The sequence below is a fragment of the Hordeum vulgare genome, chromosome 7H (genome assembly GCF_904849725.1).
Source record: "Hordeum vulgare subsp. vulgare chromosome 7H, MorexV3_pseudomolecules_assembly, whole genome shotgun sequence".
Classification (NCBI taxonomy): Eukaryota; Viridiplantae; Streptophyta; class Magnoliopsida; order Poales; family Poaceae; genus Hordeum; species Hordeum vulgare.
The window spans coordinates 570,823,523-570,895,611 of NC_058524.1; the positions used below are offsets into that span (position 1 = coordinate 570,823,523).

The window sequence follows — 72,089 nt, forward strand, 5'->3', positions numbered from 1 at the left end:
TGGTTCTCGCATGCATATCTGTTTATCTGTCAAAGAGCCATATTACTTTGTCTTCCCCTTTGTGTTTGCTTGCAGATTCCAGCTTAGTCCAATGCACGAGCACTCTTATTATTGTTCACATCATTCGTTCGTGCAAGTGAAAGGCAATAATGACGATATATGATGAAGTGACTGAGCCTGGAAAAGCTGGTATGAACTCGATCTATTTTGTTTTTGTAAATATGACTAGCTCATCGTTCCTGATTCAGCTTTGTTGTGAGAGAAACATGTTTGCAATGACAACTTAGAGATCATAGTTTTTGATGCCATGCTTAATTAGCTAGGAGCTTACAATGGTTTGCCTTGGATGCCAACATGAATTTTGATATGACTATGATGTAGTATGATAGGATGGTATCCTCCTTTGAATGATTCAAGTGGCTTGACTTGGCGCATGTTCATGCATGTAGTTGAAACAAAATCAACATAGCCTCTATGATATTTATGTTTATGGTGATTTATGTCCTACTCATGCTTGCACTCAATGTTGGTTAATCTCAATGCATTTTGATGACTGTTGTTGCTCTCTAGTTGGTCGCTTCCCAGTCTTTTGCTAGCCTTCACTTGTACTAAGCGGGAATACTGCTTGTGCATCCACTTCCATAAACCCAAAGTTGTTCCATATGAGTCCACCATACCTACCTATATGCGGTATCTACCTGCCGTTCCAAGTAAAATTGCATGTGCCACTCTCTAAACCTTCAAGAAATAATCTGTTTTGCATGCACGAACCGCTCATGTGGTGACAGGGGGCTATCAGTATCTTCCATGCTAGGCGTGTTATCCTCGATATGTGTTTATTCACTATCATTCACGAGAAAGGGGCCAGTAATTGGAATGCCCAGTTACATGCTCAAATTGAAAAGATAATTGCAAACAAAACTCCCCCTGGATTGTTGTTGGTATGGACGGCACCCGAGTATTCGGCTAGTCGTGGAGTGTGATTGATCGGTGGTGGAGGAGTCAAAACTTTACTTTTCTGTTTGGGAACCGCCTATAGCATGTGTAGCGTGGAAGATGGCGAAAAAACTCTTGGTCATTGCGTTGACAATGAAAGCATGCCACCCAAAATTATTATCTCTGTCTTCAAAGCTTGAGCTCTGGCACCTGTGCAAATCAATTCTTCCCTCTGCGAAGGGCCTATCTATTTATGTTCCTCTTGAGTCATCCTCTTCTTATAAAAGCACCAATGAGATAGCACCTCTGTCATTTTTATGCTTTGCTTTTGACTGATATTGAGTATGACTGTGACTGGATCTTCTTTGCCATGAATTACAATGTTTAGTCGTCCCTTGGTCTTTGAAGGTGCTTTGCATTTATGTTTTGCGGTCTTAGAAAGAGCTAGCGAGATACCATCTGTTCGTACTGCTTCATGATTGTTTTGATTGAAGTGTTGACGTTTGAAACTTATTATTATTTGCTCGCTAGTTGATTATGCTATTGATATGAGTTTACCGTGAGACCTAGATGTCATTTGCTTATGTGGTTAGATTGTGATCTTGCTGAAATTCTGGATATGAGTTAGACATAGTTGCAACAACAAGATCAAACAGAGTTCGTAAAAGTTTTTCTTTTGCCTCTTTCAGTTTATCAACTGAATTTCTTGAGGACAAGCAAGGTTTTAAGCTTGGGGGAGTTGATATGTCTCCATCGTATCTACTTTTCCAAACTCTTTTGCCCTTGTTTTGGACTCTAATTTGCATGATTTGAATGGAACTAACCCGGACTAACGATGTTTTCAGCAGAATTGCCATGGTGTTGTTTTTGCACAGAAATAAAAGTTCTCGGAATGACTTGGAAATCTACGGCGATTTTTTGTGGAATATATAAAAAATACTGGCACAAGAATCAACCGGAGGGGTAGGGCTGAGAGCCCACAAGCCCACCAGGCGCCCCCCTGGCCGCGCCTGGCAGGCTTGTGGGGCCCACGAAGCTCCAGCGCCTCCAATCTCAGCTCTATTTAGTCCCTTTCGTCCGGAAAAAAATCAAGGAGAAGAGTTCATCGCGTTTTACGATATGGAGGCGCCGCCACATCCTGTTCTTCCTCTGGAAGGCAGATCTGGAGTACGTTCTGGGCTCCGGAGAGGGGAGATCGTCGCCATCGTCATCACCAACCTTCCTTCATCGCCAATTCCATGATGCTCTTCACCGTTCGTGAGTAATCTCATCGTAGGATTTTTGGACGGTGATGGGTTGGATGAGATCTATCATGTAATCGAGTTAGTTTTGACGGGGATTGATCCCTAGTATCCACTATGTTCTGAGATTGATGTTGCTATTACTTTGCCATGCTTAATGCTTGTCACTAGGGCCCGAGTGCCATGATTTTACATCTGAACCTATTATGTCGTCGCCAATATGTGTGTGTTCTTGATCCTATCTTGCAAGTTGCAGTCACCTACTATGTGTTATGGCCCGGCAACCCCGGAGTGAGAATAGCCGGAACCACTCCCGCAGATGACCATAGTATGAGGAGTTCATGTATTCACCAAGTGTTAATGCGTTGGTCCGGTTCTTTATTAAAAGGAGAACCTTAATATACCGTTGTTTTCATTCGGACCCCGATGCCACGGGAGGGATGGACAATAGATGTCTTGCAAGTTCTTTTCCCTAAGCACGCATGACTACATACGGAATACATGCCTACGTTACATTGACGAACTAGAGTTAGTTACATATCTCTCTGTGTTAAAGTTGTTGCATGATGAATACCATCCAGCATAATCATCCATCACCCATCCAATGCCTACGAGTTTTTCCTACTGGTCCTTGCTATGTTACTTTGCCGCTACTGTTGTCTGTGCTGCTACTGTTACTCTGTTGCTACTAGTGTTACTTTGCTGCTACTGCTGTCACTTTGCTGCTACCGGTTACTGTTGCTACTGCTGCTATCATACTACCTTGCTACTGATACTTTGCTGCAGATACTAAATCTTTCATGTGTGGTTGAATTGACAACTCAACTGCTAATACTTGAGAATATTCTTTGGCTTCCCATTGTGTCGAATCAATAAATTTGGGTTGAATACTCTACCCTCGAAAACTGTTGCGATCCCCTATACTTGTGGGTTATCGGCGCTCTAGGCGGGCCTTCGTGTTTGGCTGAGCTTGACGCCCTCACGTTAATTACATGTTGCACCAACATATATCTAGAAAATTCCATTTTCGTTGCCTTTCGGATGTTTTGCGCCGCAGACATATGTTTGCAGGCCGACGAAACCCCGTGCACCGTACTCTACTTGAGCAAAGGCCAGAAGGTGGACGTGGAAAAGGTGGTAATAACGAAGCCCGTGGAACTCACGTTACACGGCCAGCCGATGCCCGGTGGGCACTTCAGGGTTACCTTGTCGAGTGTGAAATCGGGGCAAGAGGATTCCCCCCCTCCAGTACGGCTAAGGGGAGAGGACGACGAGACCCCACCGCGGCTTGGAAACTACAAGGGTTGGGTCCTACTATGGCCAAAGAATCTTCTTCGTCTGGAGCCGGCCGAGAGCACACCAATAACCATACATCAACAAGCAGGTATGAACACCATCACCCCGCCTACACAATTACCAGCGCGTGTAGTGCCGGGTGAGAGCGGCGAACGACATGATGAAGGGGCGCCAATAGTGGCTGATGAAATCGCCGCCGTAGAACAAAGAATGGATGATGAGATGGACGAGGACCCTCTTCACTTCCTCAATAAAGGCGCCTATGATGGTGACTTAGATATGATGAGTCACCCATATGATGACTCGGGCTATCAGCATGCTGATGAGGATATGGATGATCTGTCCGGGCAGGAACGTCCTAGCAGGGTGTGACATCCTCAGCTTTTGCTACAGTAATGCATGTAATTAAGCGATAGTGATCCCGCGCTAATGATTCCACATCACCGTTAATTATATCAATGATCTCGTGTTAGTTGAAACCGAATCGAATTTCGAAACTTAAAGATAAAGTCGAACGAGAAAAGATTTTGGTTGTTAAAATAAAAATGTGAGGGGAGTTATAAAAATTACCTAACGAATTATAAATGTGAATCGGGCACTTTTGAAATTATTGGTAATCCATATATATTTAAAAGAGAAGCTACAAAGCAAAAAAATAAATGAATAAATAAAAGAAAGTAATTAAAAATAATAATAAAAGAATATAAGAAAAAAAAACAGAACCCCCCCCGGCCCAACTGGCCAAAATTGGCCGAGCCGGCCACCCCTATTCGACCCACCCACCAAGGGTATATAACCCCACAGGGCAGGCAAACCATAAGCCGCTCATCCCACTCTCCCTGTCCGCCGCCACCCATCCTCACGTCGGCCCCGCACCCTCACCTCTCCCGCTCGCCAACCACCCCAGCGCACCCCACGCCCCACCTACCATGCTAAAACCCTCCCCCCCCCCCCCCCCGCTCGCAGCTCCCTCCCCACCGAGGCCCCCTTCCCCTCGATCCCTCCTTGCCTCGCCAGATCCACCACCCCTCCTGTCGCTAGGGCTTCCCCCATGATGCCCCTGGATCCCGTCGCCCACCTCGCACCTCCAGCCCATACCGACCTCCCTCCCATCAACCCGTCGGCGACCTCCCATCCCCGCCAGCGCCCAGATCTCCCCCGTCGCCCGCACTCCAGCGGCTCCCTCCTCCCTCCACGCGTCGGACCCTCCCTCCAGCTCGAGCAGGGAGGTCTCCCTCTCCCCCGTTGGCCGACGCCATGCGCCAACCGGCCGGCCCCGACCCCTCCGGTCACGTCGGCCCCTCCAGCGACGTCCACCGGCCGGCCCTCCTCATCACCAACGTCACCGGAACTACACCACTGCCACCACCTCGTCCTCCTCCACGTCGTCTCCTCCGCCCCTCCCGAGAACTCCGGCTACACCGGGCCCTCTCGTCAACGCAGGTGAGCCCCGGGCCCCGGCCATTCTCTCCTCCTTCCTCTCCCGGTTCCATTCCGGCAATCGGCGCTCCGTTCCGGCGTCGTTAGGATCGTGTAGGTGTAGATGGAGATGTCCCTCTCTCTCTCTGTTGAGATGTCTCTATTGAGACACAGAGGTTGGAGATGAGATGTGAGAAAAAGAAAAATAGAATGATGTATAGATGTATGTATGTATGTATGTATTAGATGCACGTATGTATGTATGTATGAGATGCACGTATGTATTTTGTATGTATAATATGTATGTATGTAATATCATGTATGTATAGAGAGGAATACATTATGTTTAATATATGTAGGTAAATATGTGTATGTGGCTACTGCCACTTAGCGGTGGGGCCAGCCCACCCCGCTGTCTATGACAAGGAGGCCCCACAGCCTCTTTAAAAAATGATTTTTTATTAAATAAAAATTAGATATATTATTTAATTAGTTAGTTAATTAATTAAATGGATAATTAAGTTATTAGGATAATTAGAGAATGACATGTGGGTCCCTCACTAAATTAATCTGATTAATTAATATTAAACCTAATTAAAAACTTGAGTCTATGACGCATGGGACCCACTGGTCAGTTGACCAGTCAACTGTTGATGTCAGCATGACATCATGCTGATGTCATAATTGCTTTTAATCAATTTAATTAAATCTGTTTTTAATTCCTAAATATTGAATAAAACTTTAAAAAATAATATTAATTAAACCGTAAGTCAAATCAAAATATTTTCAACATGAAAGTTGATCAACAGAACGAGAGAACCCGGATACACGGTCATTCGTCTCTCACGCGTCCCTAGCATAGCAAACATGGAACTTTTCCATCGTTTTCCATCTGACCGGTAGTAGCCCGAGACCCGGAAAATATCGTCAGATATTCTTCCGACCCGTCTATGACGGATGTTGTTGCGTTAGCTCATGTCTAGCCTGCATCTTGCCATGTCATGCATTGTGTTGCACCGTTTCTATTATTTATTGTTTCTCCCCCTCTTCTTACCGGAAGACCCCGAGACTGACGCTGCCACCGGGTACTTCTACGACCCAGCCGACCAGCCTTTTGCCGCAGAGCAACAAGGCAAGCAACCCCCCTTGATCATTCCTATATCGCCTAATTCTTTCTCCCTCATGCTTGCATTAGTATTTTGCTACTGTTGTAGATAGCTCCTATATCTGATGCATAGCCTATTTTTGATGAACTGCTACTTTAAGTATTGTACTTTAAATCTGCTTAGTATAGGTGGAGCAGTCATCCCTTCTGACCCCGTAGTCCAGTTGCCCCGCTTTGTTTTCAAATCTCTATCCCTGATCGACGAGCCACACCCGACACATCACATACACCCACCTTAGTTGTACGATACTACAGAGATACTATCGGGTACCGAGGGTGACACCTCGCTAAGTACACCTGATGATATCTCTGTAGTACAGCTAGTCGGTCGTGGTTATCGAGGGTGATTCCTCTTTCACCATTCCCGACGATGCCTCTGTCGTGCAACCCCTCAAGAGTGGGACCCCCGAGGGTGATTCCTCTAAGCCCACCTTGACGGATACAACGTTCGGAATCCAACGAGGGTGATACCTCGGGTTCCCCCCGATGTTACAACCACACAGTTACTCGACCATGTTACTAGGATCATTGGTGATTAGTTGTTAGACGGGTGGATTCCTGCGAGATTGTGTGGTTGGCCTAATTAAAATGATAATGGATTTGGGTATTTGATCTGGGTTGGTTGGAGACCTTTTCGCACTAACCAGCTATGCGGGAAGAATTATGGGTATTCGGTGTCGCGGTATCAGCCGAAGCTTTTCAGATGTCAGCAATGTAGCAGCGCGCGCCCGAGTGGTCCCGAGATGCATCGCGCTTGTGATTAAGGGATGCTAGGACTGACGTGGGCCGCCCACGCATCATGCAGGAGCGCGAAGGGGAAGTGGGCCCATGAACCCTTTGTGCTTAGGGGTTAGACCGGTGGGCTGGTCTCTCTGTTGAGTCTTAGGTGGGGCTGCGACGTGTCGATATTCCGAGGCCGGGCATGACCCAGAAAAGTGTGTCCGGCCAGAGTGTTATCGAGCGTGACAGCAAATGTGGTGCACCCCTGCAGGGATGAAAATTAACAATTCGAATAGCCGTGTCCACGGTTATAGGACGACTTGGAGTTGTGCCCTGATCTTATACAACTACAATTGTTACTTATTTGGAATTAGTTACCCCGGGATTGTTTCCTCGCAGGGAGTCGAGGGAGAATCTCTGGGCGTGACCTCGCTTTAATTTTGCTGCAACAATATGACTATTATTGTGTTACCTTGCTCTACTCTCGTCTATTGCTGCAAGATCCTGAAGATGCTAGTCTTCGATAGGACTAGGCCTTCTCTCTATTCTTGCATTGCTGCAGTCAATCCACATATAAACCCCTTCTTTGATACCGAGTACTTTGTATGAGTACTTGATGACCCACAAGTATAGGGGATCTATCGTAGTCCTTTCGATAAGTAAGAGTGTCGAACCCAACGAGGAGCAGAAGGATCTGACAAGTGGTTTTCAGCAAGGTAATATCTGCAAGCACTGAATTTATCGGTAACAAGTAGTGGTGTGGTGAGATGATTCGCAGCAAGTAGCACGTAACAAAAGTAACAACGGTGCAGCAAAGTGGCCCAATCCCTTTTGTAGCAAGGGACAAGCCTGGACAAATTCTTATAGGAGGTAAAACGCTCCCGAGGACACATGGGAATTTCTGTCAAGCTAGTGTTCATCATGTTCATATGATTCGCGTTCGTTACTTTGATAGTTTGATATGTGGGTGGACCGGCGCTTGGGTACTGCCCTTACTTGGACAAGCATCCCACTTATGATTAACCCCTCTCGCAAGCATCCGCAACTATGAAAGAAGAATTAAGACAAAGTCTAACCATAGCATTAAACTAGTGGATCCAAATCAGCCCCTTACGAAGCAACGCATAAACTAGGGTTTAAGCTGCTGTCACTCTAGCAACCCATCATCTACTTACTACTTCCCAATGCCTTCCTCTAGGCCCAAATTATGGTGAAGTGTTATGTAGTCGACGTTCACATAACACCACTAGAGGAAAAACAACATACAACACATCAAATTATCGAACGAATACCAAATTCACATGACTACTTATAGCATGACTTATCCCATGTCCTCAGGAACAAAAGTAACTACTCACAGAGCATAATCATATTCATGACCAGAGAGGTAATGAGTAGCATCAAATATCTGAACATAAAATCTTCCACGAAGTAATCCAACTAGCATCAACTACAAAGAGTAATTAACACTACTAGCAACCTTACAAGTACCAATCGGAGTCGCGAGACGAAGATTGGTTACAAGAGATGAACTAGGGTTTGGAGATGAGATGGTGCTGATGAAGATGTTGATGGTGATGAGTCCCCTCCGATGAGAGGAGTGTTGGTGATGACGATGGCGACGATTTCCCCCTCCGGGAGGGAAGTTTCCCCGACAGGATCGTCCTGCCGGAGCTCTAGATTGATTCTGCTGAAATTCCGCCTCATGGCGGCGATGAATCCTCCGAAAAGCCTCCTCTTGATTTTTTCTGGAACGAAACCCTTCTTGTAGCAAAAGGGGGGAGCCAGAGGGCCAAGTGGGAGCCCACAAGCCCCCTAGGCGCGGTTAGGGGGGAGGCCGTGCCTAGCAGGCTTGTGGCCTCCTGCTGGCGCCCCTCTGGCACTTCTTCGGCCCAGTATTTTTTATAAATCCCAAAAGAAATCCACGTTGATTTTCACGACTTTTGGAGTTGCGCAGAATAGGTATCTCAAACTTGCTCCTTTTTCAGGCCAGAATTCCAGTTGCCGGCATTCTCCCTCTTCATGTAAACCTTGCAAAATAAGAGAGAAAAGGCATAAGTATTGTACCGTGAAGTATAATAACAGCCCAAAAAGCGATAAATATCAACATGAAAGCATGCTGCAAAATGGACGTATGAACTCCCCCAACCTTAGACCTCGCTTGTCCTCAAGCGAAAGCCAAGATCAATAAATATGCCCACATGTTTAGAGAGAGAGGTGTCGACAAAACAAGATACGAACATGCAGGCATCATGATCATGATCAGAACAGCAATACCATCATATAATCTCTCATGCTAAAGTGATAATTCCTCCACAAAGTAAAGTATGGATCAAGAGCCTTACCGAGAATTAACAACCGATAGCCTTTAGTCATTGAAGCAATTGCAATTTATCACAACATCGGAAAGAGTCAAATAAGAGCTTGTAAAGCAAATCCACATACTCAATCATATTTTCGTTCTCTACAATTGCTACAACTCACGTGGTACTCGTGAGATCAAAGTTTCAGCTGGACACAGAGAAAGATAGGGGCTTATAGTTTCGCCTCCCAACCATTTACCTCAAGGGTAATGTCAACAATAATAATTCATGAATGCTTACCTCCAAGTTGACATATGAATATAGATCTTTCCCTAGCATATGACGTTAGCCAAGACAAAGGAGAATAAGGAATTGGTGTAGATCACCATGACTCTTTCAAGGGCAAAAAGTATAGGTACAAGATAGGCCCTTCGCAGAGGGAAGCAGAGGTTGTCATGCGCTTTTGAGGTTTGGATGTGTGTCCTCTTAGTGTGGAGGAACGTCACTTTATATTGCCTCATGTGATAAAGAACTTTATTATGCAGTCCCTCGCTTTTTATGTCTTCCTCGTCACAGGTTCGTATAAAGCTTATTTTCCACACACTAATAGATCATACAAATTAGGGGAGCAATTTTTATTGCTTGCACCGATGACAACTTACTTGAGGGATCTTATTCAATCCATAGGTAGGTATGGTGGACTCTCATGGCAAAACTGGGTTGAAGGTTTATGGATGCACAAGTAGTATTTCTACTTGGTGCGGGAGTTTTGGCTAATATGAGGTGGAAGCAATCATCACATGCTAAGGGATCTCTAGTCATATACCATTGTTTGGAACCAAGCAAACACAATTCATTATGTTGTCTTCCTTGTCCAACATCTACTTCTAAGCATGTAATAGTGTAGTGAGTGTTCACAATCATAGATGGTGTCAAAGATGATATATTTATATGTGAACCTCTCCTTCTTTATCACTTCCTATTAATTGCAACAGTGACCAAGGTCTACGTTTGTCTACCCTCAACAAGTTTCAGTCATCATTCATTTATTATGTGAAGCCATCACTTCCCATAAGATCATTACATGATCTTTCATGTTTTTGTTATTTTCTCATTCTCTTGATCATGGCATGAGGCAAGGCCCTTAACTAAGACACTCTTTATTATATGGCTCACAAGCTCGAATACATCGGGGGTGACACAAAGCAAAACTCAAGCCTAAAACACTAAGACCTTTAATCTACTAGAGAAAGATAAAACCAAAAAGGAACAAACTAAAACAAAGGTAAAGGCAAAAGATGTGATGGTGATACGATACCGGGGCAACTCCCCCAAGCTTGGCACAAGCCAAGGGGATTGCCCATACCCATGCTTAGTTGTCTTCCTTTGGAGGTGATGGTGGTGGAGTTGTTTTGTCTTTCGATTCCAAGAGGGCCATCAATCTTTGATTTATACCTTCGAGATCTGTGATATGTTTCTCCAGCAAAACAACTTCACGAGTGAGATAAGTATTGCGAGCACGAGTTGTTTGACAAAACCTCAAGAGTTCAATCAAGGATGGAGACAGTAGGTGGAGGTAGGGTCGGAGGAAATTCACTTCTTCAACTTCTTCCTTGTTGAACACAGATTGTACTTCGTCCCACGCCTGATTCTTCTCCTTAGTTTTTCCCTTGGCTTCCGTGACTTCCACTCTTTTCAGATCAGCATCTACTTCTTCATAGACTTGAGGGAAATTGTTCTCCCTGACAGATTCCTAAGACAACATCCTTGCTCTAAATCTGCAGCAGAAAACAGGCTCGAAACAAAAACAGAGGAAATTCGCATGATACGAGGGTCAGGCCTTTCGGGAGAATATATAATGATTTTTTTCCAACCATAAGGAGTACTCCGCAAGAAAACGGAGTCCGGGAGGCACACGAGGTGGCCACAAGCCCCCCAGGCGCGTCCAGGGGGTGGCCCGCGCCTCTCAGGCTTGTCGCCTCCTCGTGCGCTTTCCGGACTACTTTAATTTTTTCTATTTTTTCAAAAATTCCAAAACGGAGAAAAATTCCTACTCGAAAAGTTTTGGAGTATGTTTACTTACCTAAACACATACCTCTTCGCTTTCGGAGTCTGAAACAGGCTGATAAATATCCCTTAGGTATTCCTCCGGAGTTATGTTATTGATAATATTGCTTTCAACATTTATGGGAGTACCTGAGATATAATGCTTGATTCTGTGCCCATTTACCACTCTCGGTCAATTACCTTTCGTGTTGTGGATCTTGATAGCACCGGAACGATATACTTCCTCAACAATATAGGGACCTTCCCATTTAGAGAGAAGCTTGCCTGCAAAAAATCTTAAACGAGAATTATATAGCAAGACATAATCACCTACATTGAACTCACGCTTTTGTATCCTTTTATCATGCCACCTCTTAACCTTTTCTTTGAACAACTTGGCATTCTCATATGCCTGAGTTCTCCATTCATCAAGTGAGCTAATATCAAATAACCTCTTCTCACCAGCAAGTTTGAAATCAAAGTTGAGCTCTTTGATTGCCCAATAAGCTTTATGCTCTAGCTCAAGAGGTAAATGACATGCTTTACCGTACACCATTTTGTACGGGGACATGCCCATGGGATTCTTATAGGCAGTTCTATAAGCCCAAAGTGCATCATCGAGCTTCTTAGACCAATTCTTTCTAGACCTGTTGACAGTCTTTTGCAGAATTAGTTTAATCTCTCTATTTCATAGCTCTACTTGACCACTGGACTAAGGGTGATAGGCGGAAGCAATTCTATGGTTGACATCGTACTTAGCAAGCGTTTTACGGAAAGCACCATGAATGAAATGTGAACCACCGTCAGTCATTAGATATCTAGGGACTCCAGATCTAGGGAAAATAACTTCTTTAAGCATCCTGATAGAGGTGTTGTGATCAGCACTACTAGTGGGGATAGCTTCTACCCACTTAGTGACGTAATCAACAGCAACTAGGATATGAGTATATCCGTTGGATTTTGGAAAAGGTCCCATATAATCAAAGCCCCAAACATCAAATGGTTCAATGACAAGTGAATAATTCATAGGCATTTCCTGACGTTTACCGATATTACCTATTCTTTGACATTCGTCACAAGACAAGACAAACTTATGGGCGTCCTTGAAGAGAGTGGGCCAATAGAAACCTGATTGCAATACCTTGTGTGCAATTCTATATCCCGCATGGTGTCCTCCGTAGGCCTCGGAGTGACACTTCTATAGGATATGTCCCTGTTCATGTTCAGGTACACAACGTCTAATAACACCATCTACTCCTTCCTTATAAAGGTGAGGATCATCCCAAAAGTAATGTCTCAAGTCAAAGAAGAATTTCTTCTTTTGCTCATATGTGAAACTAGGTGGTATATATTTGGCAACTATATAGTTTGCATAATCAGCATACCACGGTGTACTACGGGAAGCATTGATGACATTCAATTGCTCATCAGGAAAGCTATCATCAATAGGTTGTGATTCATCAAGAACATTCTCCAACCTAGACAAGTTATCTACTACTAGGTTATCAGCACCCTTCCTGTCAACAACATGCAAATCAAATTCTTGTAGCAAGAGAACCCATCTGATAAGTCTAGGTTTAGTGTCTTTCTTCTCCATTAGGTACTTAATAGCAGCATGACCAGTGTGAATAGTGACTTTGGAATCAACTATGTAAGATCTGAACTTTTCACATGCAAACACGACTGCTAAAAATTCCTTTTCCGTAGTAGCATAGTTTCTTTGGGCATTGTCTAGAGTTTTACTAGCATAGTGAATAACATTCAAATTCTTATCAACTCTTTGTCCTAGAACAGCATAATAACTAGCATCACACATGATTTCAAAAGGTAAGTTCCAATCAGGTCGTTGAACAATAGGCGCAGTTATCAAGGCATTCTTAAGTATTTCAAAGGCTTCCTCACAATCATCGTCAAAAACAAAAGGAATATCCTTTTGCAAGAGATTGGTAAGAGCCCTAGAAATCTTAGAGAAGTCTTTAATGAACCTTCTATAGAAACCAGCATGACCAAGGAAACTTCTTATACCTTTGATATTTGCGGGGCATGGCATTTTCTCGATTGCATCAACCTTAGCCTTATCGACTTCAATACCTCTTTCAGAAATTGTATGTACGAAGACGATGCCTTCATTAACCATAAAGTGGCACTTCTCCCAATTCAAGACAAGATTGGTATCTTTACATCTCTGCAAGACTCGATCAAGGTTGCTGAGGCAATCATCAAAAGAAGACCCGTAAACGGAGAAATCATCCATGAAAGCCTCAACAATCTTTTCACAAAAGTCAGAGAATATAGCCATCATACATCTTTGAAAGGTGGCAGGTGCATTACATAAGCCAAAAGGCATACGTTTGTAAGCAAAGGTACCGAAAGGGCAGTGAAAGTGGTTTTCTCCTGATCAGATTGTGCAACTGGTATCTGGGAGAAACCAGAATAACCGTCTAGAAAGCAGAAGTGTGTGTGTTTAGACAGTCTTTCTAGCATTTTGTCGATAAAAGGCAAAGGGTAATGATCTTTCCTAGTGGCTTTATTCAATTTCCTAAAATCGATCACCATCCTATAGCCAGTAATAATCCTTTGTGGGATCAATTCATCCTTATCATTAGGAACAACGGTAATACCTCCCTTCTTAGGGACGCAATGCACCGGACTCACCCAATCACTATGAGCAACAGGATAGATAATACCTGCTTCCAGGAGCTTTAGTATTTGTTTTCTTACTACCTCCTTCACCTTAGGATTTAATCTCCGTTGATGATCAGCAACTGGTTTGGAATCAGGATCGGTTTTAATCTTGTGCTGCCATAGAATGGGACTAATGCCCTTAAGATCATCAAGAGTATATCCAATAGCACCACGGTGCTTCCTCAGAGTTTTTAGTAACTTCTTTTCTTCATGATCTGAGAGGCTAGAACTAATAATAACAGGATATGTCTCTTTTTCATCAAGATAAGCATACTTAAGAGTATCGGGCAACTATTTAAGCTCGAACAGAGGATCACCCTTTGGTGGGGGTGGATCTCCAAGCAGTTCAACATGCAAGTTATTCTTAAGGATAGGATATTGTTCTAAGACAACTCTATCTGTCTCATCCCTTTCATCCATATGCATATCATTTTCATGCTCAAGCAAGTATTGCTCTACAGGATAAGTAGGAGGCACGGCAATAGAAGCTAGGGCAATAGTTTCATCCCTACTAGGCAACTCTTTTTGTGAGGTTGTCTACCAAACTTGGAGAAATTAAACTCGTGTGACACACCTTCAAAGCCAACAGTGACAGTTTGCTTCTCACAGTCAATATGAGCATTGCCAGTATTGAGAAAAGGTCTACCAAATATGATGGGACAAAAGCTATATTGTGTGGTAGCAAGAACGAGGAAATCAGCAGGATACTTCATTTTACCACACAAGACTTCAACATCCCTAACAATTCCCACAGGACAGATAGTATCTCTATTGGCAAGCTGAATAGTGACATCAATGGGTTCTATCTCGACAGGTGCAATCTCGTCTTTAATTTCATCATATAAGGATTGAGGTATTGCACTAACACTAGCACCCACGTCATATAAACCATGATAACAATGATCCCCAATCTTAACAGAAACAACAGGCGTGCCAACGCCTGTTCCAGGACGAGCGGGGGCGGCGTCGGTTGCAGGAAGAGGCATGTGACGGTTTGGGAAACAGTAGATTCCCTATTTACATTAGTGTAATTAATCTTAACACCCCCTAATGTACGCTTGACCATGTAGAGTCACTTCACAATTTTTCGGGTAGCGTTATCATCTTGATAGGATTCTCCTTCAAAATTTTCTTCATGAAAACTTGATGAAAACATGAAACATAAACTCACAAAGAGATAGTGCAATGTGATGTCGTTAAACAAGGATATCTCAGGAAGAGACTCCCCCAGATGCCTGCATGTCTCTAAGTCGTCTCATACCAATTCCATGGACATATTTCTGGAATGTTGAGTTTGGTAGAGACTTAGTAAATAAATCAGCAAAGTTGTCACATGATTTGAGTTGCAAGATGCTTATTTTCCCTCTTTTCTGAAGATTATGGGGAAAACTACTTAGGAGAAATATGCTTAGTGATATTACTCTTAATGTAACCTGTTTGTATCTCAGCAACACAAGCCTCATTATCCTCATAGATAATGGTAGGTGATTTTATTGAACCAATTCCACATGAATATTGTATGTAGTTTATCATTCTGCGAAGCCATACACATTCACATGATGCTTCAAATAACGAAATTATTTCAGAATGATTTGTGGATGTTGCCACCAGAGCCTGTTTTGAAGACTTCCATGATATAGCAGTACCACCATGCAGGAACACAAAACTGGTGTCTGGTCTGATATTATGGGGATCAGACAAATAACCAGCATATGCATATCCAATCATATCAGAGTCCCGATTTCTCTGGAATTGGAAAAATAGGCCAAGATCCTTTGTGCCTTGGAGATATCGAAAGATAGTCTTCACTCCAGACCAATGACGTTTGGTGGGAGTTGCGCTGTGTCTAGCAAGTAGATTCAATGCAATATCAGGTCTTGTGCAATTTGCAAGATACATAAGCGCTCCAATGGCACTTAGGTATGTAACTTTAGGTCCCAACACCTTTTCTCCATCATCCCTCGGTCTGAACGGATCTTTCTCTACGTCTAGAGATCGAACCACCATAGGAGTTTTAGATGGATAGGATTTTTCCATATTGAATTTCTCCAATATTTTCTGGATATATGCAGCTTGGTGTACCATGATTCCCGAGGGAGGTGCTCAAGTTGAATACCTAAGAAAATTTTGGTTTTACCCAAATCCTTCATCTCAAATTCCATCTTTAGGTGATTGTGTGCTTCATCAATGTCCGGTGTGCTGGCAATAATGTTGAGATCATCAACATACATAGAAATGATGCAAAGTCTTGTACAGGACTTCTTGACGAAGAAACATGGTCAATCGTCACTACTGGAGTAACCTTTCTGAAGAAGGAACTCACTTAGTCGGTTGTGTCACATCCGTCCCCACTGCCTTAAGCCATATAATGACTTTTTCAGCTTTACACAATACATGTTGCGTTTTGCACTGTTATTCGGGACAAAGATTCCGTCAGGAACCTTCATATATATGTCCAAATCTAGTGACCCGTAAAGATATGCGGTCACGACGCCCATCAACTACATGGATAGACGATTTTGCCCTCCATAGATATAAGATATCAGAAAGTGGTTCCACTCATTACCGGAGAATATCTTTCATTGAAATCAATGCCGGGTTTCTGCGTGAAACCTTGTGCTACGAGCCTTGCTTTATATCTCACCACCTCATTATTCTCATTCCGTTTCGAGAGAAAAACCCATTTGAATCCCACAGGGAAAACATTGGGAGGTGTAGGTATTGCTTCAGTGAATACCTTTCTTTTGTTAAGCGAGGCAATTTCTGCTTGGATTGCATCCTTCCATATAGGCCAGTCTGAGCGCCTTTGGTACTCAATGATAGACCTTGGATAATGATCGGTGAGAAGGGTATTTGCAATCTTTTCAGAAAAATATATGTCGACGATCGTAGTCTTACGGTCAAATGATTCTCCAGAATCAACATAGTTGATGGAAATTTCCTGCGCCCCTAGAGACTCTTCATGATTTCCCAATACGATTGAGTCTGGGTGTTTCGATGTTCTAGCCATTCTATGCACACTGGAGCTGGGTTGTGGAGGTTGCCCTTCCACTGGGTGTATACTACGTGTCCGGTGTTTGTCAACGTTGAGTTGATCTGCATTTACTGACTCCGAGGTTTTTCTCATCGATTTCCTTTCTTGCTTGATAGAACCTTGCTCCAAGTCAGATGTCGTACTACTCCCCCTGTTTTTAGGAACGGGGAGTTGAGTGGTTTTGATTGGTACCTCCACTCTTTTTGGCGTGTTTCTGGCCATATTTAAGGATTTTGTAACACCTTTCAGATGAGTAAATGAATCAGACATATTATTTGCAAGATGTTGCAAATTAATGATCTTCCGAACTTGAAGTTCGGTCTCATGGGTACGTGGATCACATGATGAAATGGCATGAGCATTCCAATCAAATTCTGGGCATTCTATCTAGTACTTGAAATCTCCCCCTAATGCCGGAAAATGTTCCTCATTGAATATAAAATCAGCGTGACGGGTTGTAAATAGTTCCCCGGTAAGGGGTTCCACGTACTTCATAATCGACGGTGATTTCTACCCACATAGATCCCCAACTTCTTGTGTGGGTCCATGGATGTCCGTTGTGGTGGTGAGATCGGGATGTATGCAGCACATCCGAACTTACGCGGATGGGAAATGCTAGGAGGATTTCCACGTACCAATTCCACAGGGGAAGAACTGGGAAATGACGTTTGCCTCAATTGTATCAAGTCGGCAACGTGTAAAACAGCGTGACCCCAACAAGAGGTTGGCAAGTTGCAATACGTCAACAAAGGTCTTGCAATGAGTTTAATCCTCTTAATCAATGCTTCAGCCAAACCATTTTGTGTATGGACATATGGAACCGAGTGTTGAACTTCAATCCCCAAAGCCATGCAATAATCATTGAAAGCACGTGAGGAGAATTCTGCAGCGTTGTCCATTCGAATTGACTTAATTCAACTTTCAGGATAATGGGCTTACAACACAATGGCTTGCCTCATTATCTTGGTAAATGCATGGTTCCGTGTGGATCGAAGACACACATGTGACCATCGTGTAGATGCATCAATTAGAACCATGAACTACCTGAAAGGTCCAGATAATGGCTAAACGGACCACAAATGTCTCCTTGAATACGTACAAGGAACTGAAGTGGTTCAGCTTGTATTTTGATATGCGAGGGCCTCAAAATTAGCTTTCTCGTGGCACAAGATGTGCACACAAAATGAGAAGATTGAGGATATTTTGACTCAAGAAAATTATGACCAATGGAATTTCTAGTAATTTCTCTCATCATCCCAATTTTGGGATGGCCTAGGCGATCATGCCAGGTTTGGAATGCATCAACATTCTCAAAAATTACTTTATATGCAACATGTTCCATGGGTTTAATGGACGTATAGTACAAACCAAGTGATAGAGAATGAATTTTATCATGTACCTTTTTTCCATATCTGTGATCTTTAGTAAAGAGTAGATACTCCTCTTTGTTGTCTTCATGGGTTTCAATATGAAAATCATTCTTACGGACATCTCGATAACTGATCAAGGTATGTGAGGAGTCGGGATACAATAAAGCATCCTCGATACTCACTTGTGTACCACTAGGGAGGGTGAATATGGCACGTCCAGTACCAACAATCATTGTATCGCGTCCAGCGATAGTGAGAATATCTCCATTCATCTTTTTTAGAGTTTGAAAATATTTCATCTCCCTCAGTATGGATTTTGTGGTATCACTGTCCACAAGGCATAATTACTCTTCCATCGAATTGTTCCCGTAAAAACTATATAAAACAAAAGAATTTTCAATAAGAAAACCTTCTCTTAATACATAGAATACAATCTTATTATATCAAATGTGTTGATACAATACAATATGATACAAAGACAACAACAAACTTACGTTCTTATTACAATCATCACAAATGGACATAATTAAGTAGATCACTAAGGAGATCAAGGGACTAGTCATGGCCTCCCATTCCCATTCAGGACGGTCCTCAACGAGATAAGGAATCATGGCATTGCTCGACCCAGGAGGAACTTCGTGCGAATCGCCAGCTCCATTTGTGCTATGCGAATGAAGGTTTAAGTTGGCTTCAAGCCTTTTCCCTTGAGGTGCTTTGCGTCCCTGAGATAGCTGGTACAGCATAACCATATGCTTGGGCATTGAGGACTTTTCAATAGAATGCATGTAGCATCCACACTTGTTGCAAAGCTTAGATTTATCAAACTTGGGCTTTGAAGTGCCTTTTCCCTTGCGTGAGTTTCTGAGTTCTCTGTTCCCATTGCGCTCTCTCTTGTGCTCAAAATTGGGTTGTTTACCTCAAAAGGTACCATTAAACTTTTGTCTATTCTCGACATTCAGATGAACTTTAGGTAAAGGTTGTGCCCCAACTGGGCGCTGAGAACCATTCTTAACGAGTAGCTCGTCATGCTTTTCAGCCTAAAGTAACATGTGAATAAGCTCGGAATAGATAGTGTAATTATGAGCACTATATTGCTGTTGGAGCATGGTAGACACATTTTTTTCTATCTTCTCCCCCTCAGTAGGTTCCTTCTCACAAAAGCGCAGGTTGGAACATATCTTATGAAAGCATGATTGCACTCACCAATGGACTTGAAGTCGTGAAGGCAGAGATGAGTCCAATCATGAAGTGCTTCTCAGAGGACTACTACCTTTTGTTGTTCATACCTTGTTTTGAGGGCCAAAAACAAAGTACTAGGAGATTCCTCCTGTAATACTCAGACTTGAGATCTGGATGAATATGGTACCTTAAGATGAATAAGGCAACATAATTTTTTTGTTCTGTCAGTGGCGTGTCTCTAGCCGGAAGAGGAGTCTCCGAGGGATGGATTGCACGTGCTATCCCACAGGATACAAGACTGATCTTGATGTCCATAGCCCATGTAGGATAATTGTGGCCATTGAGGGCAAGCTCCTCAATCTCTTTTGCAGTCATCTTTGCCTACATGGGAAACCATAGATAATTAATTTAGGGGCGGTAAATTAACCATCATGGTTGTGTAATAAGAATGCAAAAAAACTGATAGTCAAGTGAAAACTTGAAAAAATCTTAACCTCAATTGTGTGAACATAACACAATGAGGATCAATTAGATATTACAGTAATGGGCTACATTGACATTACCTTGTGTATGCTACAATTCAAATATAGAGTTAAAGGTAATCGCTTGTCGAGATTGACAAAACTAGACCTCAAACCAAATGAGTAGTAGATCCTAACTCATTACCTTGCGATTCGATAAAATAAGGGAGAAAATTTGCAAGTTTGACACTCGAGAGAAGCGGACCTCAATCGCAAAAACATGTTCCAGAGAATTTGATGTGGTTAACACATAGAACATGTCTTTCTTACTGATGAAATCTAATACTTTATTTATATTATCAAACCAGTGCATAATATAAACATACTAATAATTATACAAGTCCTAATCTAGAATAAATCTAGAGCTAGACTAAATGTAAATCATTAAACTAATTACTAAACAGAGTCTAATACTACACACGTACAATAATTAATACTACTATTTTTTAACAAAGGAGAAAAAACTTCTATCAAGTAGCCATTTGACCCACAACCAGGGGGTATAGCCATTCGGCCCACAACCACGGGGCAGCCTAAAGGCCAACCGGGCCTGAGCCTGAGCCACCATGAGCGAGGGGTCGGGAGCGTTGGGTCTCCCCCCTCGTATAATATGAGCAAAAATTGGGGCGAGCGGATAAGGCTACGCCTCCCTCCTCAATTCGATCCATAGCTCCACCACGCCACTCGATCTCCTGTACGGCGCGACCAACGGGAGTAGTGACCAGCTTCGCCTCCCCTCCCTACTCCGACGGTCACCGACGCACCATGGACAAAGCCTCCTCGTCCAAGGAAGAGGCGACAACACCGAGGCCAAGGCTCACCGAAGCCCACAAGCCAACGCGACGACCGGGACAACGGTCTATGGTAGCAACGGCCTGCTCAAAGTGGTGGCCAAAGCTCCTCTCAGCACGGCATCCAGATCCCACGATCGTTTCCATCTAGGGATGGCTCCCGCAGGGTATGGGTACGGGTGAAACCTCCCCATACCCTTAGACGTCCCACCTAAGCTTACCCATCAGCCTTACCCATACCCGTCAACGGATATAATTTTTTTCCATACCCATGACCCGACAGGGTAGACGGGTACCCGTGGGTAAAATTACCCATGTTTGCAAAGTATCAATTTGAAAAACATATAGTCATAAACAATCTCATATAATAAAGTTTACAAAAATAGATTATAACATCAACATATGCTTATAAACAATATCATATAGTCATAAACAACAACAAATAAGCATACACTTTTAGTTCATAAATTCTTGACATAATGTAGATTCTAGAGATAATTTTCACTTTACATAGCTTTTATATGGGTACATGGGCGTGTAGGTATGGGTTATATGATCCTATACCCGTACCCGCTCTACCCAATCGGTTTCAGATTTTTCTATTTATATATCCATGGATAAATTTTTATCCCATAGCCTTACCCTAATAGGGTTTTTACCCGCAGGGTACGTGGGTAACGGATACCCATTGCCATCCCTATTTCCACCTGCAACGGGGCGAGGCGTTTAGTGGACTCGACCCCGGCCCCGAAGCAGATGACGCCAAAGCACCGAGACAAAAGCGAGCACATCCTACACAATCACCTTTGTGCGCATCGACACAGGAATGTAGCCAGGAGGGCGATGACTCAGGCCGACATCCTCTACAACAAGCGTCGGCATGCACAGAGGCAACCATTTCGCCGGTGAAGGAGGAGGCAAAGGCAGGTCCAGTGCAGCATCCGCGAGGTCGGGCCGGCAAGCAGCCACGAATTAACAACACAAGGCAGACGGGAGCGCTTAGAGCATCTCTAGTAGAACCCTCAAACCCTTAAAACAAAAAACCAGTTTCAAGGGTTGAGAATTGCACATTTTTGACACTTTTAAGGGTTGAAAAATAGGGGCAAAGACTAGAACCCTCAAACCCAACCCTTATAACGGAATATTCTGTTATAAGGGTTGGGTTTGAGGGTTCTAGTCTTTGCCCCTACCCCAAACCTTAAAACTATCATTTGGCATTGTATAATTTTCACAAGACAAACATAATAAACCTTCAAACAAACACGGAAATAAAGATCATTGATGCATGGTGATGCATCCCTCACTTGGTCCATGGCCGCACTCCAACGAGCACAAGCGGGCTTCATCAAATCCCACCGGCCTTGAAGCAACCGGTAACTGCGAGAGAGGAACCCACAATTCTTCGGCTTGATCCTATAATAGTTGTCCTCGATCCTGTGCCAATACCTTTTATCGGTTTGATCGGTGCCGGTGGTTGCATCCATCCCCACAGATGCCCAAGCACGAACCAAGAGGATATCTTCCGCTTCGGTGTAGTTTGACAACAACGCGTGTGGGCAGGAAGCGGTGGTGAATGCCTCCTTCCCTATCTCGGCCACCTCCTCCTCATCATCCCCTACATCCTCATCATCTTCTCCAACCTCCTCACCAAAGGGTTCTAGAGGCGGAGCCCCGAGGTCCACCTTCGCGTCTTGAAGGAGGTCCATGAACAAGGTTGGGTTTGCCATTTCCTCGAACACCTCGTGCGCGGCAGGAGGAGGTTCGAAGACGGCGACGACCGAGGGCGCGGGCTTCTTCCGCGCCGTGACCTTCTTCCGCTTCGGGGATGCGCCGACGGCCTTCGAGGAAGCCCCTCACGGCCCACGCAAGGAGCCCTTCGGCCGGCTCTTCTTCGCGGGCTAGACGATGGCCGAGGCTGCCGCGGTGGCCGGGGCAGGGGCGGCAGCGGCCGGGGCGGAAGGAGGCGGTGTGAGGCCCGCCCGCCGCCGCTTGGCCCCGACGTGGGTCGCCGCCACCACGTCGACCATGGTGGCCGGGGCGGGGGCGGGGCTGAAGCGGCGGCGGCCTGGGCTAGGCCAGCGCGGAGGCGGCGGTAAGCCGGCGCGGAGGCAGCGGGCGGGGCCGGCGGCCAGGGGATCCATGGCGCGGCGGCTAGGACATGTAGTTTCCCTCCCGCGCTCGAGATGAAAAGGAGTGCGGGCCCAACCCTCACTTCTACAGGCTGCGAGGGCGTTTACAGGTTCGACCTCTAAAAGTTTTTACAGGTTTAAGGATTTTAGTCTACATCATTTTTTTAACGAAACTATAAAAAAACGGTTATTTTCTAGAATTTAAGGGTTCTACTAGAGATGCTCTTAGGCGGCGTCCTCCTTGGCACGCTGGCCACCATGGGCAGCGCCACGAGCGGCAGCGTCCAATGGCACCCCGGCCACCTGCAATAGTGTTCCAGCCACGTCCAGCAGCGCTCAGGCAAGGTGCTCCCGGCTGATGATGCGGAGCAAGAAGGAAGTGAGGCGACATCGCATCGACAGCAAGGTGCTCCATCCCTCCCTTTCCTTCTCTGTTCTCTCTTTTGCTGGCTGTCGGTTCTTCTCTGTTCTCTCTTCCCACTTTTGCTGGCTGTTCTACGAGCTGATAACGTTTTGACAAATGCGACGCTCTGAGAAGAGACGCCGGTTACAGGGGAGAGTCGTCGGTTGCGGGTAGAGCCGTCCGACGGTTTGGGAAACCATAGAATCCCTGATTACATTAGTGTAAATTAATCTTAACAGTAAGGGCCTGCAACATCTCTCTCAAGTGCAACGGCTTCGGGTCACCTAGAAGGTTTTGTGACCTCGCATCTTGTTTGTTTGTAGGTTCACAGGGCAGTGTTGTGTATGTCGACTTCAATCGTGTTGGACCAATGTCAATTATCGCTCCAGTTTGCCAATTTGTTGCACTTGCTTTCAGTGTTTTCGTGTCTGTTTGTAATATTCAAAATTCGCTTGTTTCTGTTTGGACCCCTCCACAATACTAATTCAGCAGAGAAAAACATCAGTAGATTGAAAACAGCATACAGTGGGAATGTTAGTGTTGCTCAGGTAACCGCTCAGGAGGAAAAAGTATTTCCCAGATTCATCAAGCAGGGGTCTGCTTTTAACACTGAAAGATCTCATCATGGCAACAAACATCCCATGGAAAGATTCACGATATCGGAAGAAGATTTGCAAACTCATTTTACAGGATATCCTCTGGGCCGAACTGCTTGAATTATTGAGCACCTAAAAAGAAACTGCAATCCATGTTTCAGTCTGGGTGATACAATATTCTTCATGTCTAATAAAATTGGGCGGATTATGCAGTTCTGCAAGACCAATGGTGCCATCTTCACTATTTTGCAATCAAAAGATCAAATATCTTGGACATATCCTAAGTGCCAAAGATCTGGATTACTTTTTTCACATGTCTTTGTCTGAAGAGAGCGTGAATTAGCATGACAGTAATAAGGATTCTATGGATGTTGGCATCAATCTTTTCCAAGCTGACGACAAGTTATGGTCTGCACTGTCAGCCAAAACATAAAGAGTTCTTCGGCCGGATCTATTTGTTCAACGCAATTCTAAATCCACAAAGAAAACAAGTCAATAGATATTCAATTAACACCAGCGAAACTGTATAAAAAATCTGCAGACGGGAGGACTCCGTGTTGCTCAGGTAACCGCTCAGGAGGAAATTATATTTCCCAGACTCATGAAGCAGGGATCTGCTTTCAACACTGAAAGATCTCATCACAGCAACAAACATCCACTCACCAACTGTCAGAGCACCATAAAAACATCAACAAAAGGAATCTGAAGGGCGTGATTGAATCGGCTCAGACTACTTTTAAGGTCTTCAAGGCGGGTGAAAACCCGCCGTTAAGACGAGCGAACCTTGTTTTTCCTCATCGCCGTTGATACCCGCGGATTAATAAAGCCCAGAGAAACGACAACACAGACAGCATAGAAATATACCGCAAAAAGGCTTAATAGATCCTTGAGATCTGTTTCGGCTCAGACTACTTTTAAAGGTCTTCAAGGCAGACCTAAGCCAGCCGTTAAGACGAGCGAACCTTGTTTTTCCTCACCGCCGTGGACAGATAAGTCCCCATTGTCAAGCCAATCAAATGAGCAAAAAATCCAAAACGAATGAAGAAAGCAGCAAACAATGGGAAGAACTGAGCAGGTGAACTGAATGAAAACTCAAGCAATCTCTAGCTTCAAACTCTATTGGATTGAATGATGTGCCAAGAAGATACACTGACGAGGGCGGCGAGCAGGCGGCGCGTTGGGTGATTGATGGATGGAGCCCTAGGAGATGACGAGCTACTTATAGGGTGACGGTGTCGTGAAAGCCCTCGGAGGTTGGAGTTATTTCCGTACATGCCATCGCATCACGGCCTATAAGTCAGCCCGTTACGGCCCGTGGGGTCGATTCCGGGCTGGCATAGCTAGCAACAGAAGGTCCATAAAGGCCCACGTAATGGTTTTCTAATTTCTAGGTAAAAGAAAAAAAGGAACCCGGCCGGATATGGTGATTTTGCTCCCGAGCTGATATGCTTCTTTATGAACAGTATAATTAAAAAGTATTTATAAGATTCAAACAATTCTGAAACTTTTTGTGGTAAGCTTTGATAAATGTTTTGTATGCTTGTAAAATTTCAGCTCGAAATAATATTTGTGGAAGCCGTGGCAAAAGAAACAAAATTGATGCTCCAAAAATGCTAGTTTTAAATACATTTTGAACTGTTGATTTTGTTATTTTTTGGGTGTGATTTTCACAAATATTATTTCATGCTGAATTTTGATAAGCATGCAAAGCATTTGTTAAAGTTTACCAAAAAAATATAAAACTTTTTATTTATTTTTTATTTTTTAGTTTTACTGTGTATGAGTGAGCATGTGAGCTCGGGAGTAGAATAAGACTTTTGAACCCGGCCGAACGCCAAGCCATTGATTTCTTCTCATCACACAGCCTCTCCACTAAATTCTGGAGGTTGACTAAAAAAATCTCAAGAGCAAACTTGGGCTATGCGATAATTTGATCGACAGACATTTAGTTTGCCCAACACAATTACACGAGTCGAGAGCGATCTATTTATTGCTAACTGAGGATAGGATCTTTGGATCAGCAATCTCGAGCGTGTTCAGCCTAATGAAGCACCTTAATTAGCACGGGCTTCCCAAATTGTGTGTGATCGCCACGTGAAAGAGCTCATTGATGTTATGATGTCATCGATTTCTCGCTTGTGTACTTTTACTTTACACGGAAATCCAATTTGGCTTGCGAGAGCATTTGCTCCTGGTCATAAAAAATATTTTTTTGAAAAGAAGACATACCTGACGTTGTTGTTCATCTCTGCATCGTCATTCGGTCATCATGCGAATGTTTTCGCAAATATAGTATGCGCATAAATTAATTTCATATATCTATCTCATGCATTTTGTGAGAACAAAACTCAATCTAATCAAGCATGATAATTATATAGAAACTATAATTAAATAGATGCGCGAACCTAGTTATTACTACTTAATTAACTACCTTGACCAGTTTCCAACACAGCTCTGGTTTTCATTCACCCTAAGCTCTTTGGTGAACCGTTTTCAAACCCTCTCCGGCAAAGAAAATGAATTAAGGAGTTATTAATTACTTGATAACAGGAAATGAACGAAAGAGACCAATATAGTGCGATAATGATTGGAATTACCTACGAAGCATTTTAACCACGCTCGCGTAATCTTTAGTTTTTTCATTTACTCACCCTAGGACTTCAACAATTTTAGCATCAACTCTAATGATTAGCAACATCTAGTGAACCCTAGGTATGTTTATATTATCACGCATGCATAACTCGTCAACTATACTTAACATCAAGTAAGCAAAATAGAATTTTTTTATAGTACAAGACAGTAACACTGAGTTGAAGTTGTAAATGTTGGAATTATGCCCTAGAGGCAATAATATATATAGTTATTATTATAATTCGTGTATCAAGTTAATCGTTTATTATCCATGCTATAATTGTATTGAATGAAGACTCATTTACATGTGTGGATACATAGACAAAACACCGTCCCTAGCAAGCCTCTAGTTGGCTAGCCAGTTGATCAAAGATAGTCAGTGTCTTCTGATTATGAACAAGGTGTTGTTGCTTGATAACTGGATCACGTCATTAGGAGAATCACGTGATGGACTAGACCCAAACTAATAGACGTAGCATGTTGATCGTGTCATTTTGTTGCTACTGTTTTCTGCGTGTCAAGTATTTATTCCTATGACCATGAGATCATATAACTCACTAACACCGGAGGAATGCTTTGTGTGTATCAAACGTTGCAACGTAACTGGGTGACTATAAAGATGCTCTACACGTATCTTCGAAGGTGTTAGTTGAGTTAGTATGGATCAAGACTGGGATTTGTCACTCCGTGTGAACGGAGAGGTATCTCGGGGCCCACTCGGTAATACAACATCACACACAAGCCTTGCAAGCAATGTAACTTAGTGTAAGTTGCGGGATCTTGTATTACGGAACAAGTAAAGAGACTTGCCGGTAAACGAGATTGAAATAGGTATACGGATACTGACGATCGAATCTCGGGCAAGTAACATACCGAAGGACAAAGGGAATGACATACGGGATTATATGAATCCTTGGCCCTGACGTTCAAACGATAAGATCTTCGTAGAATATGTAGGATCCAATATGGGCATCCAGGTACCGCTATTGGATATTGACCCAGGAGTCTCTCGGGTCATGTCTACATAGTTCTCGAACCCGCAGGGTCTGCACACTTAAGGTTCGACGTTGTTTTATGCGTATTTGAGTTATATGGTTGGTTACCGAATGTTGTTCGGAGTCCCGGATGAGATCACGGACATCACGAGGGTTTCCGGAATAGTCCGGAAACGAAGATTGATATATAGGATGACCTCATTTGATTACCGGAAGGTTTTCGGAGTTACCGGGAATGTACCGGGAATGACGAATGGGTTCCGGGAGTTCACCGGGGGGGGGCAACCCACCCCGGGGAAGCCCATAGGCCTTGAGGGTGGCACACCAGCCCTTAGTGGGCTGGTGGGACAGCCCAAAAGGGCTCTATGCGCCAAGAAGAAAAAATCAAGAGAAAAGAAAAAAAAGAGGAGGAGGTGGGAAGGAAGGGGGACTCCCTCCCACCAAACCAAGTCCAACTCGGTTTGGGGGGGATTCCTCCCCCCTTGGACTCGGCCGACCCCCTTGGGGCTCCTTGAGCCCCAAGGCAAGGTCCCCTCCCTCCCACCTATATATACGGAGGTTTTAGGGCTGATTTGAGATGATTTTCCCACGGTAGCCCGACCACATACCTCCACGTTTTTTCCTCTAGATCGCGTTTCTGCGGAGCTCGGGCGGAGCCCTGCTGAGACAAGGTCATCACCAACCTCCGGAGCGCCGTCACGCTGCCGGAGAACTCTTCTACCTCTTCGTCTCTCTTGCTGGATCCAGAAGGCCGAGATCATCGTCGAGCTGTACGTGTGCTGAACGCGGAGGTGCAGTCCGTTCGGTACTAGATCGTGGGACTGATCGCGGGATTGTTCGCGGGGCGGATCAAGGGACGTGAGGACGTTCCACTACATCAACCGCGTTCACTAACGCTTCTGCTGTACGATCTACAAGGGTACGTAGATCACTCATCCCCTCTCGTAGATGGACATCACCATGATAGGTCTTCGTGCGCGTAGGAAAATTTTTGTTTCCCATGCGACGTTCCCCAACAGTGGCATCATGAGCTAGGTTCATGCGTAGATGTCTTCTCGAGTAGATCACAAAAGTTTTTGTGGGCGGTGATGTGCGTTTTGCTGCCCTCCTTAGTCTTTTCTTGATTCCGCGGTATTGTTGGATTGAAGCGGCTTGGACCGACATTACTCGTACGTTTACGAGAGACTGGTTTCATCGTTACGAGTAACTCCGTTGCTCAAAGATGACTGGCAAGTGTCGGTTTCTTCAACTTTAGTTGAATCGGATTTGACCGAGGAGTTCCTTGGATGAGGTTAAATAGCAACTCATATATCTCCGTTGTGGTGTTTGCGTAAGTAAGATGCGATCCTACTAGATACCCATGGTCACCACGTAAAACATGCAACAACAAAATTAGAGGACGTCTAACTTGTTTTTGCAGGGTATGCTTGTGATGTGATATGGCCAATGATGTGATGTGATATATTGGATGTATGAGATGATCATGTTGTAATAGAAATATCGACTTGCACGTCGATGGTACGGCAACCAGCAGGAGCCATAGGGTTGTCTTTATACTAACGTGTGTGCTTGCAGATGCGTTTACTATTTTGCTAGGATGTAGCTTTAGTAGTAATAGCATGAGTAGCACGACAACCCCGATGGCAACACGTTGATGGAGATCATGGTGTGGCGCCGATGACAAGAAGATCGTGCCGGTGCTTTGGTGATGGAGATCAAGAAGCACGTGATGATGGCCATATCATGTCACTTATGAATTGCATGTGATGTTAATCCTTTTATGCACCTTGTTTTGCTTAGAACGACGGTAGCATTATGAGGTGATCTCTCACTAAAATTTCAAGACGAAATTGTGTTCTCCCCGAGTGTGCACCGTTGCTACAGTTCGTCGTTTCGAGACACCACGTGATGATCGGGTGTGATAGACTCAACGTTCACATACAACGGGTGCAAAACAGTTGCACACGCGGAACACTCGGGTTAAGCTTGACGAGCCTAGCATGTGCAGACATGGCCTCGGAACACATGAGACCGAAAGTTCATGAATCATATAGATGATATGATTAGCATAGGGATGCTTACCACTGAAACTATACTCAACTCACGTGATGATCGGACTTGAGCTAGTGTAAGTGGATCATGAACCACTCAAATGACTAGAGAGATGTACTTTTTGAGTGGGAGTTTAGCGAATAATTTGATTAAGTTAAACTCTAATTATCTTGAACATAGTCTAAGTCCACTTTGAATATATTTGTGTTGTAGATCATGGCTCACGCGACAGTCATCTTGAATTTTAATACGTTCCTAGAGAAAGCTAAGTTGAAAGATGATGGAAGCAACTTTGTAGACTGGGCTCGTAATCTTAAGCTAATCTTACAAGCTGGGAAGAAGGATTATGTCCTTAATGCTGCATTAGGAGATGAACCACCCGCTACGGCTGATCAGGATGTTAAGAACGCTTGGTTAGCACGTAAGGAGGGCTACTCAATAGTTCAATGTGCAGTCTTGTATGGCTTAGAACCGGGACTTCAACGTCACTTTGAGCGTCATGGAGCATTTGAGATGTTCCAGGAGTTGGAGTTTATCTTTCAGAAGAACGCCCGGATCGAGAGGTATGAGACCTCCGATAAATTCTATGCCTGCAAGATGGAGGAAAACTCATCTGTCAGTGAACATGTGCTCAAAATGTCTGGGTACTTAAACCGTCTAGCTGAGCTGGGGATTGAACTCCCGCAAGAAGCTATCACTGACAGAATCCTTCAATGACTGCCGCCAAGCTATAAAGGCTTTGTGTTGAACTACAACATGCAAGGGATGAACAAGTCTCCCGGCGAGTTGTTTGCGATGCTGAAAGTCGCAGAGTCTGAACTCCGTAAAGAGCATCAAGTGTTGATGGTGAATAAGACCACTAGTTTCAAGAGAAACGGCAAAGGCAAGAAGGGAAATTCGAAGAAGAGCGGCAAGCCTGTTGCCAATCCAACGAAAAAACCCAAAGCTGGACCTAAGCTGGAAACGGAGTGTTACTATTGCAAGGGTATGGGTCACTGGAAGCGCAATTGCCCCAAGTATCTGGCAGATAAGAAGGCGGGCAAAGAAAAGTCAGGTATATTTGATATACATGTTATTTATGTGTACTTAACCGGCTCTCATAGTAGTGCCTGGGTATTCGATACCGGTTCTGTTGCTCATATTTGCAACTCGAAACAGGAACTGCGGAATAGGCGAAGGCTGGCGAAAGATGAAGTGACGATGCGCGTAGGAAATGGTTCCAAGGTTGATGCAATCGCCGTCGACACAGTGTCACTTCAGTTACCGTCAGGATTAGTGATGAACTTAAATCATTGTTATTTAGTGCCTGCGTTGAGCATGAACATTATATCTGGATCTTGTTTATTGCGAGACGGTTACTCTTTTAAGTCAGAGAATAATGGTTGTTCTATTTCTATGAGTAACATCTTTTATGGTCATGCACCGAATGTGAGAGGATTGTTCATATTGAATCTTGATAATGATACGCATATACATAACATTGAGACCAAAAGAGTTAGAGTTAACAATGATAGCGCCATATTTTTGTGGCACTGCCGCTTAGGTCATATTGGTGTAAAGCGCATGAAGAAACTCCATGCTGATGGACTTTTGGAGTCATTTGACTTTGATTCACTTGACACGTGCGAACCATGCCTCATGGGCAAGATGACTAAGACTCTGTTCTCAGGAACAATGGAGCGTGCAAGTGACTTGTTGGAAATCATACATACCGATGTGTGTGGTCCGATGAGCGTGGAGGCACGCGGCGGATATCGTTATTTTCTCACCTTCACTAACGATTTAAGTAGATATGGTTATGTCTACTTGATGAAGCACAAGTCTGAAATATTTGAAAAGTTCAAGCAATTTCAGAGTGAAGTGGAAAATCATCGTAACAAGAAGATCAAGTTCCTACGGTCTGATCGTGGGGGTGAATATCTGAGTTTCGAGTTTGGTGCTCACTTAAGACAATGTGGAATTGTTTCACAGTTAACACCGCCTGGAATTATGCCCTAGAGGCAATAATAAATATAGTTATTATTATAATTCCTGTATCAAGTTAATCGTTTATTATCCATGCTATAATTGTATTGAATGAAGACTCATTTACATGTGTGGATACATAGACAAAACACCGTCCCTAGCAAGCCTCTAGTTGGCTAGCCAGTTGATCAAAGATAGTCCGTGTCTTCTGATTATGAACAAGGTGTTGTTGCTTGATAACTGGATCACGTCATTAGGAGAATCACGTGATGGACTAGACCCAAACTAATAGATGTAGCATGTTGATCGTGTCATTTTGTTGCTACTGTTTTCTGCGTGTCAAGTATTTATTCCTATGACCATGAGATCATATAACTCACTAACACCGGAGGAATGCTTTGTGTGTATCAAACGTCGCAACGTAACTGGGTGACTATAAAGATGCTCTACAGGTATCTCCGAAGGTGTTAGTTGAGTTAGTATGGATCAAGACTGGGATTTGTCACTCCGTGTGAACGGAGAGGTATCTCGGGGCCCACTCGGTAATACAACATCACACACAAGCCTTGCAAGCAATGTAACTTAGTGTAAGTTGCGGGATCTTGTATTACGGAACGAGTAAAGAGACTTGCCGGTAAACGAGATTGAAATAGGTATACGGATACTGACGATCGAATCTCGGGCAAGTAACATACCGAAGGACAAAGGGAATGACATACGGGATTATATGAATCCTTGGCACTGAGGTTCAAACGATAAGATCTTCGTAGAATATGTAGGATCCAATATGGGCATCCAGGTCCCGCTATTGGATATTGACCGAGGAGTCTCTCGGGTCATGTCTACATAGTTTTCGAACCCGCAGGGTCTGCACACTTAAGGTTCGACGTTGTTTTATGCGTATTTGAGTTATATGGTTGGTTACCGAATGTTGTTCGGAGTCCCGGATGAGATCACGGATGTCACGAGGGTTTCCGGAATAGTCCGGAAACGAAGATTGATATATAGGATGACCTCATTTGATTACCGGAAGGTTTTCGGAGTTACCGGGAATGACGAATGGGTTGCCGGAGTTCACCGGGGGGGGGGGGGCAACCCACCCCGGGGAAGCCCATAGGCCTTGAGCGTGGCACACCAGCCCTTAGTGGGCTGGTGGGACAGCCCAAAAGGGCTCTATGCGCCAAGAAGAAAAAATCAAGAGAAAAGAAAAAAAGAAGAGGAGGAGGTGGGAAGGAAGGGGGACTCCCTCCCACCAAACCAAGTCCAACTCGGTTTGGGGGGGGGAGTCCTCCCCCCTTGGACTCGGCCGACGAGCCCCAAGGCAAGGTCCCCTCCCTCCCACCTATATATACGGAGGTTTTAGGGCTGATTTGAGACGATTTTCCCATGGCAGCCCGACCACATACCTCCACGGTTTTTCCTCTAGATCGCGTTTCTGCAGAGCTCGGGCGGAGCCCTGCTGAGACAAGGTCATCACCAACCTCCGGAGCGCCGTCACGCTGCCGGAGAACTCTTCTACCTCTCCGTCTCTCTTGCTGGATCAAGAAGGCCGAGATCATCGTCGAGCTGTACGTGTGCTGAACGCGGAGGTGCTGTCCGTTCGGTACTAGATCGTGGGACTGATCGCGGGATTGTTCGCGGGGCGGATCGAGGGACGTGAGGACGTTCCACTACATCAACCGCGTTCACTAACGCTTCTGTTGTACGATCTACAAGGGTACGTAGATCACTCGTCCCCTCTCGTAGATGGACATCACCATGATAGGTCTTCGTGCGCGTAGGAATTTTTTTTCATGAAGGACTGGAGCAAGCATCTCGAAGCTGGAATATATGCTTTGATGAGGTGATCAAAGATTTTGTTTTTTATACAAAGTTTATGAGAAACTTGTATTTCCAAAGAAGTGAGTGGGAGCATTATAGAATTTCTGATGAGTTGATCGAAAATGATGTACAATTTCTGGAAAGCATATAGGGTTGTTTGAAAAGTGTTTTTCAAAGGAAGACCTGGATTGAGCTACGTGAACATTGAGCATCAAGATCTATAAAGATAGATCAAAACGCTTGATAGTACTTTCAATGAATACATACGGTGACAAGATTTTAAAGGAGTTCAAAATAGATCGGCAAAGAAAGAGTTCTTGGTTGCGTTATAAGGTGTGAATACTGAGTAAGACTCAAAACCTAACCACGGCAGAAGAGAGAGAAAGGACGAAGGTCGCCCCCTATGTATTAGCCGTAGGCTCTATACTATGATATACTCTGTACCGCACCTGAAGTGTGCCTTGCTAGTCAGCCAAGGGGTACAAGAGTGATCCAGGAATGGATCACTAGACAGCGGTCAAAGTTATCCTTAGTAACTAGTTGACTAAGGAATTTGTCTCGATTATGGAGGTGGTAAAAAGAGTTCATCATAAAGAATTACGATGATGCAAGATTTGTCACTAATCCGGATGACTCTAAGTAGTAAAGCAGATTCGTATAGTGGAGCAGTCATTTGGAATGGTTCCAAATGGCGCGTGGTAATAGCATCTATAGGATGACATAGAGATTTGTAAAGCACACACGGATCTGCAAGGTTCAGACCCGTTGACTAAACACCTCTCTCACAAGCTAGATATGATCAAACCCCATGGGTGTTAGATTCATTACAATCACATAGTGATGTGAACTACATTATTGACTCTAGTGGAAGTGGGAGACCGTTGGAAATATGCCCTAGAGGCAATAATAAAATGGTTATTATTATATTTCCTTGTTCATGATAATTGTCTAGTGTTCATGCTATAATTGTATTAACCGGAAACCGTAATACATGTGTGAATACATAGACCACAACATGTCCCTAGTGAGCCTCTAGTTGGCTAGCTCGTTGATAAATAGATGGTCATGGTTTCCTGACCATGGACACTGGATGTCGTTGATAACGGGATCACATCATTAGGAGAATGATGTGATGGATAAGACCCAATCCTAAGCATAGCACAAGATCGTGTAGTTCGTCTGCTAGAGCTTTTATAATGTCAAATAGCATTTCATTAGGCCATGAAATTGTGCAACTCCCGGATAATGTAGGAGTGCTTTGGGTGTATCAAACGCCACAACGTAACTAGGTGATTATAAAGGTGCACTACAAGTATCTCTGAAAGTGTCTGTTGGGTTGGTACGAATCGAGACTGGGATTTGTCGCTCTGTGTGATGGAGAGGTATCTCTGGGCCCACTCGGTAATGCATCATCATAATGAGCTCAATGTGACTAAGGAGTTAGCCACGGGATGATGTGTTACGGAACGAGTAAAGAGACTTGCCGGTAACGAGATTGAACAAGGTATCGGGATAACGACGATCGAATCTCGGGCAAGTGTCATACCAGTAGACAAAGGGAATTGCATACTGGATTGAGAGAATCCTCGATATCGTGGTTCATCCGATGAGATCATCGTGGAACATGTGGGAGCCAACATGGATATCCAAACCCCATTGTTGGTCATTGGTCGGAGAGATGTCTCGGTCATGTGTGCATGTTTCCCGAACCCGTAGGGTCTACACACTTAAGTTTTGGTGATGCTAGAGTTGTTATGGGAATCGTATATGTGGTTACCGAAGGTTGTTTGGAGTCCCGGATGAGATCCCGGGCATCATGAGGAGTTCCGGAATGGTCCGGAGGTAAAGATATATATATGGGAAGTCCAGTTTCGGTCGCCGGAAAGGTTTCGGGGTTTATCGGTATTGTACTGGGATCACCGAAAGGGTACCGGGGTCCACGGGGAAGTTCCACATGTCCCGGAGGGCTACATGGGCTTAAATGTAGCGACCCGACTCAAAACGAGTCAAGCCTCTGTGTATCTGTGCCATCCCTAGATCCGTATGCTGGCACACACAGTACATCAATGTATATATCAAAGTGCAATCACATGTAAATATCGTAAAATTGATATATACCTTAAATATCTCAGCGGAAGCAGTCAAGGGAGTGGAGTCCCAATAAACACCAACTTCAAGTTGAGTGTAAACCGTAACCCTGAATTCGTACTCTTACTCGTCAAAGAAAAATATCTGGAACATAAGATGTTGCAGCCGTGTAGGTCAGCATATTGAATATGCCGGCAAGTCACATATGAGAAGGGGGTAAAATATCATCTATACTATATGCATATATGGAAGGTGGTGTTGTAAGTTTTAGCGTAAAGCAAAATTTTCTCCTACAACAAGAGGGGCTAAAAGCAAAATATTACTACGCTGTTGGTTGTTAATGAGATGGTTCCGCCAACCAGTTCTCATACACAGGTTATCAATATTACCCTCATCAAGTATTTATAATGGTGTTGAGAATTTCAGATAACTTCATTTCCTTTGGCTCAAGTTGTCCATGACCGTGGACACGGCTAATCGATTAGGTTTGAGTACTCTGCAGAGTTTTGCACACGTTCCCCACAAGATTTGATCGCCTCCGTGCATGTCCTCGCACTTCAGGGTGTTTGAAGACCGGATGATCAAAACATGGTCTTTCAACGGGTCCCTCTGAATCCATTTCGGTGCCCATCCAAATCCTACCGTTCTTCTACATCTGCTAGCACCGCCTGTCCAGAGTCGCCGCGTTGTCCAACCAAGCCAGAGCCCATAATGACTTGCGGCTGTGCAGGTAAGCCTTGGGTCTTGAAAATATCCGTCCGTCTCTTTGAGCCTGGGTGAAGCTTTCCGCAAGATGTCATGCCCGTCTCCAGCATCCCGGGTCATCCACTGGTTTCTCCAGGGAGCCAATCAACCGTCCTTCACCCAGAGTTGCATTGCATTACGAGGTCTTGAAAAGTCTTGACTTAACCGGTCTTGGTTATTAAAGTATCCTCGCATCACTCGTGATAAACTCTCAACCAGAATCCCGTCTACTCAAGCATAGCAATATGAAATTTGTTGTCCCGGGCCTAGTAACGGGGTTGTTGGGTCACTACTGGAATCAGAGAATTTGCCGTCTGCCTGGTCTTTGCCGTCCGCTGGCTGATGGCAAAGAAGCTCTTTGCCGTCAGCTACCAAAAAATAGATGGCAAAGATCTGACAGATGGCAAAGAAGTGCTTTGCCATGAGTCGCTTCTTTGCTGTCCGCTAGCGGACGGCAAAGATGGCCCAGGCAGACGGCAAAGAAAATCGTAGTTGTAGCCATTAAATTTGCCATCGGCCGTGTCTTTGCCGTCCGCCAAAAGCCCCTTTGCAGTCTGCCTTGAAGCACGGCGGACGGCAAAGAAATCAACCCCCGGCTGCCCACTAACGCTCCAACCGCCGTGTCTTTGCCGTCCGCCTAAATCCCCTTTGCCGTGTGCCTTGGAGCTCGGCGGACGGCAAAGAAATCAACCCCCGGCTGCCCTAACGCTCCAACCCCACCTCGTTGTTTAAAAAAAAAAAGAAAAAACCCACCTGCTCGTCGCCCTCCTCCCGCACGCTCCCTCCCTTGCGCCCACCGACCGTCGCCTCCCAGCCCTCCCCACCGGCCGGCGCCTCCCCCACCGGCCGGCGCCTCCCCGCCCTCCACACCGGCCGGCGCCTCCCCGCCCTCCCCACCGTCGCCACCTCCTCCCCCACCGGCCGGCGCCTCCCCGCCGTCCCCCACCGGCCGGCGCCTCCCCGCCCTCCCCACTGTCGCCACCCCCCCTCCCCATCGGCTCCCCTCCCCATCGGCTCCCCCCTGCAGACCGAACCTCTCCCCTGATCCGGCCACCCCGTCAGGAGCACGAGCAGCCCCCCTGACGCTCCTCCTCGCCCTGGACGCCCTGGAGCCTCGTCGCCACCCCCCTCCGTCGCCCGCACCCTCCTCCGCCGCCTAGCCGGAGCAGCCAGCAAAAACGGTGAGATTATTCTGTATAGGAGAAAATGAAAAAATGAGTTCGTACTGCTACACAAAGAAAATATTCTCATGCAGATATCTATTCTCTTTGAATAAATGATACAAAATAAAGGAGGTGACACCTTCGAATATGTAGAATGGCACAATGTTGTTATAGAAATTATGCAAATACAAGGTTACGAATGAGTCGAAGAGATCATCTTCATTCTTAATCACACTAAGAGCATGAACAGTCGGATCCTTCAAATCCTCCTTAAACGTATGAGTAGACCATCTAATCATTGCCCGGTCATAAAAAATCAACCAAGACGGGCCTCTCAAACCGTTCTCCAACGTCCGGGTTGACGGACACCCCCCATTTTCATTCAAATATGGGGCGGATATAGGGGAGCCTGGGCACGCGCGTCACGTCGGACTGACAACTTGGCCCCACGCGGACTCGTCGGGAAACTCGACGGTCCAACAGGCGCCTCGACCTTCAGCACAGTGTCAACGCCGCGTGGCGCCGCTTCTGAGTCGGGGCCGGCTATTTAAGTCGTCCGATGCCCCCCAACCTAGCACATCTGCCTCCTCCCTCTCTCCGTCACCACCCGAGCACTTCCCTCTCCGAGCCCGTCAGCCATGCCACCACGCCGCTGGCATTACACGGTCCAACACTTTCTCTTCCTCCTAGAGCTGGTCCGAATCCGAAGGGTTGCGGGGCTACCTATGGAATTGGAGGTGGATTTTAAGGAGGGGGAGGAGATGGGGGAGGAACCCAAGGAAGAGACACACACGTCGGAGGAGGAGGCGGCGCCCCAGGTTACAAGGTTAAAACTCATAGGGAAAACTATTTGGCGAGTATTGGGAGCTCATCAGCGGCTGAGATTGAGAATAAAGCATGGGTACCGCGGTGGAGTATCAATGTGTCGTCGAAGCTAAAAAAATTGTCTGGAGATTGTGCAAGGAGACAGTTCCAACTTCAGATATGCTACGCCATCGTCCTATGTCATCCACCCCAGCTTGTTCTTTCTGTTTGGCAGAGGACAGCTGGAAACATGCATTAATCAACTGCACTACTGCCAGGTGCTTTTGGTCTTTGTCGTTTGAGGACACGGTGGAGCTCATGTGTGAAAATCTGAATTTCAATGCTAAAGCTTGGGTCTTTACAATGCATGAGAAGTTGTCACAAGAGGAGTTTGCGCGCATGATAGTAACTCTTTGGGCTATCTGGAAATCAAGGCGTAAAGCGATTCATGAAGGTATATATGAAAGCCCCATGCAGATCCATAATAGGTAACCCCGACCCCCGACCCCCTACCCCGACCCCCGACGCCACTGACCCCCGATCCCCGACGCCCGACGCCACTGACCCTCGACCCTCGACCCCCGGCCCCCGACAACACTCACCCTCGACCCCCGACACCCTACCCCGACCCCCGACGCCACTGACCCCCGACCCCCGACCCCCGACCCCCGACAACACTCACCCTCGACCCCCGACCCCCTACCCCGACCCCCGACGCCACTGACCCCCAACCCCCGAGCCCCGACACCTCTTCGGCCTCTTGTTGACCGAAAAGACCCCAATCCCCGACGCCAGTGACCTTCGACCCCCGATGACACTGACCCACATAGTTATGAGTTAGGTCATATAGTTATGTTAATTATAAAAACATCGTATTTGTGTTGATCGGGTGAATTTCAATGTGCAGTTGTTCGACGACCTCCACGTGCGTTGGACGAGCTCCGCCCTTGCGTTTGTTGGTGAGCACAAATGACTTCTCCTCCTACCCCCTTAATTTGCTCTGTCCCGGTCTTCGTGCCGATGAAACTTGCTAGCTATAGGTTTCTTCAATCATGAGTATGCGTGACCAGTATGCGTCTCCCATTCGAAAGGGCGACATCTATAAATATGCATTTCTTTGCATATTTATAACCGCCATCCTTTCGAATTGTCCAACATTATCCATGGACAGCCCGAGTATGTGTAGATTGGGTTTGTTTTCCCGTATGCTGTGCTCCGGATCCGATGCGGAATTTCGTCAGTGCCTCCCCTGTTGTTCTCCGGGTACACATCCTCTCTGCTTATTGCCGAGACGTGTATCAGGAGAACAACGGGGAGGTGTTGTCGAAATTTTGCGTCGCATCTGGAGCAGAGCATGGGAAAACGAACCCAGTCTACACATACTCGGGTGGGATTATGACCTATCTTTACCTATTAGCGTGTAGGTTGCATGGACGTAATAAAACTGACAAACTTGATTAGCGTATGAATATAGATGATGAATTATATATTTATTTCTTGTGCCCCCATAGGTAGCTAGGCAACATGAGTGATCGTGCTTGGATGTACACTGGTCACCCTAGTCAGAAAGACATGACCCATGAATGGTTAACAAAAAACAGGGGGTTTGTGAGAGCCGCATTTGCAAATGGCCAGCATAAAACATGGTGCCCCTGTCCCAACTGCGACACTGGAAAAAGCAGACAGAGTTTGAAATGGGTAAACACCTGCAGAAGTGGGGTTTTACACCTAATTATACGGTGTGGACTTGTCATGGTGAGTCTGACCAACGTGCCAGAGCTGAGGTGATTCGTCGTCGCACCGACGAGCATGGTACCGGGATTGAAGACATGGTGCAAGACTTTGATGATGCTCGTGATTCGGACGATGAGATGGAGGAATCTGCAAAGGCCTTCTACGAAATGCTGGAGTCTTCAAAACGTCCTCTCCACGAGCAGACTGAGCTTTGTCAACTGGATGCCATCGCGCAAGTAATGGCTCTGAAGGCTCAATTCAACCTAGGCAGAGAATGCTACGACGCGATGATGACGATATTTGGACGCTTTCTACCCAAAGGCCATGTACTGCCTGCAAACCTGTACCAGTCAGAGAAAATCCTCCATGTACTTAAGATGCCCTATGAGAAGATACATGCCTGTGAGAATGGATGTGCCTTATTTAGGCTTGAGTATGCGGCCTTGAACTATTGCCCCATTTGCAATTCTTCCAGGTATATTGTGGTAGACAACGGCATGGGTGAGAAGAATCAGACCAAAATCCCCATTAGTGTTCTTCGATTTCTGCCAATCGTACCAAGACTTCAACGTCTTTTCATGGTCGAAGAGACGGTCAGACAGATGACATGGCACAAATTGGGCAAAAGAACCGAACTAGATGCGGATGGGAACAAGATGCTGGTACACACTTCAGATGGTTTTGCGTGGAGGCACTTCGATGCATTACATAAGGATAAATCGGAAGATCCAAGACAACCTAGAGTTGCCATCAGCACGGATGGGTTCAATGTGTATGGTATGACGGCAGCACAATACAGTTGTTGGCCTGTATTTGTCATTCCACTAAATTTGCCACCCGGAGAGATTATGAAAAGAAATAACATTTTCCTCACGTTGATAATTCCAGGGCCCAACTATCCGGGGAAGAATATGAATGTGTACATGCAGCCGCTTAAGGATGAGTTGCAAGAAGCCTGGGATAATGGGATCAAGACCTACGACGCGGCTACCAAAACAAATTTCAAAATGCATGTGTGGTACATGTACTCGACGCATGATTATCCGGCGTTTGCGCTATTCGCTGGCTGGTCTGTGCATGGAAGGTTCCCGTGCACCACATGCAAGGAAGCTCTTCAGTTCCGTTGGTTGCAGGCTGGTCACAAGTATTCTTGCTTCGACATGCATAGACAATTCCTGGATCCTGACCATAAGTTCAGAAAAGACAAGAAGAATTTCATCAAAGGTAGAGTTGTCAAAAACACTGCACCAGCTGCGTTGACAGGCCAACAGACCCTTGATCAGTTAAACGCTCTCGAGCTCGATCCTTTGCGTCCAGGATACTTCAAAGGGTATAATACGGAACACGCCTGGACTCACAAGTCATGCTTATGGGATCTCCCTTACTTCAAAGACCTCCTTTGCCCACACAACATTGACGTGATGCACACTGAAAAGAATATTGCGGAGGCCATTTTTGGTACATTGTTCGGCATAGAGGGGAAGTTAAAAGATAATCCTAAGGCTAGAATCGACCTGGAGGCTCTATGTGATAGACCGTTGCAAAACTTGCGACAACGGAAAGGAAAGCAAAGCATAGCGAAGCCAAAGGCATGGTTCAATCTTGAAAGGCCAGCTATGAGGGAAATGCTATTGTGGGTGAAAATGCGGTTGATGTTCCCCGATGGGTATGCTGCGAATCTAAAGAGGGGAGCGAGTCTTGAGAAATTGAAAATATTTGGGCTCAAGAGTCATGATTGGCACATATGGATTGAGCGGGTAATGCCGGTGATGTTGCGTGGCTTTATCCCTGAGGATGAATGGCTAGTACTGGCAGAGCTGAGCTATTTCTTCCGTTCTCTTTGTGCGAAAGAACTATCGCCTGGCGTGCTAGATGAAATGGAAGAGTTGGCGCCGGAGTTGGTCTGCAAATTAGAAAAGATCTTTCCACCGGGCTTCTTTAATCCAATGCAACATTTGATTTTGCATCTCCCGACCGAGGCAAGAATGGGGGGGCCCGTTCAAAATCGATGGTGCTACTCAACTGAGAGGATGCAGAAGACGCTTCGAGCTAAGTGTAAAAATAAACGTAGAATTGAAGCATCGATGGCCGAGGCATTCATTACTGAGGAGGCGACAAACTTCGTGACAGCACACTACGAAGCCAAAAATCATCATTTGCATAACCCGAAGCCTCGGTACAATGATGGCGATCGAGAAAAAGTTCGATCCAACCTCAGCCTATTCAAAGGTAAGCTCGCATCATCCGGTGCTTCGAAAGGGAAATCGTTGGATGTCGAAGAATGGCGGACCATTTCATTGTATATCTTCACCAACCTAACAGAAGTGCGGCCGTACATCGAGTAAGTTCTCGGTAATTTATTGTTCCGCAACTTCTAATTGCTTTGAACCACTCTTATTCCCGGATATTTGATATAGTCGATACGTCGCCGAATTCTCGGATGGAGCGGTCATCGAAAAGGATTCCGTCGAAGAGTATGAGCTTCTCGCAAAGCATGGAGGCGACTATCCTGGTTTCATCTCTTGGTTCAAACAAAGGGTAATTAATTACCATTAATGGCCCATTTGACTTATTGGTCTAATTTGCGGCTAATGCATCCATTCTTTCGTATTAAACTTGTAGGCTGATGCAGAGTCTATGGACGCCGAGTTGAGACAAGTCGCTAATGGTTTTGACTATAAGGTCCGTTCATTTGACAAATACAACATCAACGGGTATCACTTTCGTACCTTTGGCAAAGAGCTATCTATGCCCGACCTAAAGACTACAAATTGTTCTGTCTCTGCTATCGGCGAAGGAGGCACCGAGTATTATGGAAGGGTTGAAGCAATTTATGAACTTCTATTCTATGGTGAAAACCCACCGACCGTCGTAGTCTTCAGATGTTATTGGTTTGAGCCGAGGGAGACTAGAAGGACTCATGAACATATAGGACTAGTCGAAATCAACCAAAACACCCACTTAGATGTTCCCGATGTCTATATTACGGCTCAAAAAGCGACACAAGTTTTCTATCTACCGTGGGCCTGCCAAACTGATCCAAATCTCAAAGGTTGGGATGTCGTTTATGAAGTGCCACCACATTTTAGACCACCTACCCTCAATGAAGAGGATTACGAACCTCACATTAACCCAGACACATATGAAGGAGAATTCTTCCAAGAAACACGTATGTCCAAGAAACGTTTCAAGAACCGCTCTACTTCACCCCAGAACATTGAAGTAGACAGTGACAGTGAATCCGTCTTAACCCCTGAGCCCGAACAGGAAGAGCTGGAGGAAGAAGAGGTTACTGCCGCGGATGACCTGTCACTTCTTGACCGATTACATAATGGTGGCCTTCCACATGTTCTTCTAGATAGTGATGATGATGATGCATTTATTGATGACAGTGATGATCATGATGCATTTATTGACCCCGAAGCATATATAGACGAGGACGATTGTTATTAGTTCATGTCAGGTATTCAACTATTATACTATATATAAATTTTGAGTTCATGTTAGGTATTCAATTTTTATTAGTCATGTTGGTATTTATGTTGTACTAATTTCATTTACTCTTTGTCATGACAGGTGTTGAAAGATGGTGGGAAAGGGTCGAAAGCACGCCGCGGCTGCTTCTTCGTCGGCGGGTGATGGGATGGGTACTTCCATTCCTGCCTCGCCTCTTCGGAGAGTGTTGCTCTCTACTATGCAAGGAGCGGCCCCCGTGAGAGGAGGTCGACCACCCGCGAAGCCGACAGGCACTAAAGGTACACGTTGTATTCATGTTGGTATTTATGTTGTACTCATGTTGTATGCATATTGGTATTTATATACATTTTATTACTCATGTTGGTATTTATGTTGTACTAAAGGTACACGTGGCCGCGGGAGAGGTAGGGCTACACGGTCTCCGCCACCACCCCAAGCTCATTCACCTGAGCACAGGAGGACTTCTAGGGTGGATTCGTCTGAGGTGGAGGCTACACGGTCTCCGGTTCACAAGCCTCGGGTCGACGAGCCTTAGGTCGACGAGCCTTTGACCCACGAGACTCGTGTCCCAGAGGCTTCCTTCCAGACGACTGCGGAGCACAGCAGGGATGAGGGTACGTCCCAAGAGACCCAGTGGGATACCTGGCCAGAGCCAACTGGCCATGCTGGTAGCGACGAGGAGCTGGGTGAGGGGGATACCGTCTACCAGCGTGGTAGTTCGGGGCTCCCGCTCGTGCCAGCGACCCCCGAGCAGAGGTGCTCGATTAGGCCAAATGGGGACAAGTAAGTTAATTTACTCTTATTTAACCTTTTGCCTTCGCGTTTTCTCAAATATCTAATGTTTTGGCTTTAATTTGTCATACAGGGGTTGGATTGTTGCCAAGGGTGTCCGCAAGCCCAACAGCGTCCTCGGTGTTCTTTGCCGTCAAAACTTCCCAGGGTTTGTTACGTTGCCCGGTCGGGAGCGAGAGGTAGGGATGACCTGAGAGCACTACTTGGGTGCCCCGGCCCCGCCGGAGGTGGAGATCGACGGTGTTTTGTGTGACACGAGGGCGGACATGGTGATCCGAAAGTTCTGGGTAATTTCTCCTTCACACAATTATAAATTAACCATAGCTATTTATTGTACTAATCGGTGTTGTCTCGTTTGCAGACCTTCTACAGGTGTGAGGAGGGATACGAGGACGACGCGGCAAAGGTTATCGAAACCGAATGTCGCCGCCTACTTCAAAACTTTCGGCACGAGGCTCGGGTGCAGGCTGTTCAAGACTACTATGCCACGCGGCGTATTAGGATTGATAAGGCGAAATGCCGTGATGCTAAGATGGAGAAGGAGCATTACATGAAGGTAATTACATATTATTAAGGCTTTGTAGTTAGTTTCCTTGATTTGGTTCTTACGCACTCAAATTTCTCTTTATTAACTTAGGTGCCCCCGAGATGGTGTGTGGATAAGATGGATTGTTGGGAGGCCTTGGTGGACCAGTGGTGCTCCGAAATGTGAGAGACCAGCCACAACAACGCCAAGGAGAGGCGTGGCAAAATGGTTGGCGTGCCACACCATCAAGGGAGTGCCAACTTAATCCAATTTGGCGAGAACTGGGTATGTGGTTTGCTTCATGCCTCATGCAATTCATTCTTAATGCTATCTTGAGCCCTTTACCAATACAATTTTCTGCTCTCTCTCTTTTAGACGCGTCACAATAAGACGGAGGCGCCACAGATGTACGACCTGTATGCGATGGCCCATACTTCCTCGTACAAGTGTTGGGGAACGTCGCATGGGAAACAAAATTTTTCCTACGCGCACGAAGACCTATCATGGTGATGTCCATCTACGAGAGGGGATGAGTGATCTACGTACCCTTGTAGATCGTACAGTAGAAGCGTTAGTGAACGCGGTTGATGTAGTGGAACGTCCTCACGTCCCTCGATCCGCCCCGCGAACAATCCCGCGATCAGTCCCACGATCTAGTACCGAACGGACGGCACCTCCGCGTTCAGCACACGTACAACTCGACGATGATCTCGGCCTTCTTGATCCAGCAAGAGAGACGGAGAGGTAGAAGAGTTCTCCGGAAGCGTGACGGCGCTCCGGAGGTTGGTGATGACCTTGTCTCAGCAGGGCTCCGCCCGAGCTCCGTAGAAACGCGATCTAGAGGAAAAACCGTGGAGGTATGTGGTCGGGCTGCCGTGGAAAAGTCGTCTCAAATCAGCCCTAAAACCTCCGTATATATAGGTGGGAGGGAGGGGAGGAGGCAGCCTCAAAACCTAAAGGTTTGGCCGAAATTGGAGGTGGAGGAGTCCTACTCCAATCCTACTTGGAGTAGGATTCCACCTTCCCACTTGGAAACTCTTTCCACCTTGTGTTTTTTCCTTCTCAAACCTTATGGGCCTTAATGGGAACTTATTCCAGCCCACTAGGGGCTGGTTTATCTCTTCCCATAGCCCATGAGACCCCTTGGGGCGTGACACCCCTCCCGATGGTCCCCGGCACCCCTCCCGGCACTCCCGGTACACTACCGATGAGCCCGAAACTTTTCCGGTAATGCACGAAAACCTTCCGGTAACCAAATGAGGTCATCCTATATATCAATCTTCGTTTCCGGACCATTCCGGAAACCCTCGTGACGTCCGTGATCTCATTCGGGACTCCGAACAACATTCGGTAACCAACCATATAACTCAAATACGCATAAAACAACATCGAACCTTAAGTGTGCAGACCCTGCGGGTTCGAGAACTATGTAGACATGACCCGAGAGACTCCTCGGTCAATATACAATAGCGGGACCTGTATGCCCATATTGGATCCTACATATTCTACGAAGATCTTATCGTTTGAACCTCAGTGCCAAGGATTCATATAATCCCGTATGTCATTCCCTTTGTCCTTCGGTATGTTACTTGCCCGAGATTCGATCGTTAGTATCCGCATACCTATTTCAATCTCGTTTACCGGCAAGTCTCTTTACTCTTTCCGTAATACAAGATCCCACAACTTACATTAAGTTACATTGCTTGCAAGGCTTGTGTGTGATGTTGTATTACCGAGTGGGCCCCGAGATACCTCTCCGTCACACGGAGTGACAAATCCCAATCTCGATCTATACTAACTCAACGTACACCTTCGGAGATACCTGTAGGGCATCTTTATAGTCACCCAGTTACGTTGCGACGTTTGATACACACAAAGCATTCCTCCGGTGTCCGTGAGTTATATGATCTCATGGTCATAGGAACAAATACTTGACACGCAGAAAACAGTAGCAACAAAATGACACGATCAACATGCTACGTCTATTAGTTTGGGTCTAGTCCATCACATGATTCTCCTAATGATGTGATCCCGTTATCAAGTGACAACACTTGCCTATGGCCAGGAAACCTTGACCATCTTTGATCAACGAGCTAGTCAACTAGAGGCTTACTAGGGACAGTGTTTTGTCTATGTATCCACATAAGTATTGTGTTTCCAATCAAAACAATTATAGCATGGATAATAAACGATTATCATGAACTAAGAAATATAATAATAACTAATTTATTATTGCCTCTAGGGCATATTTCCAACAGTCTCCCACTTGCACTAGAGTCAATAATCTAGTTCACATCACCATGTGATTTCAACGAATCCAACACCCATATAGTTATGGGGTCTGATCACGTCTTGCTCGTGAGAGAGGTTTTAGTCAACGGTTCTGAAACATTCAGATTCGTGCGTTATTTACAAATCTTTATGTCATCTTATAGATGCTGCTACTACGTGCTATTCGGAAATGCTCCAAATATCTACTCTACTATACGAATCCGTTTCACTACTCATAGTTATCCGGATTAGTGTCAAAGCTTCCATTGACGTAACCCTTTACGACAAACTCTTTAACCACCTCCATAATCGAGAAAAATTCCTTAGTCCATTAGTTACTAAGGATAAATTTCGACCGCTGCTAGTGATTCAATCATGGATCACTCTCTGTACCTCTCAACATACTTTGAGTCAAGGCACACTTCAGGTGCGGTACACAGCATGGCATACTTTAGATTCTACGGCTAAGGCATAGAAGACGACCTTCGTCTATTCTCTTTATTCTGCCGTGGTCGGGTTTTGAGTCTTACTCAAATTCACACCTCACAACGCAACCAAGAACTCCTTCTTTGCTGGTCTATTTTGAACTCTTTCAAAAACTTGTCAAGGCATGCATCTTGTTGAAACTTCTATTAAGCGCTTTCGATCTATCTCCATAGATCTTTGATGCTCAACGTTCAAGTAGCGTAATCCAGGTACTCCTTTGGAAACTTCTTTCAAACAACCTTGTATGCTTTACAGAAATTCTACATTACTTCTGATCCACAATATGTCAACCACATATACCTATCAGAAATTCTATAGTGCTCCCACTCACTTCTTTGGAAATACAAGTTTCTCATAAACCTTGTACAAACCCAAAATCTTTGATCATCTCATCAAAGTGTATATTCCAACTCCGAGATGCTTGCACCAGTCCATTGAAGGATCACTGGAGCTTGCATACTTGCTAGTATCTTTAGGATCGACAAAACCTTCTGGTTGTATCACATACAATGTTTGCTCAAGGAAACCGTCGAGAAAACAATGTTTTGACATCCTGCGTGCAATATTTCATAAATAATGCATCAACAACTAACATAATTCTAACAGACTTTTAGCATCGCTACGAGTGAGAAAGTCTCATCATAGTCAACTGTTTGATCTTATCGAAAACATCTTTGCGACAAGTCGAGCTTTTCTTAATAGTGACTTATCACCATCATCGTCTGTCTTCTCTTAAAGATCCATTTTTACTCAATAGTCCTATGACCATCAAGTAGTTCTACAAAAGTCTACACTTTGTTTTCACACATGGATCCTCTCTCGGATTTCATGGCTTCCAGCCATTTGTCGGAATCTGGGCCCACCATCGCTTTCTCCATAACTCGTAGGTTCACTGTTGCTCAACAACATGACCTCCAAGACAGGGTTACCATACTACTCTGCAGCAGTACGCGACCTTATCGACCTACGAGGTTTGTAGTAACTTGATTCGAAGCTCAATGATCATCATCATCAACTTCCACTTCAATTGGTGTAGGCGCCACATGAACAACTTCCTGCGCCCTGCTACACACTGGTTGAAGTGATGGTTCAATAACCTCATGAAGTTCTACTACCCTCCCACTCAATTCTTTCGAGAGAAACCTTTCCTCGAGAAAGGATCCGTTTCTAGAAACAAACACTTTGCTTTCGGATCTGAGATAGGAGATGTACCCAACTGTTTTGGATATCCTATGAAGATGCCTTTATCCGCTTTGGGTTCGAACTTATCAGACTGAAACTTTTTCACATAAGTGTCGAAAACCCAAACTTTCAAGAAACGACAGTTTAGGTTTCTCTAAACCTCAGTCTATACTGTGTCATCTCAACGGAAATACGCGGTGCCCTATTTAAAGTGAGTGCGGTTGTCTCTAATGCATAACCCATAAACGATAGTGGTAATTCGATAAGAGACTTCATAGTATGCACCATACCAAATAGTGCGTGGCTATGACGTTCAGACACATCATCACACTATGATGTTCCAGGTGGCATGAACTGCGAAACAATTTCCACATTGTCTTAACTGTGTACCAAAACTCGTAACTCAGATATTCATTTCGATGATCATATCGTAGACAGTTTATCCTCTTGTTACGACGAACTTCACTCTGAAACGGAATTGAACTTTTCAACATTTTAGATTTGTGATTCATTAAGTAAATACTCCTGTATCTACTCAAATCGTCAGTGAAGTAAGAACATAATGATATCCACTGCATGCCTCAGCACCCATTGGACTGCATACATCAAAATGTATCACTTCCAACAAGTTACTATCTTATTTCATCTCAATGAAAACAAGGCCTTGCTCATGTGGTATGATTCGCATGTCACTAGTGATTCAAAATCAGGTGAGTACAAAGATCCATCAGCATGGAGCCTCTTCATGCAATTTATACTAACATGACTCAAGCGGCAGTGCCACAAGTAAGTGGTACTATCATCATCAACTCGTATCTTTTGGCACCAATATCATGAACATGTGTAACACTACGATCGAGATTCAATAAACCATTGAAGGTGATTATTCAAGAAAATAGAGTAACCATTATTCTCTTTAAATGAATAATCGTATTGCAATAAACACGATCCAATCATGTTCATGCTTAATGCAAGCACCAAATAACAATTATTTAGGTTTAACACCAATCCCGATGGTAGAGGGAGCGTGCGACGTTTGATCATATCAATCTTGGAAACACTTCCAACACGTATCGTCACCTCACCTTTAGCTAGTCTCCGTTTATGCCGTAGCTTTCATTTCGCGTCACTAATCACTTAGCAACCGAACCGGTATCCAATACCCTCGTGCTACTAGGAGTACTAGTAAAGTACACATCAACATCATGTATATCAAATACACTTCTTTCAACTTTTGCCAGCCTTCTTATCTACCAAGTATCTTGAGTTGCTCCGCCTCAGTGATTGTTCCCCTCATTACAGAAGCACTTAGTCTCGGGTTTGGGTTTAATCTTGGGTCTCTTCATTAGTGCAGCAACTGTTTTGCCGTTTCACGAAGTATCCCTTCTAGCCCTTGCCTTTCTTGAAACTTAGTGGTTTTACAAACCATCAACTATTGATGCTCCTTCTTGATTTCTACTTTCGTAGTGTCAAACATCGCGAATCGCTCAAGGATCATTGTATGTATCCTTGATATGTTATAGTTCATCACGAAGCTCTCACAGCTTGGTGGCAGTGACTTTGGAGAACTATCACTATCTCATCTGGAAGATTAACTCCCACTTGATTCAAGCAATTGTCGTACTCAGACAATCTGAGCACATGCTCAACGATTGAGCCTTTTCTCCTGTGCTTTGTGGACAAAGAATCTTGTCGGAGGTCTCGTACCTCTTAACAAGGGCACAAGCATGAAATCACAATTTCATCTCTTTAGAACATCACTTATGTTCCGTGACGTTTTACAACGTTTTCGACGCCTTGCTTCTAAGCCATTAAGTATTTTTGTACTGAACTATCGGGTAGTCATCAGAAACGTGTATGTCGGATGTTCACAGCATCCACAGACGACGCTCGAGGTGCAGCACACCGAGTGGTGCATTAAGGACATAAGCCTTCTGTGCAGCAACGAGGACAATCCTCGGTTTTACAGACTCAGTCTGCAAAGTTTTCTACTATCAACTTTCAACTAAATTTTCTCTAGGAACATATAAAACAGTAGAGCTATAGCGCAAGCTACATCGTAATTCGCAAAGACCATTAGACTATGTTCATGACAATTAGTTCAATTAATCATATTACTTAAGAACTCCCACTCAAAAAGTACATCTCTCTAGTCATTTGAGTGGTACATGATCCAAATCCACTATCTCAAGTCCGATCATCACGTGAGTCGAGAATAGTTTCAGTGGTAAGCATCTCTATGCTAATGATATCAACTATACGATTCATGCTCGACCTTTCGGTCTCATGTGTTCCGAGGCCATGTCTGCACATGCTAGGCTCGTCAAGCTTAACCCGAGTGTTCCGCGTGCGCAACTGTTTTGCACCCGTTGTATGTGAACATTGAGTCTATCACACCTGATCATCACGTGGTGTCTCAAAACGACGAACTGTAGCAACGGTGCACAGTCGGGGAGAACACAATTTCGTCTTGAAATTTTAGTGAGAGATCACCTCATAATGCTACCGTCGTTCTAAGCAAAATAAGGTGCATAAAAGGATTAACATCACATGCAATTTATAAGTGACATGATATGGCCATCATCACGTGCTTCTTGATCTCCATCACCAAAGCACCGGCACGATCTTCTTGTCACCGGCGTCACACCATGATCTCCATCATCATGATCTCCATCAATGTGTCGCCATCGGGGTTGTCGTGCTACTCATGCTATTACTACTAAAGCTACGTCCTAGCAAAATAGTAAACGCATCTGCAAGCACAAACGTTAGTTATAAAGACAACCCTATGGCTCCTGCCGGTTGCCGTACCATCGACGTGCAAGTCGATATTATCTATTACAACATGATCATCTCATACATCCAATATATCACATCACATCGTTGGCCATATCACATCACAAGCATACCCTGCAAAAACAAGTTAGACGTCCTCTAATTTTGTTGTTGCATGTTTTACATGGTGACCATCGGTATCTAGTAGGATCGCATCTTACTTACGCAAACACCACAACGGAGATATATGAGTTGCTATTTAACCTCATCCAAGGACCTCCTCGGTCAAATCCGATTCAACTAAAGTTGGAGAAACCGACACTTGCCAGTCATCTTTGAGCAATGGGGTTACTCGTAGCGATGAAACCAGTCTCTCGTAAGCGTACGAGTAATGTCGGTCCAAGCCGCTTCAATCCAACAATACCGCGGAATCAAGAAAAGACTAAGGAGGGCAGCAAAACGCACATCACCGCCCACAAAACTTTTGTGTTCTACTCGAGAAGACATCTACGCATGAACCTAGCTCTGATACCACTGTTGGGGAACGTCGCATGGGAAACATAATTTTTCCTACGCGCACGAAGACCTATCATGGTGATGTCCATCTACGAGAGGGGATGAGTGATCTACGTACCCTTGTAGATCGTACAGCAGAAGCGTTAGTGAACGCGGTTGATGTAGTGGAACGTCCTCGCGTCCCTCGATCCGCCCCGCGAACAATCCCGCGATCAGTCCCACGATCTAGTACCGAACGGACGACACCTCCGCGTTCGGCACACGTACAGCTCGACGATGATCTCGGCCTTCTTGATCCAGCAAGAGAGACGGAGAGGTAGAAGAGTTCTCCGGCAGCATGACGGTGCTCCGGAGGTTGGTGATGACCTTGTCTCAGCAGGGCTCCGCCCGAGCTCCGCAGAAACGCGATCTAGAGGAAAAACCGTGGAGGTATGTGGTCGGGCTGCCGTTGAAAAGTCGTCTCAAATCAGCCCTAAAACCTCCGTATATATAGGTGGGAGGGAGGGGAGGAGGCAGCCTCAAAACCTAAAGGTTTGGCCGAAATTGGAGGTGGAGGAGTCCTACTCCAATCCTACTTGGAGTAGGATTGCACCTTCCCACTTGGAAACTCTTTCCACCTTGTGTTTTTTCCTTCTCAAACCTTATGGGCCTTAGTGGGAACTTATTCCAGCCCACTAGGGGCTGGTTTATCTCTTCCCATAGCCCATGAGACCCCTTGGGGCGTGACACCCCTCCCGATGGTCCCCGGCACCCCTCCCGGCACTCCCGGTACACTACCGATGAGCCCGAAACTTTTCCGGTAATGCACGAAAACCTTCCGGTAACCAAATGAGGTCATCCTATATATCAATCTTCGTTTCCGGACCATTCCGGAAACCCTCGTGACGTCCGTGATCTCATCCGAGACTCCAAACAACATTCGGTAACCAACCATATAACTCAAATACGCATAAAACAACGTCGAACCTTAAGTGTGCAGACCCTGCGGGTTCGAGAACTATGTAGACATGACCCGAGAGACCCCTCGGTCAATATACAATAGCGGGACCTGGATGCCCATATTGGATCCTACATATTCTACGAAGATCTTATCGTTTGAACCTCAGTGCCAAGGATTCATATAATCCCGTATGTCATTCCCTTTGTCCTTCGGTATGTTACTTGCCCGAGATTCGATCGTTAGTATCCGCATACCTATTTCAATCTCGTTTACTGGCAAGTCTCTTTACTCGTTCCGTAATACAAGATCCCGCAACTTACATTAAGTTACATTGCTTGCAAGGCTTGTGTGTGATGTTGTATTACCGAGTGGGCCCCGAGATACCTCTCCGTCACACGGAGTGACAAATCCCAGTCTTGATCTATACTAACTCAACGAACACCTTCGGAGATACCTGTAGAGCATCTTTATAGTCACCCAGTTACGTTGCGACGTTTGATACACACAAAGCATTCCTCCGGTGTCCGTGAGTTATATGATCTCATGGTCATAGGAACAAATACTTGACACGCAGAAAACAGTAGCAACAAAATGACACGATCAACATGCTACGTCTATTAGTTTGGGTCTAGTCCATCACATGATTCTCCTAATGATGTGATCCCGTTATCAAGTGACAACACTTGCCTATGGCCAGGAAACCTTGACCATCTTTGATCAACGAGCTAGTCAACTAGAGGCTTACTAGGGACAGTGTTTTGTCTATGTATCCACACAAGTATTGTGTTTCCAATCAAAACAATTATAGCATGGATAATAAACGATTATCATGAACTAAGAAATATAATAATAACTAATTTATTATTGCCTCTAGGGCATATTTCCAACAACAAGAAGGTCAAGGCATTCTCTGAGTCTGACCTCGAGCATCCCGAAAACTTCACCAACATCTCCTCCCACGACAAGCTCGTGAAGTACAGAGATCACGGGAAGGCGAGGAAAGGGGAGGACTTTAACCCGAGCGAGGGGCCTATTGATCCAGAGCTGGTGATGATAGCTGGCAACGGGAGGCCCCATGGCTCGATCGCCATTGGAGACGGCCTTATACGTTGTCCTAGCACTCTCCGGCAGATAAAGGCACGCCAAACGAGCTCTTGTCCGGAGATAAGACGTCGTCCACGGCCAGTCGAGCTCGCCATCGAGGTTAGTTTAATGGACTCAACTATCTTTCCGCATTATGTTGTGCATTGGAACCAATATGATTACATTGCTAACAATGAGTTGTGTTGCAGGCTGCTATTCAGAAAGAGAGAGCGGCAATGCAGGCGGCTATGGCGGAGAAGGATAAGGAAATTAGGGAGCTGGAGGAGAGGATGACTGCATTGGTGGAGGCGGAGAGGGCACGGAATGAAGCATCTACCAGGGCCATATACGAGCTCTTCGTGGTAAGTTTCTTCTTCATGTTATTTCAAATCTTGCATTTGAATGTCCGTTTCATTAATAAATAAAAAGTTTGACTTGTCGAAACCAAATGTACAGTCTATGTGCGAGAAGAACGACCAAGTCCCTCCGCCGATGCCAGTCATTAACGTGGCGGGGACGGTGAGTTTCATTTCAGTGGAGTGATCTTAAGAGTGTCCTCATGCTAACTACACATTGCAAACGATGTTTGGTGCAGAATATGTCCCGAAACGCATCGCACGACCCTTCTACAGTCGAGCCTTCTCCAGGGCAGCCTTCTCCAGGTGAAACAAGCCAGAGCCACCGTGCTTCACCCTAACTTAGGTATGTTATTTCTAGTGTTTTAATAAAAAATAGCTAGACTTCCATCTAATGACATAATTAGCTTAGTTAGCTCCAAAATAGCTAGACTTCCATATAATGACATAATTAGCTTAGTTAGCTCCAAAATGGCCTATTTAATAAAAAATGACCTATACTTAGCTAATTATCCTCGAAATGACATAATTAGATCCAAAAAGGCATTCTTAGCCAATTTAGCCCGAAGAAGGGGACAAGAAGAGAAAAAGAGGAAAAATGAAAGGAGGGAAGAGGAAAAATTAGGAGAAGAAGGAGGAGAGGGAGGAGGAGAAGAAGAAGGAGAAGAAGGAGAAGAAGGAGGAGAAGGAGAAGGAGCTCCTCCTACTCCTTCTTCTTCCTCCTTCTCCTTCTCCTTCTTCTTCTCCTTCTCCTTCTTCTTTTCTTCTTCTTCTCCTCTTCCTTCTCCTTCTCCTCCTCCTCCTCCTCCTCCTTATTTTACTTCTTCTTCTCTATCTCTTCTTCTACGTAGCTTAGACTCATCCAAGAAAGGCTAAATTGGCCAATTCTCCTACGAAATGACATAATTAGCTTAGTTAGCTCCAAAATGGTCTATTTAATAAAAAATGACCTATACTTAGCTAATTATCCTCGAAATGACATAATTAGCTCCAAAAAGGCATTCTTAGCCAATTTAGCCCGAAGAAGGGGACAAGAAGAGAAAAAGAGGAAAAATGGAAGGAAGGAAGAGGAAAAATGAGGAGAAGAAGGAGGAGAGGGAGGAGGAGAAGAAGAAGGAGAAGAAGGAGGAGAAGGAGAAGGAGCTCCTCCTTCCCCTTCTTCTTCCTCCTTCTTCCTCCTTCTCCTTCTCCTTCTTCTTCTCCTTCTCCTTCTTCTTTTCTTCTTCTTCTCCTCTTCCTTCTTCTCCTCCTCCTCCTCCTCCTCCCCCTCCTCCTTATTTTACTTCTTCTTCTCTATCTCTTCTTCTACGTAGCTTAGACTTATCCAAGAAAGGCTAAATTGGCTAATTATCCTACGAAATGACATAATTAGCTTAGTTAGCTCCAAAATGGCCTATTTAATAAAAAATGACCTATACTTAGGTAATTATCCTCGAAATGACATAATTAGCTCCAAAAAGGCATTCTTAGCCAATTTAGCTCGAAGAAGGGGACAAGAAGAGAAAAAGAGGAAAATGAAAGGAAGGAAGAGGAAAAAGGAGAAGAAGAAGGAGGAGAGGGAGGAGGAGAAGAAGAAGGAGAAGAAGGAGGAGAAGGAGAAGGAGCTCCTCCTTCCCCTTCTTCTTCCTCCTTCTTCCTCCTTCTCCTTCTCCTTCTTCTTCTCCTTCTCCTTCTTCTTTTCTTCTTCTTCTCCTCTTCCTTCTTCTCCTCCTCCTGCTCCTCCTCCTCCTCCTTATTTTACTTCTTCTTCTCTATCTCTTCTTCTACGTAGCTTAGACTTATCCAAGAAAGGCTAAATTGGCTAATTATCCTACGAAATGACATAATTAGCTTAGTTAGCTCCAAAATGGCCTATTTAATAAAAAATGACCTATACTTAGCTAATTATCCTCGAAATGACATAATTAGCTCCAAAAAGGCATTCTTAGCCAATTTAGCCCGAAGAAGGGGACAAGAAGAGAAAAAGAGGAAAATGAAAGGAAGGAAGAGGAAAAATGAGGAGAAGAAGAAGGAGGAGAGGGAGGAGGAGAAGAAGAAGGAGAAGAAGGAGAAGAAGGAGGAGAAGGAGAAGGAGCTCCTCCTACTCCTTCTTCTTCTCCTTCTTATCCTTCTTCTTCTCCTTCTCCTTCTTCTTTTCTTCTTCTTCTCCTCTTCCTTCTTCTTCTCCTCCTCCTCCTCCTCCTCCTCCTTATTTTACTTCTTCCTCTCTATCTCTTCTTCTACGTAGCTTAGACTCATCCAAGAAAGGCTAAATTGGCTAATTCTCCTACGAAATGACATAATTAGCTTAGTTAGCTCCAAAATGGCCTATTCAATAAAAAATGACCTATACTTAGCTAATTATCCTCGAAATGACATAATTAGCTCCAAAAAGGCATTCTTAGCCAATTTAGCCCGAAGAAGGGGACAAGAAGAGAAAAAGAGGAAAATGAAAGGAAGGAAGAGGAAAAATGAGGAGAAGAAGGAGGAGAGGGAGGAGGAGAAGAAGAAGGAGAAGAAGGAGAAGAAGGAGGAGAAGGAGAAGGAGCTCCTCCTACTCCTTCTTCTTCTCCTTCTTCTCCTTCTTCTTCTCCTTCTCCTTCTTCTTTTCTTCTTCTTCTCCTCTTCCTTCTTCTTCTCCTCCTCCTCCTCCTCCTCCTTATTTTACTTCTTCTTCTCTATCTCTTCTTCTACGTAGCTTAGACTCATCCAAGAAAGGCTAAATTGGCTAATTCTCCTACGAAATGACATAATTAGCTTAGTTAGCTCCAAAATGGCCTATTTAATAAAAAATGACCTATACTTAGCTAATTATCCTCGAAATGACATAATTAGCTCCAAAAAGGCATTCTTAGCCAATTTAGCCCGAAGAAGGGGACAAGAAGAGAAAAAGAGGAAAAATGAAAGGAAGGAAGAGGAAAAATGAGGAGAAGGAGGAGAGGGAGGAGAAGAAGAAGAAGGAGAAGAAGGAGGAGAAGGAGAAGGAGCTCCTCCTTCCCCTTCTTCTTCCTCCTTCTTCCTCCTTCTCCTTCTCCTTCTTCTTCTCCTTCTCCTTCTTCTTTTCTTCTTCTTCTCCTCTTCCTTCTTCTTCTCCTCCTCCTCCCCCTCCTCCTTATTTTACTTCTTCTTCTCTATCTCTTCTTCTACGTAGCTTAGACTTATCCAAGAAAGGCTAAATTGGCTAATTATCGTACGAAATGACATAATTAGCTTAGTTAGCTCCAAAATGGCCTATTTAATGAAAAATGACCTATACTTAGCTAATTATCCTCGAAATGACATAATTAGCTCCAAAAAGGCATTCTTAGCCAATTTAGCCCGAAGAAGGGGACAAGAAGAGAAAAAGAGGAAAATAAAAGGAAGGAAGAGGAAAAAGGAGAAGAAGAAGGAGGAGAGGGAGGAGGAGAAGAAGAAGGAGAAGAAGGAGGAGAAGGAGAAGGAGCTCCTCCTTCCCCTTCTTCTTCCTCCTTCTTCCTCCTTCTCCTTCTCCTTCTTGTTCTCCTTCTCCTTCTTCTTTTCTTCTTCTTCTCCTCTTCCTTCTTCTTCTTCTCCTCCTCCTCCTCCTCCTCCTTATTTTACTTCTTCTTCTCTATCTCTTCTTCTACGTAGCTTAGACTTATCCAAGAAAGGCTAAATTGGCTAATTATCCTACGAAATGACATAATTAGCTTAGTTAGCTCCAAAATGGCCTATTTAATAAAAAATGACCTATACTTAGCTAATTATGCTCGAAATGACATAATTAGCTCCAAAAAGGCATTCTTAGCCAATTTAGCCCGAAGAAGGGGACAAGAAGAGAAAAAGAGGAAAATGAAAGGAAGGAAGAGGAAAAAGGAGAAGAAGAAGGAGGAGAGGGAGGAGGAGAAGAAGAAGGAGAAGAAGGAGGAGAAGGAGAAGGAGCTCCTCCTTCCCCTTCTTCTTCCTCCTTCTTCCTCCTTCTCCTTCTCCTTCTTCTTCTCCTTCTCCTTCTTCTTTTCTTCTTCTTCTCCTCTTCCTTCTTCTTCTCCTCCTCCTCCCCCTCCTCCTTATTTTACTTCTTCTTCTCTATCTCTTCTTCTACGTAGCTTAGAATTATCCAAGAAAGGCTAAATTGGCTAATTATCGTACGAAATGACATAATTAGCTTAGTTAGCTCCAAAATGGCCTATTTAATAAAAAATGACCTATACTTAGCTAATTATCCTCGAAATGACATAATTAGCTCCAAAAAGGCATTCTTAGCCAATTTAGCCCGAAGAAGGGGACAAGAAGAGAAAAAGAGGAAAAATGAAAGGAAGGAAGAGGAAAAATGAGGAGAAGGAGGAGAGGGAGGAGGAGAAGAAGAAGGAGAAGAAGGAGAAGGAGCTCCTCCTTCCCCTTCTTCTTCCTCCTTCTTCCTCCTTCTCCTTCTCCTTCTTCTTCTCCTTCTCCTTCTTCTTTTCTTCTTCTTCTCCTCTTCCTTCTTCTTCTCCTCCTCCTCCCCCTCCTCCTTATTTTACTTCTTCTTCTCTATCTCTTCTTCTACGTAGCTTAGACTTATCCAAGAAAGGCTAAATTGGCTAATTATCGTACGAAATGACATAATTAGCTTAGTTAGCTCCAAAATGGCCTATTTAATAAAAAATGACCTATACTTAGCTAATTATCCTCGAAATGACATAATTAGCTCCAAAAAGGCATTCTTAGCCAATTTAGCCCGAAGAAGGGGACAAGAAGAGAAAAAGAGGAAAATGAAAGGAAGGAAGAGGAAAAAGGAGAAGAAGAAGGAGGAGAGGGAGGAGGAGAAGAAGAAGGAGAAGAAGGAGGAGAAGGAGAAGGAGCTCCTCCTTCCCCTTCTTCTTCCTCCTTATTCCTCCTTCTCCTTCTCCTTCTTCTTCTCCTTCTCCTTCTTCTTTTCTTCTTCTTCTCCTCTTCCTTCTTCTTCTTCTCCTCCTCCTCCTCCTCCTCCTTATTTTACTTCTTCTTCTCTATCTCTTCTTCTACGTAGCTTAGACTTATCCAAGAAAGGCTAAATTGGCTAATTATCCTACGAAATGACATAATTAGCTTAGTTAGCTCCAAAATGGCCTATTTAATAAAAATGACCTATACTTAGCTAATTATGCTCGAAATGACATAATTAGCTCCAAAAAGGCATTCTTAGCCAATTTAGCCCGAAGAAGGGGACAAGAAGAGAAAAAGAGGAAAATGAAAGGAAGGAAGAGGAAAAAGGAGAAGAAGAAGGAGGAGAGGGAGGAGGAGAAGAAGAAGGGGACAAAAGGATAAGAAGAAGAAGGAGAAGAAGGAGAAGAAGGTTCTTCTTCTCCTTCTTCTCCTTCTTCTTCTTCTCCTCTTCCTTCTCCTTCTCCTCCTCCTCCTCCTCCTCCTCCTTTTTCTTCTTCTTCTCCTCTTCCTTCTCCTTCTCCTCCTCCTCCTCCTTCTTTTACTTTTTCTTCTCTTTCTCTTCTCCTATAGTTAGCTAGGGTTCCACCTAAATGACATAATTAGCTTAGTTAGCTCCTAAATGGTCTATACTTAGCTAATTTCTCTCCGAAATAACCTATATATACACTACTTCATCTAGTATTATTTTTCTAACTTTCTTATTTGTCATTTTGCAGATTACCTTCACTTCACGGGAAGCTTGGTTGATGGAATGCTTGAAGATGATTTCTTGTACCATGGGTTGTATTGAAACTATTGTAGTATATGAATATATGAAACTTTGTATGCACGTGGATGAAACTGGTGTAATATATGGTTTGGTTCGGATGTAACTTCCATAATATGTATGCACTATGGATGAGAGTTATTTTAATATGGTTATGAGTATGGAAATAAATTTATTTATGTCAAATATATATATATCCTGATTATTGTTAAAAATGCTGGATATAACAAAAAATAAATAAAAAAGGGGCTGGTTCCCCTCTTTGCCGTCTGCCCCCACATGGCAAAGGGGTGGAGGCACATGGCAAAGGGGGAATCTGCCCCCTCTCTCTCCCCTCTTTGCCGTCTGCCCCCACATGGCAAAGGGGGGAGGCAGACGGCAAAGAGAGAATCTGCCCCCTCTCTCTCCCCTCTTTGCCGTCTGCCCCCACATGGCAAAGGGGGGGGGGGAGGCAGACGGCAAAGAGGGAATCTGCCCCCTCTCTCTTCCCTCTTTGCCGTCGGCCCCCACATGGCAAAGGGGGGAGGCAGACGGCAAAGAGGGAATCTGCCCCCTCTCTCTCCCCTCTTTGCCGTCCGCCCCACATGGCAAAGGGGGGAGGCATACGGCAAAGAGAGAATCTGCCCCCTCTCTCTCCCCTCTTTGCCATCAGCCCCCACATGGCAAAGGGGGGGAGGCAGACGGCAAAGAGAGAATCTGCCCCCTCTCTCTCCCCTCTTTGCCGTCTGCCCCACATGGCAAAGGGGGGGAGGCAGACGACAAAGAGAGGAGGCCTGCCGTTAACACTTAACGGGGACGTTGCAATATATGCCGTCCCACTTATTTTGTCGTCTGCCCCCTCATGGCAAAGATTCTTTGCCGTCCGCTTTGTGAAAGCAGACGGCAAAGAGCCTCTTCACCGGATTTTTTTTACCGTCTACTTTGCCATGAGGGGGCAGACGGCAAAGCCTTTGCCATCCGTGGTTGCCCCCTTTGCCGTCCGCCTTGGCAGACGGCAAATTTCTGAATTTCACTAGTGGGTGCCTACCACATGATACTACAATATGTAACCATAAATTCCAAGTACCTAGTCAGCATGCAATTGGGCATAGGATGGTAGAACTACGATGCATAAAACATAGGTGATACATGATCAAATGACTTGCCTGGCGATGTTGACGAAGAAGAATTTCGTTCTCGAGGAATAACTTGATAGACTACTCGTCACTCTCCAATGAAATCTATATAACAACCATATCATTCACGTAAGCACTCATACTAGCAATCATTCTAGCAATCAAAACAAAAGAGAGAGTGAATAAGAATCTGAAGGAAACTTCAAATAAGACGAGGGAGTCTTCTACTACATCAAACACTAAATAGTTTTTGTCTAAAAAATAAAATACTTAAATAACTGGGAACTACGATATAAATTTAACTAGGATAAAATAAAGTATTTTTCACAAAACTATTTGAAAGTATTTCCAAATGGGATATGAAACAGTGGAGAAACCAATTGCAAGTTATTAGAGACTAGAATTGATTTCATGATAACATATAAAAATAAAATCAAAACTTGTTGCAAACCTATTGTTAACTAACAGAAACAAAACTTAATCTTTCTGAAATATAAAAGAATAAATAATTTAAAAACAACTAAACAAAGAAAATTAGTCACAATCCTAAAAGAGGTGAAACAGAAATTGTATCACAAGAAACAATGAGTTAAAATGCTCAAACAATTTTGAAATTTTTACCACTGATAAATAGGATCACTAGTGATCAGTAGTAAAAAGAATTAATTAAAAATATATTTTTAAACTCCCAGAATAAGCAAAACAAGGTTTAAACTAAATCTGATCTAATTAAAATTTGAAAATTTCAAACATAGGCAAATAATATGTTTTTGAGAACTAAAGAAAAATTGTGATCTACTGGAAAAAGAATCAACCTCATTGGATATCTAGATCAAAAGTTATGAGCCAAACAAAATTAGAACTTTCTCTGTTTTGGAATTAGACAGAAAAAAATAGAAACCGATTCTAACTGACAGGGGTAAACGTGGCAGCCCCAGATTGGTTGCGGGTTCGTTTGCTGCGGGGAAAACTAGCACACGACCGAAATCTAACTGATACCTCTTCGGCTAATATTTAAGTGAATAAAAACCGGCTCGGTTTTATCTAAATGACCGAAAGGGTACGGGTGTTCTAATCTACCGCGCACGGTGAAGATCCAACGGCTACGGGGTGATAGGGGAGATGCTCACACGGGCTGCAACTCCGGCGAGGAGTCCGGCGATGGCCGAGGTGGAGGGTGGTTGGGGACGCGGCTCCGGTGGCCTCCGGCGATGGCTGAGAGGTCGGGGAGATGGCGGGGCTCGTCCTCCGTCGGATGGCGGCGACGGCGAGGCAGCTCGGGGCCGGGGAAGAGGTGCAGGGCGCCGGGGAGCTTCGGCTCAAGCTGACTCCGGCGAGGGTGGCGGGCGGAGGCGGCGGGGCTCGGGCAGGGGAAAGGCGAGGGGAAACGGGGCGAGGAGAGGCCGGGGGCGACTTTTATAGGGAGGGGAGGGGAGGTAGAGGGGAAGGAGATCGGGGTAACTCCGGCGATGGGGGCTCGGCCGGCTGAGAGAAGGAAAGAGAGGAGAGAGAAAAGGAAGGAGGAAGGAGAAGGGGGTGCGTGCGGGGGGGGGGGGGGCTCGCTGCGGGTGGGGTCGGCGCGGGGGCGGGGCCCAGGGTTAGTGAGGGGGGTAGGGGCGGCTGGGTGTGTTTGGCGCAAAGGAAAGGGGCAGGGGAATCCCGGGCCAGGCGGGGCGATGGGCCGGTTTAAAACGCTCGGGCGCGTTTCCTTTAAAAAAAACATTCCCGTTTTTAGATCTGTAATAAAACACGAACTAAAAATAATAAAAATGAAACAAAATAAAATAATTAATATAGGGTATTATATACCAAAATTTTCAGAAAAAAATCTCTACACGTTTAACATTTTTCCAAGGCCAAAATAAAAACTTTTAAAAAATGTTTTTTTTCAGAAAAACCCTAAAAGCTTTATTTTCTGTTTGCAATTATTTTCTCAATAAAACTTTGGTTTTCTTGGCTCAAAATATTTCAAAAATGCCTCTCATTTTGGAGGGTCATTTTCCTCCCCTCTTTCTTGCTTGCAAGAAATTATTTCCCGGCACTTCTTGCACGAAGAAAACAAATAGAAATGCAAAAGAAAATTTTGAAAGAATTCAAATGCAAACTCCATTCAAATTCTTTATAGTTGAGAAGTCATGTCATCTTCTCTCATTGCTTTTTAACTGGCTGAATTTGAATTTGCCAGAGAAGGGGAAAGTCATTTTATTCCCTCTCATTCAAAAGTTTTTGAAAAGTTTCAAATTTCACACAAGATTCAATCACTCAAGCAAACAAACAAACAATATAATAATTATATTAACATTCCAAAATTTGGGATGTTACATTAAAGGGGAAGGGAACTGTCGGGACCCCGATCCTAAGCCATAGGAATCCAGCCTGTAACACATCGCATCTCTTTGTGGTCTCACGCACGGTTAACTCCACGGCGGCACCCTTACCTTAGCCGGGACCGTTTGCGTCTTCTGACTCACGTATGCGATAGGTGTCGCTAGCAATCCAATGTCAAAGAACCCGGATCGACATGTCTAGTCATAAACCAAAGTGGCAGTTCCGCACAAGGACAGGCATACATGACCCAACAAAGCAGGTGTCGGTCATCAGCGAATGTAGACGAGTTGTAGCAAACTACAAGGACTCCACTACATCGCGTGACATTTCCCCAAAGGGGACAGACACAGCAGCTAAGAAGGACACATGTCGGTCAACCAATGTGTCCGGAGCAGTAGCGAACTACCAAGGCTCGTTGGACCACAAAGGGGCATTTCCTTGTAAGGAGTGCTACTAAAGTTCACGACTAGGTATTCGAACCCCATACATATCAAGTACGACACACGTACGCATGGCATACCGGTATGTATAGATACATCGATGGCATCACAACATAACCATAAACGTAAAAGCTTTATTTAAGAGGCTCGGAAGAGCCACACACATAATATTACACATTAAGGGTCTCACGACCCATAATAGCAGTCATACAATACAAGCCAGCGGAAGAGTTATAAACTGTCTAAGTACAGACAGGGCAACTAGTAGGCACGTGGCCTGACTATACTACAGAGCCGACGAAGGGCCAGATCGTAGCTGGGACACCAGCTACTCGTCGTCGTCGATGTCTACGAAGAACCCTCCATTAGGGTCATTGGCAACCTCTGCAACATTTATTAAGCAAACATGAGTACGAAGGTACTCAGCAAGACTTTAGGAGAACTAACTACTCATGCAAGGTATCAAAAGGTATTGTGGGGTTTCATGCGGAAGCCAGCATTTGACTCGTGGCTAGACAACTTGCTTTTTGAAATTAGTTTTGACAACTTGATTTCTCGCACACGAGTCCACTAACACCACAACAATACACTATCGTGGAATCATTCCGTCTCCATACGGAAATGCCGTCCACGACACTCACGCTTATCTTGACAATTTTATGAGTAGCCATTGAAGTTATCTATGAACAACATATGTCTCCAAGTAGTCCATATCCACGGACGCGGCTATTCGAATAGATCATAACCCTGCAGGGGTGTACTTCGTCACACACGCTTCCACCACTTATCGCCATGTGCACGTCATGCACCTCGGCAACCTTCAAGCGGAAGCCCAGCGAGGGAGTCGGCCACGACCGTTAACCACACTAGTACCTAGTCTAGGTTTATCGCCTATCTGAGAGTAACCCGTACGGAAGTCCGACCGAGGTTTCCGCCATGGCCTCAAACGATGTGCGCAGGGTTCCCAAGCCCACCATCCGGGTGCCACTTGGTACACCGTGCCACTGCCTACCGCATCACGGTCCACCTCTCAGGTCAGCACCATGCACGGCCTCCAGCATTACTATAAACACCAGAAACTACTTGCAACTCCTGGACCGAGTACTAAGCGATTAATAGGCCGAGCGGGGTCATATTTCAGGGCCCAGCATGTGGTAGTATCTAGTCTTGGATTACATACACGGAACTCAGTTCCTAAGGACGGTTCCAATGAAACAACCCGCCATGTACTCCTACACAGCCTTCCACCGGTACCTTTACCAAATCAAGTTCAACACACAACCTTTGCTCACCGAACACATTCCACATTTCTGTTCATCTCCCAGATGACAGACCATACACAACTCTAAGCATAGCATGCATAGCAGGATAAGGCACATCATAGCTCAAGCAACTACCAGGTATGCTAGGTTGCAAGGTTCGGCTATTTACTGTGACAAGGTTAAGTCATGCAGAGGAAGTGGGTCCAACTATCGTGGCAAAAGCAGTTGAAGCATTTGATCCTAATGCAATAAATAGGTGAAGGAGCAAGAACATAGGAGTTATCGTGATGATCAAAAGGGTTGCTTGCCTTGTTGCTCAGAGGAGGAACGATATCCGTCAGACGGATGTTCGGTGGAATCCGGGGTTGCGGAGCCTACCGAAATGAATGGCAACATTCAATAACAATCATATGCAATCAAAATGATGCATGAGCATGGCATGAGAATGCAAAGTGATAAGTTATTATAATCAAGATGTTTTAGGTTTAGAGTTGATTTGAATCATATTCGAATAGCAATTCAAACGGGTATTCTCGGATACCGGTTTAATTGATTCGACCTGATGCTCAGATCAACCTAATGTTAACATGCATGAAATGTCATGTTATGGTACTGATTTATATCTAGGGCAGTGTGTGATCATTGTATTTATAATGAAATTTGGATATTTTTGCAAATTCCATTTATAAAGTGATTAAAGAATTGAATTATTCCTTATTTCACAATTTAGGGTCCTGTAACTTTTTCAAACATAGTTGAAAATAGCATAATCAGAATCCTTGAATTTTTCTGATACTTTTTCATATATAATTTATTTTCATTGGAGTTACAGATTAATTTCTATGATTTTTGCAATTTTTAGCAATTTCCTGAATTAGTTTTAAACTGGAAATTCCATTTATTGCATCAGGCTGACGTCTGGTCAGCCTCTCTGGGACTAATCCCGCGCTGACCAGCCCCTAATTGGGGTTTGACCAGGCGTGGGGCCCTCTGTCAGCGACTGAGGGGAGGGCGATTACGCCCTAATGGTCGGACACGTCGACGTCCACCGGAGGGTGGTCGCCGACGACCAGACCCGCGGCGGAGGGCTCGCCGGAGGCGTCCTAGACGGCGCTGCACAGCACCAAAACGCACGCGGTTTGCAGCTACAGCATGCTCGCGAAGTGGCCGATCTGGCAGGACCAACTGGGGAGGCTAGGGTCGCCGGAAGAGGCGTCGGCGACGAGCCGGAGCGGCGGCCGAAGCTCGGGCGTCGTCGGGGTCTTTGCAACAGGGGGATCTACGCTCAGTTCTTAGTTTCTACGGCATCTACGCGTCGTCCTGGAGCTGCTGGTGCCCTTGGAAGGACGAGCTGGACATCGGAGGGCTACCGGCGACGAGTGGCAGCGGCGGTCCTCGTCGGGCTCCAGTGAAACTAGGGCTAGAGGAGGGGATCGACAGGGAAAACTTAGGGAAAAGGACCACATGCTCACAGGGAGTGCAGAGCAGAGCTCAGACGGCTCGGGGAAGGCCTGGGGGCGACGAATCGACGGGAGAGGTCCGGCGGCCGGAGGAGGAAGACGACGGCGTTGCGGGCGTTGCAGGGCTCGAGGAGGCTTCGGCTTCTGCAGAGACGACCAGGGCGACGAGGCGGAGCTAATGGCGTGCTCGGGGAGGGGATCCTATGGCCAGGGGCACGGCCAGCTCGAGCTCGAGCTCGGCTCTAATGGCGGCAGCAGGGAGAAGGAGGGGATCCGGGAGGAGGGAAAGAACCGAGGCGGGGAATGGATAGGGGAAGCTCTGGGGAGCTTATCACCGTCGTCGCCAGCGCGAACCGGCGGCCAGGCAGGCACGCAGGTGCATGGCCGCGCCGGAGGAGGCGGCGGCCACCTCCTGCTGCCTACTGGCGCGAGGGAGGGGACGAGCGGGGAGATGGGCCGGGCCTGGCTTGGGCGTCAGGTAAGTCTTTTTCCATTTCCTCTGTTTTTGTTTTTCTGTTTTGCTATTTATTGCTTTGCTAATTATTTCAGCTCCAAAACAAAAAGTAAAAACTATTTTAGACCTCCTGTAATATTTGTTATAATATCCCCACTCATTTCCAAGACTTTCAACATTTTTGGAAAATTATAGTTTCTGATTTCAAATTTTAAATTTGAAACCAGTGGCTTTTGCATTTATTTAAAATGCTTAAAGTGTCAAGAAAATAGTTTTCTCCAATGCTCATTTACTTTCATGATTTATCAGAAAGTTTGAACATTTCTTGAGGCCATTTTGGGTTCATTGATTTTGAACTAGTTGGAATTTCCTTTAATTGAAATGGTGGCTAGGGTTTTGAGTTTTTCCTTTGCCACTTTGTTGTTTTTGTTGAAACTTCTTAGATGCAAATGCAAAGAAGACATGAGCACAATGCTATCTTGGTTAAGGGTTAGGGATGTGACAGGAACCAGCCCCTGGTGGGCTGGTGCGAGTAAGGGAGCAGGCCCAAGGCGCAAGGGAGGCAAACCCTAGGTGTGAGGGCTCCCTTGGGTGGCAAGCCACCCCCTAGGGCGCCGCCCCTCCTCCTCCTAGCGATGCCGAGCCACCTAGGGTTTTACCTAAGGGTGGCTTCACCCCCCTCTCCCTCCCTCCTATATATAGTGGAGGTATTGGGAGGGCTGCATACACACATCTCTCTCTTCCTCGGCGCAGCCCTACCTCTCCACCTCTCCTCCTCCGCGGTGCTTGGCGAAGCCCTGCCGGAGAGCCACAAACTCCATCGTCACCACGCCATCGTGCTGCCGGAGTTCTCCCTCAACTTCTCCTTCCTCCTTGCTGGATCAAGGAGGAGACGTCCCCGGGCTGTAGGTGTGTTGAACGCGGAGACACCAAAGTTCGGTGTTTGGATCGGATTGTCGCGAGTACGACTCCATCAATCGCGTTCATAGTAACGCTTCCACTTTGCGATCTTAAACGGTATGAAGATGCTCTACCTCACTCGTTGCTGGTTTCTCCTAGATGATCTTGGTGTGACATAGGAATTTTTTTGAATTATTACTACGACCCCCAACATTTTACACCCAGCGCTACTGCTAAACCGCAACCACCACCTTTTTCCTCCCCCTCCCCCTCCCCCATCCTCTCTTCCTTCACTTTCCCCTAGCTCCCACCTCCCCTATCCTCCACTTTGCTTCTTCCTCACTACTTCTCCCCCATTACTCTCCTTCTTCTACCTATCTTTCTCTCTCTTTATTACTCCTAGCTAACTGCACCACCTCCATTAATGCACCTCCTTTCTCTTTTTCCTTCCCCCTCCACTAGTTGAATTTGTATCCTCCCAAACTAGCTAGCTAGGTAGATCTAGCATTTAGTGAAGTGATCTATGTACCTCCCTAATTAGATCTGCCCTTGTCAAGGAGAGCTTTGTCCACTTTTGATCATTCCATAGTTGTTTGTGGCGACACCTATTGAAATCATCATCACCGTGCTCGATCTCGAGATAGGTGATTAAAAATTTATGCTTTTGCAAGAATGGAAATATGTGTATGTGTGCGATATGACATAATCAGGCGATATGATGGAAATTGTGTGTGTGGCATGAGTTGCCGCCGAATTGTGCTTGTGAGTTGCCTATATTTTGCTGAAATGTCGATTTATTTCCGTTTCGGCGAATTCCGGGCAAACTCTATATGTCCTTTTTTTAGGGAAGGTCATGACGAATTTTTGTATGACGTTGATGCATGCATGCACTTTTAGAATCAATTTGTTTATATTATTATGCTGGACAGGTGGTTGCGGTCGGCGGTGGAGGCCATGGAAGAAAATAACCAGATAGAGATTTTATGTGTGTGTCGAAGATGCAAAGGAGGAGTTTGGCTCGACCCCTATGACGATGGTAGTGTGATGGTGCACCTGCTCGATGGAAAATTGAAGATGAGGATGATGATGATGATGATGATGAGGGCGTCGATGGGGCACACAATGACGACACGGGGCAAGACGAAGAGATGAACAATAATGGCGACGGAGAAGGGGCTGGACATGGCGGTAGGGAAGGGGCCGGACATGGCGGAGGGGAAGGGGCCGGACATGATGGCGGGGAAGGGGCCGAACATGACGGCGGAGAAAACATGGACTTCACACCGCAGACTTCGTCGGTACTAAGTTCAATCGTGTGGGACCCTCATGTTCAAGCATTGCTTCGCAAGGAGACGAGCATTCATAGAGCTGCTTCTAGAGAGGAGGCAAAGCTGCAGCAACTGGTGGTAGACTCGAACACTCCATTGTATGATGGTTGCGATCCCGAGGTGACTCACTTGAGTTTCACACTCGAACTCCTCAAGATGAAGGCTAAAAACAAATGGACCGACACCTAGCCTCGATGAGCTTCTCAAGTACCTAAAGGATGTTCTTCCCGCGGGGAATCTATGTCCTACTAGTATGGATGAGGCCAAGAAGATCGTGTGCCCTCTTGATCTGCCGCACGTTAGATACCACGCATGCATCAATGATTGCATAATTTATCAGAAGGAGCATGCAGAAAAAACCAGATGTCTGGTGTGCAATGCTTCTTGATACAAGAAGGCCGGGAAGAAATCTCCCCATAAAGTTGTATGGTACTTACCGATCACTCCCCGTCTGTAATGTTATTTTGTAGATCCCAAGGAAGCAAAGCTCATTCGTTGGCCACGGAGAGGACAAAGCCCGACGATGGAGATGATCCGAAGCTGAGGCACCTCGTGGATGGAAGCCAGTGGAGAGCGTTCAACAGCGAATATTGGTATTTTTGCATGTGACGCAAGGAACATCATGCTCGGCGCGTGTACTGATGGCATGAATCCGTTTGGCAACCAGAACACCAACAATAGCACATGACCCGTGTTTGTATGGATGTACAACCTCCCCCCTGGTTGTGCATGAAGTTGAAGTACATTCACATGAGCATGCTGATTCAAGGGCCAAAACAACCGGGAATTAATATTAATGTGTATGTGGGGCTACTTCAAGAGGAGTTAGACACGCTATGGAAAATACCGGCCAAGACATGGGACACTAGCGAAGGCGAGTATTTCTATATGAGAGCCGTGCTGATCACGACGGTGCACGACTATCTCGGTTACGGATATGTCGCAGGCCAGGTGTGCCATGGATATTGCGGATGCACGCGGTGCATGGATGATACGACGTCTCAGCAGCTAACATCAACGAAAGATGGCGGGTCTAGGAAAATCATGTACATGGGGCATCGAAGATGGCTCGAGAAGGACGACCCGTGGAGAAACCATGGAGATCTATTCAATGGTGAGGCTGAGCATCGAGGACCTCCACGTAAGTGGAGCGGCTCCGAAATCGATGAGCTATTGTAAAACTGGGAAAAGTGCCCCGCACCGGGAAAGACGATGAAAAAGGTGTTAGAGCCGCTAATGAAGGTATGGAAGACGAGGTATTTTTCATGGGACTTGGAGTACTCGCACAAACTCGACACGCCTCATTGCCTTGATCAAACGCATATATGTAAGAATGTCCTTGAGAGCTTGCTTGCGACACTGATGAACATGTCGGATAAGACCAAGGATGGGCTGAAGGGAAGAAAAGACTTGCAAGATTTGAAAATCAGGGAAGATCAGCACATGCCGCCCCATAAAAAGTCAGAGGAGAAAGAGACGGAGAAAGAGGCGCATGAGAAGAAAGGAAAAAAGTAAAGGAAGAGGATTATTGCCCCCTTCTTGCTTCACCTTAAGTCTGGCTAAGATTGATCAATTCTTCAAGTGCCTTATTGGAATCAAAGTTAGTTCCGGTTACTGTGGGAAGATAAGTATATTTCTAGACACGAAGAAGAAAAGGTTCAACGGGATGAAGTCCCCATAACTATCATGTGATGATGACGCAGATACTACATGTTGCCCTTAGAGGGATAATGTACAAGCACGTCCATGACACGCTTATTGGTCTTTGCAACTTTTTCGATGTCATCTCTCGAAAGTCGATCAGTGTGAAGCAGCTCCGAAGGCTACATGAAGAGATCATTGTGATACTAAATGAGCTTGAGATGTACTTCCCGTCCACGGTTTTTGACGTCATGGTGCATCTGTGTGTCCATATTGTGGACGACATAATAGACCTGGGGCCATCATTCCTGCACAACATGATGTCGTTCGAGAGAATGAATGGGGTCATCAAAGGATTCATTCTTAACATGTCCCGTCCGGATGGAAGCATCAGGATCCAGGGCTATCTAACACAAGAGTGCATCTCTTTATGCGAGAATTTTCTATATGACGCAGACCGGCCGCCCGCTGTTGGTTTTCCCGTTAACAAGCACGTTGGGAGGCTCGAAGGAGAAGGTCACTCCAACGGTTATAGAGAACTGCATGTGGCCTACTCAGATCGATGCAACGACTTTGACAGAGCAAACTTGGTAGTGCTACAACACCTATGTGACATCCTCAGCTTTTGCTAAAGTGATCATTGTAATTAAGCTACAGTGATGACCATGATCAGCAACAAATCATTTTGCTAAATTGGATATGATCAAGTTGAAAATTTGTTTCTCTTTCCAAATTCCATTAAAAGGGGCATGAAATTTTATTGTGATAAAATAAATCCTCAAACATCATGGGAAAAATGTTGCACCTATTATGAAAATTTCAAAACATTTAATGTTAGGGAAAACAACATGACCTTGTTGTTGGTGTGGACCCCACCTTTCATAACAGCACCAAATTGCAATTTAAATTGCTATTAAATTCAAATATAAAACGCAAACAGTCCCCAAAAATGCCCAAGGTGTATGTGGCCATGTGGAATATTGTAACGTATTTTATGGACCAAGTGGCACATTTTTGCTGAAGAGAATTATTGCAAATAATAATAATAATAATAAATGAAACTAAAAATAAAAAGAAAAAAAAAGAAAAAAGAAAAACACTAACCCCACCCCCTTGCCGGCACAGCCGGGCCTAGGCCCACCTAGCCAGCTCCACCAACCGGCCCAACCAGCCACCCCAGCCCACCTCCACCGAGGGGGTATTTAGCCCCCAAACCCTAATCAACCCCCTCCCTCCTCACTCCCACCCTAGCGGCCACCACTCCCCACGAGGGAATCCACCCCTCGTTCCCCCACTCCCACCGAGCCCTCTCTCCCTT

General features: G+C 45.1%; 2 non-coding genes across 2 annotated transcripts; both read right to left on the reverse strand.

Moving 5' to 3' along the window:
- Window positions 1–23,778: 23,778 nt before the first annotated feature.
- On the reverse strand, window positions 23,779–23,869 carry LOC123414549. Its single transcript, XR_006614485.1, has one exon. It is a non-coding gene; the product is annotated as a small nucleolar RNA snoR128 (small nucleolar RNA).
- Window positions 23,870–24,391: 522 nt separating this feature from the next.
- Window positions 24,392–24,482, reverse strand: LOC123414548. Its single transcript, XR_006614484.1, has one exon. It is a non-coding gene; the product is annotated as a small nucleolar RNA snoR128 (small nucleolar RNA).
- Window positions 24,483–72,089: the final 47,607 nt, after the last annotated feature.